Source organism: Stegostoma tigrinum, chromosome 4, assembly GCF_030684315.1.
Source record: "Stegostoma tigrinum isolate sSteTig4 chromosome 4, sSteTig4.hap1, whole genome shotgun sequence".
In the NCBI taxonomy this organism is placed as follows: domain Eukaryota; kingdom Metazoa; phylum Chordata; class Chondrichthyes; order Orectolobiformes; family Stegostomatidae; genus Stegostoma; species Stegostoma tigrinum.
The window spans coordinates 35,203,036-35,275,124 of record NC_081357.1 but is presented as its reverse complement, the minus strand read 5'-3'; the positions used below and the strand labels follow the sequence as shown (position 1 = coordinate 35,275,124).

The window sequence follows — 72,089 nt, the reverse complement described above, 5'->3', positions numbered from 1 at the left end:
CTACAAGAGTTGTGCCGTTTTTGATGTATTTTCAGTGCTGGAACTGATTTTCTTAAATTTTAGGAGCAGCAATTGCTGTTTTATAAACTTTTACATTATTCTGGAACTTTGGAAAAAAAAAACAGCACAAAGGGACTTTAAAAAGGAGGAAGACAAACAAAGGTAGTGACCACATGGGAAGTGAATCAAATGGAGAAATAAATCTGCATTGCTGTCTGACCCAACAATGAACTTGCACAGCTGACTGTTCTTCTGTTTGATTTCCAGTATCTCTGGACATCGATGTTTGTCGAAGAAAAAAATAACAAACAGCAAAATTCACAGCTGACCTTTGAGAAACCTGTGTGGGAGAGCTCACAGCAGGGGAGGAACTAAGTAACTTTCTAAAAGTGTAACCTTACTATTTTTTGTGTAAATCTATAATGGTATTTAGAGTACTGTTTTGATTACATGTTTTATTGAGATCTGTCTCTTGGTTAAACTTTAAAAATATAAAACATAGGTACTAAGTTAGCCTGGAGCAGTATCTTTAGAGCAGTAAGGCTGTGCTATTTTCTGGCTGTACAGATTGTCAAGGTGCAAAGATGTCCTTTAATTGAGTGATGTCCCCTTCATGTTGGGTGTGGGAGAGTTGCGAGAGGTTCCACATTATTGATGAGGACATTGGCAGGAAGTGTGTTTAAGACCATAAGACCCACATGACATAGGAGTGGAAGTAAGGTCATTCGGCCCATCGTGTCCACTCCTCCATTTAAACATGGCTGATGGGCATTTCAACTCCACTTACTCGCACTCTCCCCGTAGCCCTTCATTCCTTGCGAGATCAAGAAATGATCAATCTCTGCCTTGAAGACATTTAATGTCCCGGCCTCCACTGCGCTCTGTGGCAATGAATTCCACAGGCCCACCACTCTCTGGCTGAAGAAATGTCTCCTTATTTCCATTTTAAATTTATCCCCTCTATTTCTAAGGCTGTGCCCATGTTTCCTAGTCTCCCCACCTAACAGAAACAACTTCCCAGCATCCACCCTTTCGAAGCCATGTATATCTTGTATGTTTCTATTAGATTTCCCCTCAACCTTCTAAACTCGAATGAATACAATCCCAGGATCCTCAGCCATTCATCACGTGTGAGGCCTACCATTCCAGGGATCATCCATGTGAATCTCCGCTGGACACACTCCAGCGCCAATATGTCCTTCCTGAGGTGTGGGACCCAAAATTGGACTCAGTATTCTAAATGGGGCCTAACTAGTGCTTTATAAAGTCTCAAATGCACATTGCTGCTTTTATATTCCAAACCTCTTGAGATAAACGACAACATTACATTCGCTTTCTTAATCACGAACTCAACCTGCAAGTTAACCTTTAGAGAGTCCTGGACCAGCACTCCCAGATCCCTTTGTACTTCGGCTTTATGAATTTTCTCACCGTTTCAAAAATAGTCCATGCCTGCACTCTTTTTTCCTATGTGCAAAACCTCGCATTTGCTCACGTTGAATTTCATCAGCCATTTCCTGGGCCACTCCCCTAAACTACCTAAATCTTTCTGTAGCCTCCCCACCTCCTCAGCACTACCTGCCTGTCCACCTAACTTCGTATCAACGGCAAACTTCGCCAGAATGACCCCAGTCCCTTCATTCAGATCATTAATATATGAAGTGAACAGCTGTGGGCCCAACACTGAACCCTGCGGGACACAACTTGTCACTGGTTGCCATTCCGAAAAAGAGCCTTTTATCCCAACTCTCTGCCTTCTGTCAGACAGCCAATCCTCAATTTAAGCCAGTAGCTCACCTCGAACACCATGGGCCCTTATCTTGATCAGCAGCCTCCCGGGAGGCACCTTATCAAAGGCCTTTTGGAAGGCTAGATAGACAACATCCACTGGGTGTCCCTGGTCTAACCTACTTGTTACCTCTACAAAAAATTCTAACAGGTTTGTCAGGTACTACCTCCCCTTACTAAATCCATGCTGACTTGTTCTAACCCGATCCCGCACTTAGAAAAATTTAGAAATCTCAAGCTTAAAAACGGATTCTAGAATTTTACCAACAACTGAGGTTAGGCGAATCGGCCTATAATTTTCCATCTTTTGTCTTGATCCTTTCTGAAACAAGGGGGTCTACAACAGCAATTTTCCAATCATCTGGGACTTTCCCTGACTCCAGTGACTTTTGAAAGATCACAACCAAAGCCTCCGATATTTCCTCAGCCACCTCCCTCAGAACTCTAGGATATAGCCCATCGGGGCCAGGAGATTATCAATTTTTAGACCTTTTAGCTTTTCTAGCACTTTCTCTTTTGTAATGTCTACTATACTTAACTCTGCCCCCGACTCTCCTTAATTGTTGGCATACTACTCATGTCTTCCACTGTGAAGACTGATGCAAAGTACTTATTAAGTTCTTCAGCTATTTCCTTATCTCCCATCACTAGCCTTCCAGCATCAATTTGGAGCGGCCCAATGTCAACTTTTACCTTTCGTTTGTTTCTTATGTTTTGAAAGAAGCTTTTACTATCATTTTTAATATTACTGGTTAGCCTACCTTCATATTCGATCCTGTCCTTCCTTACTTTTCTCTTTGTTATCCTCTGTTTGTTTTTGTAGCCTTCCCACTCTTCTGATTTCCCAGTGCTCTTGGCCACTTTATAGGCTGTCTCCTTTTCTTTGATACATTTCCTGATGTCCTTTGCCAGCCATGGCTGTCTAAACACCCTCCCCTCTGCACCACCACACCCCTCCCCCCCCCCCCCCCCCCCCCCCCCCGCCGACCCCAGATTATCTTTCTTTTCTTTGGTATGAACTCTGTACTGTGTCCCCAGTTGCACTCAGAAACTCCTGCCATTGTTGCTCTACTGTCTTTCCTGCTAGGCTCTGCTTCCAGTCGATTTTCGTCAGTTCCTCTCTCATGCCCCTGTAATTACCTTTATTTAACTGTAACACCATTACATCCGATTTTGCCTTCTCTCTTTCAAACTGCAGATTGAACTCTACCGTATTGTGATAGCTGCCTCCTAACTGTTCCCTTACTTTAAAGGTCTTTTATAAAGTCTGGCTCATTACATTGCACTAAGTCCAGAATAGCCTGCTCCCTTGTAGGTTCCATCACAAACTGTTCCAAAAAAAGCCATCCTGTAAGCATTCCATGAATTCCCTGTCTTTGGATCCACCGGCAATATTATTCACCCAAGTCACCTGCATATTGAAGTCCCCCATGATCACCATGACCTTGCCTTTCTGACATGCCCTATCTATTTCCCGTTGCATCTTGCACCCTTTGTCCTGATCACTGTTAGGAGGTCTGTACATAACTCCCACTATGGTTTTTTGCCTTTGCGGTTCCTCAGCTCCACCCACACAGACTCCACATCATCTGCCCCTGTGCCATTCAATGCCATAGATTTAATTTCATTCTTAACTAACATGGCAACCCCACCCCCTCTGCCCACCTCCCTGTCTTTTCGATAAGTTGTAAATCCTTGGATGTTTAACTGCCCATCCTGAGCCCCCTGCAACCATGTCCCTGTGATGCCTACCACATCATAATCATTCAAGAGGATTTGTGCCATTAATTCTACAAGCATTTAGGTAAAGTGCCTTAATGCTAACTTTCTCATCATTATTAGAGATATTGGAAATCATAAAATGTCCTAAGTTATCCTTACTTTTTGCTGCATTCCTAGTCTGCCTCGAGCTTAAACCCACCTGTGCACATACTATCTTGCTACTTCTCTTTCCATTCAGCTCCATAATCCCTGTCGCTTTCGCTTTCCCTTCCCCCCAACTCAGAAATTTAAAGTCCTACTGACCACCCTCTTTATCCTTTTCGCTAGAAAACTGGTTCCAGATCAGTTCAGGTGGAGACCGTCCCAACGGTAGATACCCCCGGTTCCAAAGCCTGACGCCAATGCCCCATGAAATGGAATCCCTCTTTCCCACACCAATCCTTTAGCCACATGTTTACTTCCCTAACTTTCTTTTCCTTATGCCAATTGGCATTTGGTTCAGGCAGTAATCCGGAGATTATGACCCTTGAGGACCTGTACTTCAATTTCCTTCCTAGTGCTTGATAATCCCTGAACAGGTCCTCTACCCTCGCTTTGCCTGTGTTGTTAGTCCCAACGTGGACCACAACAACTGGATCCTCCCCCTCCCGCTCCAATATCCTTTCAAGCCGGTCGGAGATATCCTGCACCCTGGCACTGGGCAGGCAACACACCACGCGGGACTCCTGATCTGGCTGACATAGGATACTATCTGTTCCCCTAATTATAGAATCCCCTATAACAACAACTTGTCTTTTTGCTCCCCTCTCTTGTATGGCCTTCTGCACCATGGTGCCATGGTCAGTTTCGTTGCAAATCCAATCAGATTGCACAGCAGCAGTTAGAGACAAGGAGGAATTTACAGGAACTAAGGGCTGTGGTGAATGGCAATTGCAAGAAGGCCGATAAACCAAAGATACAGTCAGGTAGATGGGTGACCTCCAGGAAAGGTAGGAGAGGGAAGCAGGTTTGACAGGAGTCTCATGTGGCAGTCCCATCTCAAGCAGGTATGCTGTTTTGGAACATGTAAGGTGTGATAGTCTCACCGGGGAATGTAGCACTGACAGCCAGGTTTCTGGTACTGAGACTGGCTCTAATGTACCAAGAGCTATATCAAGTTCCAGGCAATCGATAATGATCTGGAGCTCTCTTGTCAGAGGCACAGATATTTCTGCAGCCGACATCAAGACGTCAGAAAGGTGTGTTACCTCCCTGGTACCAAGATCCAGGATATCTTGGAGAGGGTGCAAAATATTCTCATAGGGGAAAGGGACCAGCAAGAGGTAATTGTACATATTGTAACTAACAACACAGGAAGAGAAAAAGATGAGACTCTGAGGAATGAATATAAGAAGTTAGGCAGGAATTTATAAAGGAAGGCCTTGAGCCTAATAATATCTGGCTGACTACCAGTGCCATGAGCTGGTGAGGATAGAAACAGGAGGATAGAGCAGGCAAATGTGTGGCTGAGGAGCAGGTGCAGGGGAGATGGATTCACATTTTTGGATCATTAGAATCTCTTCTAGTGTAGAAGTAATGTCTGTAAGAGGGATGGATTGCACCTAAATTGGAAGGGATCTAAGATACTGATGGAGAGATTTGCTAGAGCTGATCAGGAGAATTTAAGTTGGTATGGAGGGATGCGTGAGACCAGGGAGACAGTGAGGAAAGAGATCAGTCTGAGACTAGTACAGTTGGGAAAGGCAACAATTCAAACAGTCAAGGCCGGCAGGAACACAGAGAATGAGGTAGGACTGATAAATTAAACTGCATTTATTTCAATGCAAGAGGCCTAACAGTTAAGGCAAATGATCTAAGTGTATGGTTGGAAACATGGCACTGGGATATCATAGTAATTGCAGAGATATGGCTGAGGGATGGATAGCTCTGGCAGCTTAATGTTCCAGGGTATAGATGCTATGGGAAGGGTAGAAAGGGGGCCAAGAGAGGAGGAGTGGCATTTTTGATTAGGGATAACATTCTGGCTGTAGTTAGTGAGGATATTCCTGTGCATATGTCCAGGGAAGTTATTTGGCTGGAACTGAGAAATAAGAAAGGGATAATCACCTTATGGGGTTCGTACTATAGATTCTTGCAATAGTCTGCAGGAAATTGAGAAATGAATTTGTAGGGAGATCTTAGTGATCTATAAGAATAATAGAGTGGCTATGGTAGGGGATTTTAACTTTCCAAACATAGACTGGGACTGCCATAGTGCTAAGGGCTTGGACGGAGGGGAATTTAATAAGTGTGAATTTAATAATTTAATAATTAATAATTGAATAATTTAATAATAAAATTTTCTGATTCGGTATGTGGATGCACCCACTAGAGAAGTTTTAAAACGTGACCTACTGTTGGGGAATAAGGCAGGGCAGGTGAATGAGGTGTCAGTAGGGGAGCACTTTGGAGCCAGAGACCATAATTATGTTAGTGTTAAGATAATAGAACATAGAACATAGAACATTACAGCACAGTACAGGCCCTTCGGCCCTCGATGTTGTGTCGACCTGTCATGCCGATCTGAAGCCCATCTAACCTACACTATTCCGTGTACGTCCATATGCTCATCCATTAATTTTCTATCCATGCTAATATTTTATCTTCAAGACTTTTATTTTGTGCAATGGAAAAGTATAGACTGGATCTGAAAGTTAAAGTTCTAAATTTGGAGGAAGGCCAATTTTGACGCTATTAGGCAACAAGATTCAAAAGTTGATTCGGGGCAGATGTTTTCAGGCAAGGGGACAGCTGGAAATGGGAAGCTTCAAAAATGAGATAATGAGTGTCCAATATGTTCCTGTTCAGGAGAAGGCCAAGGCTGGTAGGTGTAGGGAATGCTGGATTATTAGAGAAATTCAAGTTTTGATCAAGAAACAGAAGGAAGCTTACATTAGGTATAGACAGCAGAGATCGAGTGGTCTCTAAAAGTGTATAAAGGCGGTAAGAGTATGCTTAAGAGGGAGATCAGGACAGCAAAAAGAGGACATGAGGTAGCTTTGGCAAATAGGGTTAAGGACAATCCACGGGGATTCTACACATGCATTAAGGACAAAAGGGTAACTAGGGAGAGGAAAGGGACCCTTAAAGATTAGCAAGACCACCTAAAACAGAAAAACAGGAAATGTGGGAGACACTAAATGAATATTTTACACTAGTGTTTACTGTGGAGAAGGATATGGCAGATATAGAACATGGGGAAATAAATAGCAACATCTTGAAAAATGTCCATATTGCAAAGGAGGAGGCGCTGGACATCTTAAAATGCATAAAGGTGGATAAATCACCAAACCTGATCAGGATTACCCTAGAACTCTGTGGGAAGCGAGGGAAGTGATTGCTGGGCCCCTTGCTGAAATACTTGCATAATCAATAGCCGCAGGTGAGGTCCTGAAAGGCTAGAGGTTAGCTAATGTGGTGCCATTCTTTAAAAAGGGTGGTAAAGAAATGCCAGGAAACTATTGACTGGTGAGCCTGACATTGATGGCGGGCAAGTTGTTGGAGGGAACCCTGAGGCACAGCATTTATATGCATTTAGAAAGGCAAGGATTAATTAGAGATAGTCAACATGTCTTTGTGCATGGGAAATCATGCCTCACTAACTAAATTGAGTTAACACTCTTGGCTTGTGCCTTGTAGGGGGTGGACAGGCTTTGGAGACTCAGGAGGTGAGTTACTTGCCGCAGTATTCCTAGCTTCTGACTTGCTCTTGTTGACACTATGTTTTTATGGTGAGTCCAGTTGAGTTTCTAATCAATGGTAACCCCAAGGATGTTGATAGTGGGGGATCTCAGTGCTGGTAACACCATTGAATGTCAAGGGATGGTGATTAGATCTTTCTTTTTGAAGAAGTAATGAAGAGGATTGATGAGGGCAGAGCAGTGGATCTGATCTATATGGACTTCAGTGAGGCGTTCAACAAGGTTCCACATGGTAGACTGGTTAGCAAGGTTAGATCACATGGAATACAGGGAAAGCTAGTCATTTGGATACAGGACTGGCTCGAAGGTAGAAGACAGAGGGTGGTGGTGGACAGTTGCTTTTCAGACTGGAGGCCTGTGACCAATGGTCTGCCACTAGGGCCAGTGTTGGGCCCACCATTATTTGTCAATTATATAAATGGTTTGGATGTGAACATAGGAGGTATGGTTAGCAAGTTGGCAAGTGACACCAAAATTGGAGATGTATTGGACATGAAGGAGGTTACCTCAGATTAAAACAGGATCTTGATCAGATGGGTCAAGAGGCCCGTAAGTGTCAGGTGGAGTTTAATTTAGATAATTGTGAGGTGGTGCATTTTGGAAAGGCAAATCAGGGCAGGGCTTATACACTTAATGGTAAGGTCCTGGGGAATCATGCTGAACAAAGAGAACATAGAATGTAGGATCATAGTTCCTTGAAAGTGGAGTGGCAGGTAGATAGGATAGTGTAGAAGGCATTTGGTATGCTTGCCTTTATTAGTTAGTGCATTGAGTATAGGCATTGGGAGGTCATGTTGCAGCTGTACAGGACATTGGTTAGGCCACTTTCGGAATACTGCGTACAGTTCTTATCTCCCTGCTATAGGAAGGATATTGTGAAACTTGACAGGGTTCAGAAAAGGTTTACAAGGATGTTGCCAGGGTTGGAGGGTTTGAACTAAAAGGAGAGTCTGAATATTCTTGAGCTTTCTTTCCCTGAAGTATCAGACGTGGAGGGGTGACTTTAGACAATTTTATAAAATCATGAGGGACACGAATAGGGTAAATAGACAAGGTCTTTTCCCCAGTCCAAAACTAGAGGCATAGGTTTAAGGACAAAGGAGGACGACTTAAAAAGGGCTTAAGGGTTAACATTTTCATGCAGAGGGTGGTGGGTGAATGGAATGAGACGCCAAGGGAAGTGGTGGAGGTTGGTAAAATTACAACATTTATTGGGCATCTGGATGGGTACATGAATAAGAAGGGTTTAGAGGGATGTGAGGCAAATGCTGGCAAATGGGACTTGATTAATTTATGATATCTGATCGGCATGGACAAGTTAGACTGAAGGGTCTGTTTCCGCACATCTCTGTGACTATACGACTTTAATGGAGGAAGCCATTTCCACTTGATGGCGATTTTCTAATCAGCACATATTAATATAAAATCATCAATAAATACTCAAATGTAGAAATTAATAACTTGTTTTAAAAGAGAAATAAACATTTGGGGCATATTTTCTGTGGGTTAGACTGTTGTTATGCCAGCAGAGGTATGAGTTGCAGTTGGGACTTCTGTTGAATCCGTATCGTGGCACGTGCCAAAGAAATCATCTGGAAAATCTGATTTTCCTCAGTGTCTGGAACCCTCTGAAACTCTCAATGAAGATCAAAGACTATGGATGATTCTGATGAAATGAAGCAAAATAATTACTTAACAAAACTCAGACTACTAAACACATAGTCTAATTCCTTAGTAACTATTAAACTGACCCCTTAATTACCTCACGCACCCCTCAACTATCCTCAGACCCCTTGCACCCCCAGAACTTGACTTAACTCCAGGACCCAACATCACCCGACAGGAGCACTGCCACCTCCCCAATTCCTGACATAAAACTCACCCCATCTAACCCAAACCAACCCACAACAGCCCTGCTATTGGATCCAGAGCCACTAGAGCTCACATCAAGAACTAACAGAACAGAAGTATGAATCCATATTTCTGAAGGAAACCTGTGTGAAAGGTCCCCTCAGAAAAGCAGAGCTCCCTTCTTTTGAGAATAGAAGGAGCCAATCTGTGTGAGATTGCCACTGCTGGGAAATTATGGCCGCTTGATCTGAAAGAAAACAGAATGGAGGTTCTTGCAGGTAGAAAGGGGAATGGAAATAGGTTAATAGAATTTTGGGGCGAACTGGCTCTACTGTGCTACGTCAAACTCTCTCCTTCTGTTCAGTAAAAGTCTATGACTATAGAATTCCACCAATAGATCTACAGTCAAATACCTCTTCAATTGTAACACTATGTAGCAGACAGCACATTTAATAAGCCTGCAAATTAATGCAACCCCGAATGTTACTCACAGCTCTCTGAAGATATCTAGTAAAATGCTTGTTTGGTTACTATTGATTTTCATACTTGTATCTAGTTGCTCATGTCATTAAATGGGTGCATTTTCCCCTCCCCACAGGTGCAAGGAATTTAGTGACAGCGACCCAGAACAGAAACTCACTCTCCTCTCATTATCTTACTGATTAAATATCAGGGAAGAAGGTCTTGTGGGGGCTTTCTCAGCGCACTTGATTGCCTGCAAAACTAAAAGCTCATGCTGTCGGAGGTAACATATCGGTATGGATAGAAGATTGGCTGGCTTAAAGGAAGCAGACAGTGTGCATTAATAGGTCTTTTTTCAGGTTGCCAAACTGTACCAAATGGCCTTCCATATGGGTCAATGCTGGGACTTCAAATGATTATTGGTTATATGAATGACTTCAATGAAGCGATGGAAGGTATGGTTTACAGATTTGCTGATGACACAAAAATAAGTAGGAACATAAGTTTCGGGGAGGCTACGGTCTGATGATACTAATGTTAGACTACTAATCAAGAAACTGAGCTAATATTCTGGGGACCCTGCCATGGTAGATGGTGAATTCAATAAAGAATCTGGAAATAAAAGTCTAATGACGATCAGAGAAACATTGTCAATTGTTGGTAAAACCCATATCGTTCACTGATATTCATTAGGGAAGGAAACCTGTCATCCTTACATCTCTGATGAAGGGTCTAGGCCCGAAACGTCAGCTTTTGTGCTCCTGAGATGCTGCTTGGCCTGCTGTGTTCATCCAGCCTCACATTTTATTATCTTGGAATTCTCCAGCATCTGCAGTTCCCACTATCTCTGATCCTTACAGGAATGTCTGGACTACATGTGCTTTCAGATGCATGGCAATTTGGTTGACTCATAACTGCCCTCTGAGCAATTTGGGATGAGCAATAAATGCTGACTTTGTCAAAGACACCAACATCCAATGAGTGAGTTTAAAAAAAAGTTGTAAAGAGATAGGTTCAATGAGAGGTAAAGATCTGACGAATGGACTATAATGTGGAAAAATAGGAAATTGTGCATTTTGGTAGGAATAATTTAAAAAATGGTATCTAAATGGAGAGAGGCTGCAGATCTCAGAAATATAAAGGAATTTGAATGTGTGTGAATTTTAAATTAATAGTGTTCAGGTATAACAAGCAATAAAGAAAGCAATTAGACTGTTCTCATATATTACAAAGGGAATTGAATACATAGGTATGGAAGTTATGCTTAAATTATACAGGGCACTGGTGAGACCACATCTAGAGTACTGTGCACAATATCAGTCTGCTTATTTAAGGAAGGATGCAAATACACTAGAAGCAGTTCAGAGAAGGCTTAATACCAACGGACAGTTTCTATTATGAGGCAGGGTTATTTGTGCTAGGCTTGTATCCAGTAGAGTTCAGAAGAGGTAGAGGTGACTAGACTGAATTTAGAATTTGCCATTGTTGTTTCAAAATAAGGTGTCAATCATTTAAAATGGATATGAGGCCAAACAAAAAAAATTCTCACACAGGGTGATTAGTTTTTGGAACATTCTTCCTCAGCTGGTGGTGGAAGCAGAGTCTTTGACTGTAAGGCAAAGGTGAATAGATTCTTGATAAGAAGTGAGGTGAAAGGTTATCGGGTATAGGCAAAAATATGGATTTGTGGTAGTAATCAGGTTCCTTATGATTTTATTAAAGGTAGAGAAACAGGTTTGTAGGCCTAAATATCTCGCTCCTTGTGCATTTGTTTATCTTTGAAGATAGTACAGGAAAATGGCATTGAGGTAAATGGCATTGGACACTATCTTGTTGAAGGGTCAAGTGGCCTATTCTGGCTCCTATTTCCTACTTTCCATTTCTTACGTAACAATGCAAATTGCAAATGACGGTATATTTGACGCAAAATTATTATAAATTGTACAATGTATAATGGATGAAGTTACAGCTGTACTACAAACTTGAGAATCCTTCAAAAACTAACAAATGTTATTTCTCCTTTAAATTATAATTTCCTGTAGGAAGTCAGTGGCCTGGCACCCTGCAGCACTATTTGAACATCTGGGCTAAATACATGCTAGCACCTGGCCAGGAGTCTTAATTCTTTAATTCCTAGATATTATAGCAAAATTTGTATCTATCAGTAAACAAAGGCCCAAGTTCCTGTGTAACTGGAAGTGTTTGGAGTATACAAAATAGCCTGAAATCCGGGATAAGTAATATTTACAAAAAACCTAAGCAGTTTAAACACTGTCAGAGGGGCATAACTGGATCGAATGTTTACACTGTTTGCTTATATATATATGCTGATTTTAGCTTGTTTCACACATAGTTATAGCACTTTCTTCCACAATCTTTACTTTCTGTTGTGATATGAAATGGTGTAATACAATCATTTCACTGCAGGCTTGAGCACTGGTATTTTGTTTTATCTTCATGTCAGTATGTCAGTATACCTTTAAGAAATATGTTCATAGTATCATCACAGTATTGTAGTATGTGACATGAGGATATCTTACTTTGACGTCATTTGGAGCATAACATGCTTTCGAAGAAACCTGCTAAATTCTAAAATTATGATGGTTGGCAGTAATAATCTGTTGGATTCTTAAATACCACACAATCTACACTCAAGTTCTTAATTTATGAGAGATAGCTCAAGCATTGTTACATCAGATAAGGTTATCCTGCTGGAAGATGAATCATATCAAAGTTAACAGTGGATTGGTAGATACTGATGAAGAGCCCTGACCTGAAATGTTAACTTTCCTATTCCTCTGAAGCTGCTTGACCTGCTGTGTTCCTCCAGCTCCACACTGTATTGACTCTGACGTCAGCATCTGCAGTTATTGCCTTCTTTGGCTGTGTGGAGTTTACATGTTCTCCCCATGTCAGTGTGGGTTTCGTCCGATTAGAGAAGAGAAGGGAAGGTGATGGCCTAGTAGCATTATCACTAGACTATTAATCCAGAGACCCAGCTAATGTTCTGGGGACCTTGGTTCAAATCCAATCACGACAAATGGTGGAATTTGAATTCAGTAAAGATCAGAAGTCTAATGGTGACCATGAAAGCATTGTTGATTGTCAGAAAAACTCATCTGGTTAACTAATGCCCTTTCGGGAAATAAATCTGCCATGCTTACATGGTCTGGCCTGCATGTGACTCCAGACCCACACTAATGTGGTTAACTCTTAACTACTCACTGGGCAAAATAGGAGCAATAAGTACTAACCTAGCCAGTGATGACTGTGTCACTGAATGAATTAATAAAGAATTAACGAAAAGATTGTGGCACTCCGCTGGTGAAATGGAGTTGCCCATTGCCCTCCTTCCTACATTGCTGTGCATTCTTCCAGATGACCGAGATCGCTCTGACCAGAATGACAAGGTCTGGTGCAGTAGTCACCATAGGGGCAATAGTGGATGTCCTGCCTCTGCACCTCCCTATCCAGCAGGACTTCCAGGTCCATGCCCACGAAGCAAGGCAACATGTTATCCTTCTCTACCATATATCTGAAGGAAATATCAGGAACTGTGAAGGTAGCTCCAAACTGATGATCCTTGACCCAGTGTACACCGGCCTTTTAAAGATGGCACCAATGCCTGAGCAGCTAGTCTATTCTGGCATATCCCAGCTGTGCTGAGTTTTTCAGATACAGCAAGCTGTGGAACTGGGCTAGAAACAGGTGAGAAGGACAGCACCAGGGCAGAGTAGGTAGCTATTGAGGTGCATATGGTAAGACACAGGGAGTGATCTCTTTAGACCTTGTGGAGAGAGACTCACCTTACAACTAGACAAAACTGACACATGCCCAAATAAGAATTGAGATTTAGATCACACCAAGTACAACTGAGTCAAAGGTCATTATGTGTTCAGCAACAAAGCGAGGTTTTTGAATTTTATGTAACTCTAATGTAAAAAGGGTTAACATACCCAGCACACCTCATATTCTGAATACGATACAAAGGGCTTTATCTAATTACCAACAGTCAAATCATTCTGAGACACTGTTCTTCTTCATGGACAGAGGACAATTAAAGAGATACACATTCAGCGAGCAGATTAAAAGCTACCAACTCTGTGCACTAGGCAGAGAGTGTGTATACGGACTCCACAGATGAATACCTGGATATTAATAAAGAGTTCACACCAGTCTAAATCATATAAAGTCATTATTCATCACAGTGCTCCATTGTGAAGAAACAGAAAGCAACTCAGACCAATGTATGGCACAGCAGTCATACACAGAGAGAGTGAAAGAAGACGCTTCAACTATAATGACAGTGCAATGATGAATAAATGAATGAATGATTTTATTGACACGTGTGTTACATGGAAAAATGCAGTAAAATATGGTGAAAAACTTCAACTGCTGCCATGATTTCATTGCCATTTTGAATGGTTTAAGAATAATTTAAAAAGTAGAACAATTCAAGAGATAAAGAGATTCCATAACCCTTCCACTACCACTTCGTAGCCACCAGCACTGAATCCAATCATTGTTGAAGCTACCATTCTTCAGGCATGGTCTTTCACTACTGGGCCTACCTGGCCAATGTCACCTCTACCAATGTTGCAGCCGATACTAGATCCTATGTTTCCCCTCTGCCAGCCACCCCCTCGGTGCCACTATCACAGTACTGCTCCAGGCTCACAAGCCATCTTGCCACTATCTGCCAGAGTCCGGCTCCACACTCACCAAACAGCTCAGTGCCATTGCTAGAGTCCCGCTCTGGGCTCACCAGCTGCCGCCATGCTCCAGACCCCGAAGAATTTGCCTTCCTACCACGTTCCACCTTCCTCATCGATGATCACCGCCAATACTGCCACAACCGACCTCTACCAGAAGGTAAGGAGAGGCAAAAACTGAAAAGAAAAGAAAACAAGAAAAAAAGACAAAAAAGAAAAAGCAGATGGAGAGGCCAGCCCTGGACACAGGTGCCCAAACACTGCCTACCCTGCCACCGCCATCATGAAAAATTCTTGCTGTTGTGTGCCAAAGCAAAAACACCAAAACAGCTAAGTTGTTAAACAAATACAACAGATTTTGAGAAGATTTGTAGCTCAGGTTGAGGTTCTGGATGTGAGTTTGCTCGCTGAGCTGGAAGGTTAGTTTTCAGACGTTTCATCACCTTTTTTTTTATTTGAAAAAATATACTTTATTCATAGAATGTACAAAAAATAAAACATTTATACACCTACCCAGACATGCAAGCCACTCGGGGTTACCCGGGGGTACGTACACCAACTAAAGGAAAAAAAACAAAACAGAGAACAAAAAAACAAAGCAAAGAAACCGCCCCGGCAGTCGTCACCCCGCACAGTCCCAGTTGGCCCCCTGACCAGTTGGGGAAGGCGCCAGCTGGGCCCAGTTACCAGATAGGATTCTTTTCCCTTTTCTGGACGAGGGGGCTCATACGGTGGTCTTTCCCCACCGCACCTTGGCGGCGGCGCCCCAAGCTTTAGCGCATCCCTCAGCACGTAGCCCTGGACCTTGGAGTGCGCCAGTCTGCAACACTCGGTCGGGGTCAGTTCTTTCAGCTGGCAGACCAGCAAGTTGCGGGCAGACCAAAGAGCGTCTTTCACCGCATTGATGGTCCTCCAGGCGCAGTTGATGTTGGTCTCGGTGTGCGTTCCCGGAAACAGCCCATAGAGCACGGAGTCCCGCGTCACGGAGCTGCTCGGGACGAACCTCGACAAATACCACTGCATCCCCCTCCAGACCTCCTGCGCATAGGCACACTCCAGAAGGAGGTGATCAACAGCCTCGTCCCCCCTGCAGCCACCTCGAGGGCAGCGTGCGGTGGTGCAGAGATTCCGGGCATGCATAAAGGATCTCACTGGCAGATCCCCTCTCACCGCCAGCCAAGCAATGTCCTTGTGCTTGTTTGAAAGTTCTGGCGATGAGGCATTCTGCCAAACGACTTTGGCAGTCTGCATGGGGAACCACACGACGGGATCCACCCTCTCCTTTTCCCGAAGGGTCCTGAGGATACTACGTGCTGACCACTGCCTGACGGCCTTGTGGTCAAAGGTGTTTCCTTTCAAAAATTTCTCCACGAAGGACAGGTGGTACGGAACGGTCCAACTACTCAGAGCGTTCCGCGGCAACGAGGCCAGGCCCATCCTTTGCAACACCGGGGACAGGTAGAACCTCGGTAAGTAGTGACACTTGGTGTTTGCGTACTGAGGATCTACACACAGCTTGATGCAGCCACACACAAAGGTAGCCGTCAGGGCGAGGGTGGCGTTTGGTACGCCCTTTCCCCCATTTCCCAGGTCTTTGTACATGGTGTCTCTGCGGACCCGGTCCATCCTCGACCCCCAAATGAAGTGGAAGATGGCCCGGGTGACCGCAGCGGCGCAGGTCCAGGTAATAGGCCAGGCCTGCGCCACATACAACAGTACCGAAAGCCCCTCGCACCTGACAACCAGGTTCTTACCTGCAATGGAGAGGGACCGGAGCGTCCACCTGCCCAGCTTCTGCTTAAATTTGGCGATACGCTCCTCCCAAGTCTTAGTGCATGCCCCAGCTCCACCAAACCAAACACCCAGCACCTTCAGGTAGTCTGTCCTGACGGTGAAGGGGATGAAGGAGCGGTCGTCCCAGTTCCCGAAGAACATGACCTCGCTCTTACCCCTATTGACTTTGGCGCCCGAGGCCAGTTCAAACTGGCCGCAGATGTCCAACAGCCTACTCACCGACCAACGATCGGTGCAGAAGACGGCGACATCATCCATGTACAGGGAGGTCTTGACCTGAAGGCCTCCGCTGCCTGGGATAGTCACGCCCTTCAGGCTCACGTCCTTCCTGATGGAGGCGGCGAAGGGCTCCACACAGCACACGAACAAGGCAGGAGAGAGCGGGCAGCCCTGCCTGACTCCAGATCTAACAGGAAAACCATCTGATTCCCACCCGTTGATCGAGACTGCGCTAACGATGTTGGCGTAGAGCAGCCGGATCCAATTGCGGATGCCCTCCCCGAACCCCAATTTGGAGAGGACGTCCCTCATGTAAGCATGAGAGACCCTGTCGAAGGCCTTCTCCTGGTCCAGGCTGATGAGGCAGGTGTCCACCCGCCTGTCCTGTACGTAGGCGATCGTATCCCTGATGAGCGCGAGGCTCTCAGTGATCTTCCTGCCCGGTACAGCACAGGTTTGGTCAGGGTGAATCACTGACTCCAGGACAGACCTGACCCGGTTGGCAATGACCTTGGCCAGGATTTTGTAGTCCACGTTCAAAAGTGAAATGGGACGCCAATTCTTAATTTCTTCCCTCTCCCCCTTCCTCTTGTAAATGAGGGTGATGATGCCCTTCCTCATGGACTTGCACATTTCCCCTGCCCGAAGCGCACTATCGTACACCTCCAGCAGGTCCTGGCCGACCAGGCCCCACAGAGCGGAATACAGCTCGACCGGTAAGCCGTCGCTTCCGGGAGTCCTATTCCTCTCCAAGGACTTGAGGGCTCGGGCCAGCTTGTCCAGGGATATCGGCCGGTCCAGCCACTCCCTCGTGCCGTCGTCTAAGACCTCCCTGATAGATGACAGGAACGACTCAGAGGCCGTGCTGTCCGCGGGCTTCGTGTCGTACAGTCCGGCATAGAAGGATCTGCTGATCCTCAAAACGTCGGGCCGAGACGACGTCACCGAGCCGTCATCCTCCTTCAGCCGGCTAAGCACAGAGCTCTCTTTGTGCACCTTCTGAAAGTAGAAACGCGAGCATGTCTCGTCCTGCTCCACGGAGTGGACCCTGGACCGGAAGATTATCCTGGAGGCCTCCGCGGCGAAGAGCGAGGCTTGCTGGCCCCTCACCTCGCGGAGGTCGTCCGTGACATCGACCCCCATCAACTGCAGAAGGAGCAGGTTCTGCACCCTTTTCTGGCGTCGCGACAGCTTTCCCTGCCTCTCTCTTGCCTTCTGAACACCCTTGAGGACAAAGAACCTCTTGATGTTCTCCTTCACCGTCTCCCACCAGTCGCCTGGAGACTCAAAGAGGGGTTTCACGGTTCTCCAACCGGCGTACTCCGTCTTAAGCTCCTCGACGTTCTCTGGGGTCAACAGTCGTGTTGAGCTTCCACGTCCCCTTGCCGGCTGGCTGGTCGTCCTGTAAGTGACAGTCGGCCAACAGGAGGCAGTGGTCAGAGAAGAACACCGGCTCGACACCGGTGGATCTGACCGAGAACGTCTGTGACACAAACAGGAAGTCTATCCTTGAGCGGATAGACCCGTCTGGCCGCGACCAGGTGTACCTCTGCTGCGCTCCGTCTGCAGGGGTGCTGAAGACGTCGAGCAGCTTGGCGTCCTTCACCGTGCCCATCAGGAATCTGGACGTGACGTCCAGTTGAATCCCCCCACCCGATGTCCCCACGCCGGATCTTCCATCTGCATCAATGATGCAGTTGAAGTCTCCGCCTAGGATGACCAGCCTGGACGTAGCCAGCAGGGGTGGAAGCCGCTGCAGGACAGCCAACCGCTCACTCCGTACCGCTGGGGCGTACACGTTGATCAGCCTCAGGGGAGCATTCCTGTAGGTGATGTCAGCCACTAGGAGGCGCCCCCCCCACCACCTCCTGAACTTGAGAGATGGTGAAGTTGTGCCCCCGCAGCAGAATAGCCAGGCCCGAGGACCGACAGTCGTTACCCCCTGACCAGATCGAAGGCCCACAGGTCCAGGCGCCGGACCATTTCCCGTACCTGCCGAGGTGCGGTATCCCACACTCCTGCAGAAACAGGAAGTCCGCCTTGATGGTGGTCAGGTAGGCCAACGTGGACACACATCTCGCGGTGGACTTGACGCTGCGCACATTAATGCTCACAATTCGTACCCCCATTGTGGGCAGTGACCGCAGTACCCTCCCCAAGTCCAAGGTCCAGCCCCTCCATCTGTCCTTTCATGCCCATTGCGCGGGCTGACTGCTGGACGCTCTCCAGGCTCAGGAAACCGTCCGTGCTGCCTTCCGGGTGGCATCCCCCCGTCAGGGGTGCGGAGGCAGGAGGGTCCGGCTCCGGGTCAGGCTGGGGACGTGCTGTTTCCTCCTTCCCGCCTGGAAGTTCCAGGCGGCCCTCCAGTGCTCCAGCGGCACTTGACTGGGTGTCAGAGTGAGCCTCAGGACGCCTCCCGTCACCTGGAAGCGGGGTGCTGCTTTCCTTCCCCCTCGAGACCTTTAACTTCTGCTTCGGGTGGGCCCTCTCCGAATCCACCTCTTCCCACCAGATTGTTGCGGTTCCTGGGCCCGTCGACGCACCTTCCTCCTCGCTTTCCGGACTGTTGTCCACTCCCCTGGGTCGCCTGTCGCCGCCTCCATTGGCTCCGGGTTGTCGGGGGGGAATCGGAGCCTGCAGGGGTGCTTTGCTGGCCTCGGGCCCATCCTGCAGGGCTGGGCCCTCCTGCACGGCCTGGCCCTCCTGCACATTAGTGGGGTCCTTGCTGGGCCCTGGTGCCTTCCTCTCCTCCGGGGGGGGGGCTGGCCCCGCATTTCCCCTGCCGGCGAACTGGGCGTAGGTGGTACCCCGCCGCGGGCATGCCCTATAGAAGTGGCCCGCTTCCCCGCAAAGGTTGCAGCTTCTCTCTCGTGGGCAATCCTTTGCAAGGTGTCCCTCCTCCCTGCAGTTCCTGCAGATGGTGGCTTTGCAGTCGGCCGCCATGTGACCTGACCTACCACAGGCATGGCAGACTTTAGGTTGCCCTGCATAGGTCAGGTAGCCCCTGCTCCCGCCGATCGCGAAGCTGGATGGTGGGTGTGCGACATTCCCGTCTACGCCCATCCTCAGCGTCACCATGACCTGCCTCTTACTCGTCCAGATGCCAAAGGGGTCCATGATGTCAGTTAGGTCCCCTTCCACCTTCACATACCTTCCGAGGAAGGTCAGGACATCAACTGCTGGCACATGCGGGTTGTACATATGTGCAGTCACCATACGGCTCCTCTGCGCTGGCATCACAAACAGCGGGACAGCAATCAATACAGAGAGGGGGCCCTCACCTCCTTTCTCCTTGAAAACTTCCAGGAAGCGCTCGCAAAGCTTGGCACTCCAGAAGGTCACGTCGTAAAAACCTCCTCCGGGGAAATCCTGCAGGCAGTAAATGTCCGCAGCAGCGAACCCACAACAGTCCAACAGGACCCTCTTCACGAAGAAGGTGCGGTCCACAGGTGCACCTTCATCCACCTTCTTTACGGAAACACGGATGGTGTTCCGGACCCCCTGACCTGGGGCACGAGCACTTGCCGCAGCCATCGTTGCAGGTTGGCTGCTCCCCTGAACCAGCGTTAGGCCGAAGCCAGCATTAAGATCCACTGGTCGCAAGGGTGCACAGCCAACCCGACGTCCTCCTTTCATCTCCAAGACAGCACTCTCCTCCTCTCAGTCCACAAGAGAGTGGGTCTTTATTGTGTTCGAGATGTAAGCTAGTTCACTGAGCTTGCCGGTTTGTTCCCAGATGTTTCGTCACCATTCTAGGTAACATCATCAGTGAGCCTCCGATGAAGTGCTGGTGTTATGTCCCACTTTCTATTTATCTGTTTAGGTTGCCTTGGATTGGTGATGTCATTTCCTGCATTGGTGATGTCATTTCCTGTTCTTTTTCTCAGAAGAAGGTAGATTGGCTCCAAATCAATGTGTTTGTTGATGGAGTTCCAGTTGGAATGCCATGCTTCTCGGAATTCTCGAGCGTGTCTCTGTTTGGCTTATCCTAGGATGGATGTGTTGTCCCAATCAAAGTGGTGTCCTTCCTCATCTGTATGTAAGGATACTAGTGATAGTGGGTCATGTCGTTTTGTGACGAGTTGATGTTCATGTATCCTGGTGGCTAGCTTTCTGCCAGTTTGTCCAATGTAGTGTTTGTCACAGTTTTTGCAAGGCATTTATTATTATGTAGGTATTATGCGACTGGGAGGTGCAGTTGTTTGTTGCGAACCGATTGGAGGTGTTCTGCACAGCCGTCCCCAAGCCTCCGCTTAGTTTCCCCAATGTAGAGGAAGCCACACCGGGGCTGCACCTCCCAGTTGCAAACCATTTTAACTCCCCCTCCCATTCCTCAGACGGCATGTCCATCATGGGCCTCCTGCAGTGCCACAATGATGCCACCCGAAGGTTGCAAGAACAGCAACTCATATTCCGCTTGGGAACCCTGCAGCCCAATGGCATCAATGTGGACTTCACAAGCTTCAAAATCTCCCCTCCCCCCACTGCATCCCAAAACCAGCCCAACCTGTCTCTGCTTCCCTAACCTGTTCTTCCTCTCACCCATCCCCTCCTCCCACCTCAAGTTGCACCTCCATTTCCTACGTACCACCTCATCCCACCTCCTTGACCTGTCCGTCTTCCCTGGACTGATCTATCCCCTCCCTACCTCCTCACCTATACTCTCCTCTCTACTTATCTTCTTTTCTCTCCATCTTTGGTCCGCCTCCCCCTCTCTCCCTATTTATCCCAGTTCCCTCTCCCCATTCCCCTCTCTGATGAAGGGTCTAGGCCTAAAACGTCAGCTTTTGTGTTCCTGAGATGCTGCTTGGCCGGCTGTGTTCATCCAGCTCCACACTTTGTTCCCTCAGAATAAAACTGTCTAATTTAACTATAAACTGCCCATATAATTTCCTGTTGATGAAATGTCGACTATCATTCAACAAACATGTATTGTTCAAGCCATAATAATTAATCACTTGGCACTGAAAACATTATGAATTATTATGAACTAAAGAGTACACTGATCATAGGTGTTTTTAATAATTACCGATAATTTTGTACCATTGTAGATGTTTACATTAGTACTTAAAAAGTAGGAAAGTTGATTGTTTATTTGCTTAAGTACTTAAATCAGCTCCACAAATATAGATCCCATGATTCCTGGGCCTGAGAGCATTTTACAAATTGTACAATTTGCCCTGTTAAAATGTCTCATTCCTTCTCAACTCCACAGTCTCATGTGGTCTGTCTTCTAGTATTTGCTCTGTCTTTTTTTTGGTTTCCATTGCATTTCACTGTTTTGTTCTCCTTGCAACTCCAATTCAGTATAATCCCTATGTTCTGCAAATCTAAACTTAACTGTTTCCGGCATGCTCCCCACTCAGATTCAACAGAATTCAGTTAGCTTGGGTGAACGGCTGGGTTACCGTGCAGAGTGATAGCAACAGTGAGGTCACCATGTAGGTCCTGGCTTCTTGACCTTGCCTGTAGTTTGGTGACCCTCAGGTTAAACCTACCACCAGTTGTCCCTCTCTGTAATAAGAGAGCAGCCGTATGGACCTCCCGGACTTTGGTAGCTGCTATAATCTTTCAAAAGTCTCCAGAAAATGTATTTCTTCGATTTTGCTTTGCATCTCTAATGCTATGCTTTGCCTACCACTGCTCAATTCGTAATAATAATTTTGAAAAATAACTCTTCAGAACTATGAAGGACATGAGGATGTTTCTAATTTCTTCAAATTTGCTGCTGTTATTCTCTTTGTGAAAAATGGAATTAGAAATGAAGAGATGGTACTTTTGAAGAGAGTATTAGGTAATTCTGACTCAGCGAGCAGAAATGAATTACGAGTGTATGCTTGTTCTGCTTGTTAGTTCAAAATTCTCCACTGGTTTGCTTATATTTCAGTGAGTGGTACTTACTCCTCTATGTAAGCAATTCCAACCCCAAAAGCCTCTTTCATCAGCACTGAACCCAACTTACCACTCTCAAACTATTTGATCTTTCCACAGTGCAAAAACAAGGAAGGAAATCAAAGCAACAACTGAGAATTAAAATCGCACATCTGCTTATTTTCAAACATGTGTATAGAAATTACGTTGAAAGTCCTTTTTATATATTGTTCATGACATCAAATGTAAAGACACAAGTTGAAAGGCAAAATCAATCCACAGTCAGAGAGTCTGCTGCGCCAACAGTCAGACTGACAGCTTTGCACAATAAAAGCTTCAACACTCTCCTTTATTTTAATGCCCAGTTAATGTTCTTATAAATCCCTAACTTCACAATTTTAACACTGCTGTTAATCTGTTTCTGTCTGATGGGTTCATCACAGACTCTGTTTAGACAATGCAGGCACAAATTTACACAAACCTGTCACTACAGCCTTAACATCAATCCACTACGTCAATTCAATCCAATCCACTCGAGAGCTATTTCCTGTTAAAGTTAACCTTTAATAACCTCTCAGATATTTAGTAAAGCTTGTGTTAAGTACTGTCCGATTGAAGTAATTCTGTGGAATGACACTTAATGTGTAAATTTTGTCAATTGGTATCATGTTCATTCCCACTTGCTAAAACTTCAAGCAGAATAATTTTAGCTTATTCTGATCAAGATTTGTCTCTGTATGATATTAGTTTAGGTTCATTTTTCAGAAGTTGATCAACCTGCCTACAGATTCCAGGATGTTTTCTTCTTTATTTCAAATATCATCCATATTTTGTTGTCGCAGAGAAGAATGGAAATGACACTAATTACAAATCAAAAGTATGTACACTGGTGCAAAAATTTATTTTAATCTTAAGTTTTAACCTTAGAGTCAATGACTTTTGCATTAAATAGACATTGTGTGGTGAAATTACAGGCTTCAGACAAGATAACAACTCACATGTAATATTTTACCATCACTCTTCAAAAGCACACTGAATGAGACAATAAAGTTAAAACATATGTGAGGTGTACGATGCTCTGTAGGGGTTCATATTCATGGTATATTAGCTCCATTCATTTCTTGATATCAGACACAGCCTGTGGGTGGGGACAAAAGGTTGTGCTGCAGCTTTTGAAGAGATTGGATTTACCTGTGACAGCTCGCTGAAGTCTTCATAACATGTTTTACCAATGTAGTTGCACTTATTGATACTGTACAATATTTCCTCTTGCTACATAAAAATTCTGCTTCTTTTATAGATACTCTATTGTGGTGCATCCTGTAACATAAATTTGTAGATTGAATTTCCATAATTGAATGGTGGAGCAGACTCGATTGTCCAGATGGCCGAATTTCTGCTCCTGTGTCTTATGGTCTTAGATAGATCCAAGACGAAGCAGAGTCAAAGGAAGGCTGGTGACAGTAAGTGACGTCATACAATCCTTACCTAGCATCACATACTGGTAAAGATGGAAAATACCATAAGGTATTAGGAGTAGTCACCTGACTAAATCATAACATGAACATAGAAACATACAAATTACGCGCAAGAGTTGGCTGCTTGGTCCCTTGAGCCCATTCTGCCATTCAATAAGATCATTGCTGACGATTGTTCACATCCATATTCATCTCTATTCAAATGTGATGATATATTGCTTTAATAGCTATGTTTTGTCCGTTTTTTTTATGAGAGTTGAGCCAGATGTACTGAGCAGCCTGTTCCAAGCCAATAAAGTAAACATTGTGATACTTAGGTTTTTTATTTTAAAAAATTGGAACAATAGAAGCAGCATGAATGGGTAGAGTCGGGCTCCCACAGAACTGAGGTTTAGTTTAACTTTCAGGAATTACTGGGGTTTTGAAGCTGACTGTGAAAACTGTCTTTCTCTCTGTTGAAGCTAAAAGCTGGAGTTCCCTCTATCAGAATTTTCTCTTGATGTTTTTTCCTCCTGGACTGGAGAAACATTGCATGTGAGATGATCTATTTCACTAATTTGCCTTTGCCAAGGGTGTATTTATGGGATGTTACTATATTGGAACAGCTTCTGTTTAGTAGTGAAGAAAATTATTATTATGTTAAGTCTTCCAATAGAACTAAGTCATTTTAACTCTTCTTTCTTTTGGTTTTATTTTAAATATACGGTAAAAATAAAGTGTGTTTTGCTTAAAGTCGAGTAGTGTAATTGAGTGAATTACATCTGTAACCCAGCAATTTATACTTGTCTTAAAACAAGGATGAAGTTAGGATCGAGGCTACCTCCTTGATATATTCTAGAGGTATTGGTCTAGTCTATGACAAACTGGGGCTCTTTTCAGAATCAAAATCTCTAATTCCAGGTTCAGAGTAGATTATTTGACTCAAAGACAGTGAGTGGTGAGCAATGGTTTTTTTTTCAGGTATTGTATTCAGTTGATTTAAACAGGTTGTGCCTTGTTTAGTATTGGCTCTTTCAGTCACTAAGAGTTTCCTGGGGGTGGGAGCCATCACTTCGGGAGTTTTACAGAAAGTGAGAAAGGCAAAACTTTCGGAATTGGCAAACAAGTTGAAGGTGGAGTTGCCTCTGTCTGTTAGGAAAGGGGAAATAATGGTGGCAATAGCTCCACACTTCTAATTTCCAGGAATGGAATTGGAATATTTGGAAGTCACTAAAATTTGATTGTAAATGAACCTAAGGAAGTGTCATCAGGCCTGAAACATTAACTCTGATTTCTCTCCACAGATGCTGCCAGACCTATTGAACTTTTCCAGTAACTTCTGTTTTTGTTTCTGATTTACAGCATCTGCAGCTCTTTTAGTTTTTGTTTTGCAAATGAAGGCAGCTTGAATATGAAAAGGAAATGAAACAGTTTAAATTTCAATTGAAAGCAGAAAAAAGAGAGAAGAACGGGAGAGAGTTTTTGAACTTCAAAAGTTGCAACTGAAAACTGAAAGTTGACTTAAAATGGTGGAGGCAAAGGTGAGAGATAGGAGTAGTGTTGAGGACAGTGATGGAGAGCAACGCCCATTGTAGCCAAAGGGGTGGTGGGGAGTTGTTTAAATATGTCCAAAAGTTGCCTAAATTCAATGAGAAGGACATAGAAGAATTTTTCTTTCCATTTGAGAAAGCGGCTAAACAAATGAAATAGCTGGTGACCATGTGGGTATTGTTGATCCAAACAAAGTTGGCAGGTAGAGCTAGTGAGATATTTGCAATCACTATCAGAGGAAGTATCTGTGAAGAATGAGAAGGTGAAAAAAAGCCATCTTAAGCGCATATGATCTAGGGCCAGAAACCTACAGACAATGTTTTCAGAATCCAAGGAGGGAACATGATCAAGCGTACATAGAGTTTGGAATGATCAAACAAAGTAATTTTAATCGATGGATAAGGGCATTGAAAATAGATCAGAAATCTGATGCTGTTAGAGAGACAATTATTTTGGAAGAATTCAAAAAGTCACTTCCTGAAGTAATGAGAACTCATGTGGAAGAGCAGAGAGTTAAGAAAGTTTAGCAGCGTAAATGGCAGATGATTACGAGTTAGTTTGTAAATCAAAATTTGGCTTCTGACATCAAATTCAACCTGTGAGGGAAAGAAATTAGGGAAAAGAAGTCCTCAGGTGGTAAAGGAAAAGTAGATTTCATTGAACATAGTAAAGATAGTTTACCTCAGTTTAAAAAGGAAGCCCATGAGGAGCAAGAGAAGTAAGAAAACTCAAGAGTTTTCACTGTAATAAAGTAGGCCATGCGAAGTCACAGTGTTGGTGATTTAAAAAGCACTAAGAAGATGGATATAGGAAAACGGGATAAGTCAGTATCATTGAACTGGTAAAGAGGCTCCCAGTGGAAGCTAAAGAGCTGCAAAAGAATATACAGCCTGGTCAGAGGTTAGCTAATAAGAGAGTACCAGATCTCTTTTAAGAATTTGCCTGTGTTGGTAAGGTTTACTCATGTGTATCAGGAGGAGTAAGTAAAGAAATTAAAATTTTAATAGATAAGAGAGCAAGCCAATCTTGATGGTAAGAGATGAGGAGATATGTAATTTGGAAGGAGTATTGCCAGAGAAGGTGTTATATGTGGAATTCATGACAGTGGTGAATAAAATCAGGGTTGCCCCTTGGTCCAAAATTAAACCAGTAGAGATTTCTGGCAGGGCTAGAGGCCACATAACAGAGATCAGGAAGAGGGAGGTCATGAAGGCATTGGAAAACGAGAATGAGAATTTACGGTTCAGGCGTTACTTCAGCAGGAACAACAGAATGGTGATATCAAGGTGTGGAACTGGATAAACAGAGTAGGCCAAGCAGCATCTTAGGAGCAGGAAGGCTGGCGTTTCGAGCCTAGACCCTTCATTAGAAATGGGGGAGGGGAAGAGAGTTCTGAAATAAATGGGGAGAGAAGGGGATGCAGATTGAAGTTGGATAGAGGAGAAGATAGGTGGTAGAAGATAGGCAGTTTCAAGGGCAAAGAGATTACAAGAGAGTTGCAGTGGGAGAGAGATTCCCTGAGGTGGGTCCGGAGGGAGGAGGGTAACTTCTTCAGGTTAGGTATCCTTAGAAGAGGCTTCACAGTGGGGTTAATATTGTATCAGAGATAACAGGAACTGCAGATGCTGGAGAATCCGAGATAACAAGGTATGGAGCTGGATGAACACAGCAGGCCAAACAGCATCTTAGGAGCAGGAAGGTTGATGGTTTCGGGCCTAGACCCTTCATCAGAAATGGGGGAGGGGAAGAGGGTTCTGAAATAAATAGGGAGAGAGAGGGATGCCGATCGAAGATGGATAGAGAAGATAGGTGGAGAGGAGCTTCAGGACATGGTCGGGCAGTTTCAAGACCAAAGAGATTACAAGAGAGTTGCAGTGGGAGAAAGGTCCCCTGAAAGTGGTGGTGGGTGAAGGGATCTGGTGCGGGTTAAGCATCAGGCTTTACGAGATTAAGGATGGTCGAATGTGGGAGGCGTGAACGGAGTATCTTTGGAAATAAATACTTCTGCAATCGTACGTATACATTTGTTAAAGCGTGCTCTCCCAGGTATTTCTCCCTCGTGCTTCTGAAAGTATGCTACTTCAAAGCGAATGGTTGCAATCAATGTAATAAAATGTGAGGCTGGACGAACACAGCAGGCCAAGCAGCATCTCAGGATGCCCCTCATCCTCCCCTCGGTTACAATCAATAGCCGGTTCAGTTTCTGCCCCCACTCCACAGTGGATCATCGGTTGGAAGCACACAAATCCCTGGCTGTGCCACAAGGATGATCTCCACGCTGGGATTGAATATCTGTTGCGGATGGGCCGGGAGGATGTCGGCGTGGTTAATTATCTATGCCATCGTTGCGCTTGAGGGGTCCGGTATGCCTGGAGGTAAATCATTAACTGATCTGTCAGAGAGGAGTCGAGTGATCCTGGGCTCGGAGCTCGGCCTGCGGGCGATGCTGGTCACGGAGCAGAGAGAGCTGCAGTGAAGGAGCGAAGGTGGGAAGCAGCGGCTCTCGGCTCAGCCTGCGCGGACCGAGCCCAGCGATGCCTGCTCTCGCTCCGGAACACATCGTGACACAGGGGGCCGAAGAAGGGCAACCGGCCCAACCCGGCAAGGACTCGCAAGTGCCCGAGTGTTTCATGGCCATGCCTCAGGATCTGATGAAAAGTTTCTCTCACACGAAACGGGTCGGGAATTACCTGGTGGGTAAAATGATCAACAAAGGCTCCTTTGCCAAGGTGATGGAAGGACTGCATGTTCCAACAGGGGAAAAGGTAAGGACCAACCGGGGGGCTGTACATTGGCTTCTGGGTCAATAGGTGACAACCCCGAAAAAGTATCTGTTCGAGATGTTTTGTTTTTAATTCATTGTCCGGTGAAAATTGCCCAAATAAAAAGCAGGTTAAAATAAGAAAAAAAATCGAATCCAACATAGGAGAATAAAATAAATGAGCCCGGATGAACAGTGCTTTGTTGTATACTTGAGGTCTGAGGTGAAGCTGATCCACACTGTTGGAGTTTATCAGTGCTTATTATACTCAATCCCATTCAACTCAATTTCATGTACGCGTTTGCTTTCCTCACGCTATTCTGCCTCTTCTCTCCAATTAGACTGAAGTATTAGCTCAGAACCAACTGCAGTTGGGACACTGAATGATTGTGTCTCTGTTCTAATCCAGTCCACCTCAGTGAGCCAGTTACTGTCTGAAAATGCATGCATCAGGCTCTTTAACTGTTCTGTGTCTTTCCCGTGTCCTCCTTCCTGCTTAACAACAGACACCATATTCCCATTCGCAAAGGGTTTGTTTTCCCTTCTTAAACTGTCGCTTCAGTTTGTTAAAGCCATGCTATGCCTGTTTGATTCCTCACATCGTCCCCTCCATGTACAGCTTCCTACATGAGGAGCCAGATCTTCTGATGTCTGGAGGTCATTGAAAATTAAAGGCATGGCCCTCAGGTTCAGTCAGGAAGGCCTCACAGAAGTCCCAACACAATGATCTCTGTGGGAATTTTCTGGGAAGTTTGAACTTCTGAAGGACAATTCCCCTTTTCCCCAGGGGCCTCATAGTCAGAGTCAGAGATTTAAGAAACATCTGACATACTAACCAGGATTTTTACCCGGGAACTGTTAGGCCAATAAATCATACTCCTCACTAACCATGCAACTAGCCAAAAACAATCAGTTTGATGCCGTAGACACCCTCTCCCCCTCACCCAACCAGTCTTGACTATTCCCTGACTCCACCTCACACTTTCCACATAGCACCCTGTCCATTCACCTCAGCCACCAACCCACCATAGTACTCTGCCCATTCATTCATTCTCCAACTCACCCATTGACTAACCTTCGTTCTTTCACCCATTCATTAACTTTCACACTGGACATTTAAACTTATCTAATGGAGCTACTGCGGTTAAAAAGGAGTATTTTTTCATTCTTCCCCCACTACCCCACCCCACCATACTATTTTCACCATTTTCCTACAATGGTGCTCTTTGTGGAAAAGTTTGATCTGAAGAAGCTAGTTATGGTGCAAATAATGATATGGGCCACAGAGCTTTGGATGACGTCAACTTTACAGAAGCTCAAATGTAGAAGTCCAACAGGAGTCTGTTATGATCATCAAATATAAAGGTAATAATTAGGAATGAGCATTTCAGCAGCAGATGAGGTGAAATGGGGCAAAGTCAGGTAATGTTACAGAGCTGGAAGTAGGCAGTTGTGGTACGAGTGCCGTACCTGGTTTGAAATTCATCTTGCGATTAAAAATAATACCACAGTTGCAAAAAGTCGGGTTTCCTCTTGGACATTTCCTCAGGAGAAGAATGCTGTAAATAACAATGAAATGTGGTTTGGAATTGGGACCAAACACAAGTGTTCGGTTTTCCCAGAGCTACTCATCTAATAATGCATGTCAGATAAGCAGTCTGATAGTTCAACACCATGGGAGGAGTTGAAGGAAATGGTAGTGAGCAAGAGATGAGCATTGCCAACATAAATGTAAAATCTAATATTACCCTTTCAGTTAATGTAACAATAAATAGGAAGGGCTCAGAACAAATTCTTGGATCCTATCAGGGCAGGTATGGCAAAATAAGTGATTGATGGTGATTTTCTGGTTACTTTTAAATAGATAAGAGTGGACACAAGTGAGTGCAGCTTCAGAGATGTTGGAGGAGGAATGTGCAGTCAATCATGTTAAAGGATGCAGACAGGTCGGGAATGATGTGCAAGGCATATTAAGTTTATCACTGTCACATGGAACGTCATTTGCTACTTTGAAAAGAGACATTTTGGGTTTATGTCAGGAGCAGAAACCTTAGCGGAGAAATTATACTATGGAGTTCTGGGAAAGATAGGCTTGGATTTGAGAGGCACCAACACATTCAAAGACTTTTGAGAGGAAATTGAGGTCAGAGCTGGGATAGTAATTTACAAGGATGGTGCAGTCAAGGGCTTTTTTCTGACAATGGTCTAATGAAGACAGAGAGGACAGTATCTGAAGATAAGAGAAATGAAGTGGAAAATTTTTGAGAGGGATTTTCCATGTTTAGCTTTTGGCATCTGAAGACGCAGTCACCAGTAGTGAAGAGATAGAATTTGCACTGTTCAAGTGATCAGATTTAGAGCACAGTCTTCCTTATTATTCATTCATAGTATGTGCGCATCACTGGCTAGGCAAACATTTATTGCCCATTCCTAATAACTGTGGAGAGGGTGATGGTGAGTTGTCTTCTTGAACCTATACACCCTGTGATGTGTAAGTGTACCACATTGATATGAAGATGGAAATTTCAGGACTTGGACCCTGTGGCCGTGATATAATGGCAAAATCATTCCAAGTCAGGATGACATGCTGCTCAAAGGGAAATTTGCAGCTGGTGATTTTTCCACACAGATTCTTCCTTATTGTCTGGTAGTAGAAGTTGCAGGTTTAGGAGAAGGAGTGCTGTGGAAGGAGCAAGGATGAGTTGTATCAGTGCATCTTTTAGATGGTGCACACTGCTGCCACTCTGTATTGGAGGTGAAGAGAGTGAATGTTGAAAGGGAATGATCATCAGCCTGCTTTGCCTGGACAGTGTCAAGCTTTTTCCGTGTTATTGTATTAATGCTGATCTGGGCAATTTGGGAGTATTTCATTCCACTCCTGACTTGTGCCCTGAGTATGGTGGGTGGGATTTGAGAAGTCAGAGGCTGAGATCCTAGCCTCTCACCTTGTTGCCACAGTATTTGCTGGTCCAATTCAGTTTCTGATCAATAGTAAGCTCCAGGATATTAATAATGGAGGGAATTTGAGACTTAAGAGAGTGAACTTTGAAAAATATCAGTTGCCATAAAGACCAGGAGGGAAGTTGCATGGCCGTCAGTTTATTGAGAGTAAGATCAAGGAAACAGAAAAGGTGAAAAAGACGTGCGGGAAGATCAGAGGGAAGCTAGGGATAGTTGAGAGTAAGGGTATGGATTTGAGCCAGTAGGCTGCTACTCTGGTACTTGGGATCAGCCCTCGCAGGGACTTGCAGACCATGCCTCTTGTCTTCTTGTCCTCTCTCACTCTATCCATTGGGAATATGAAGTGTGTGCATTCCTTGTGTAGAATCTCCTCGTTATAGCAAATGAACTGCAATGTGTCCCTGGTGAAACCTGCTTGAAACTGGAATGAACCTGTGGTAGAACGGTCACTGTCCAAGGTGACCTTGGCAGTGATAAGCAGCACAGTCCATGGGCTCCACCTGGAGCTGTAATGCTCCATGACCACCTCCCTGGCATCGCTGAGCAACTATCTAAAGAGCCTTTGTGGTTTGGCCTCCTGCGCAGTGCTTTCCTCCTTCCTCTACTTGCAGTCACTTCTGCTCTCTCTTGCTTTCTTCCCTGTTCCTCTATCCTCAGCCCTGAAGAAAGACCTACCAGACTTCATGTGGACAGAATAAAACACTTTACAAAGTGGGTATAATGTGTCTTGCACCAAAGTAAAGTGATTTCCTAAAAGTCGTAATTAATTTACTCAAGGCAGAAATTAAAACTCAAAGAAGACACAGAAGTCACCCAGCAAGCTAAGAGGACAAACCAGTAACTGGCCTGTTTGAAGGAGATAAGCCCTTTATACAGAGCTCTTACAGGGCCCTTGTTGATGGATGGGGACTTGATTTGCAATGACCAGATGAATCAAAGCTCCAGGGTCAACCAATTTCACAATAGGGACTTACAACAAGAATGGAGCCCAAATTAAATGTTATAATGGGATTTTAAAATACCTCTAGCATGGTACCTGGACACTTATACTGAGAAGCAGGATCCAACAAGATGGAAGGTTGACATTTGGTAAGGAATATAAACACACACAGGTCACCACCATACTGACTGAACCCTTAGACATCTGTTTGATAGCCTTGGAATAGCTCAAGGCAGAGCAATCACACTGCTGGCCAATATCTATATGTGTTCATTAACTTAATTTGCTTTATTTACCAGGTAGCCATCAAAGTGATTGACAAGAAAAAAGCAAAGCAGGACACTTACGTGCGGAAGAATATGAAAAGGGAGCCCCGCATCCACCAAATGATCAAGCATCCAAACGTTGTTCAGTTATTTGAAACCCTGGAGACAGAGAACTCCTACTACATGGCTATGGAGTTATGCCAGGGAGGAGACCTGATGGATAGAATTTGTGAAAAGAAGAAGCTGGAAGAAAAAGAAGTGAGAAAATACACCAGGCAGATCTTGTCAGCGGTGGAACATCTCCATCGTCACACGATAGTACACAGGTAGAACCGGAATCATAGCCTGCCCATTGGCAGAGTCAGATACTGCTCCTCATGCATCTGTTATCGCGGTTATCTATCCTGTCTCAGTTGTGGAGCTACTTAACACAAACTTTATACACCAAACAGTTTATTGATTCTGTCCTGCTGTGCATGCGTATTTTAAATGGTTATAAGATGGCCCTTTTGAATTTCAGGCATTGCTACGAACAGTGCAGAATTAGAAAATAATCCTCAAGTACTAATATAGGACACCCATAGTAAGCTGTCAATGGAATTTATTTCTGAGCAAAGCACGTAAACAGCGAGAATGAAACATTTACTTAATTTAGATGGATATATATGGTGCTAATTCAGTTGTTAGATAGTGTTCTTTTCCATCAAGGGAAGATTTTGTCTCTGCAGTTTGCACATCCAAAGTGTAAACTTTTAAAATTAAATAGTTTGCACAAAAGCATAAACTAGAAAAGGAGCTGATAGGTTCAGAAAGCTAACACAAAAAATAAAATGCAGACAACTCAGATTGACATTGATTTTAAACCTTTGACATGCAAAAAAAATGCTTTGGCTAAAGTACAAATTTAACTTATAAATGTATCATTCAGATGAGATATTAAACTGAGGCCTCTCCGAGGCCCTTAAGTAAGGTAGATTTAAAAGATTCCAAGCACAGTTTTGAAGACTAACTAAGGGAATTTTCCTGACCAATATTTGTCTCTCGGACCACAACATTAGAAACACAGATTATCAAGCTATTATCACATTGTTGGTGGCGGCACATTGGCCTCCACAAGTTAGCTGTCACATGAATTGCTGTTGACATCTTCACAAAATTACAACACATTGAGGAATCAGAGCAGTTACTTTATAAATTTTCCAGCATTTTGTAAAATTGCAATGAAACTTCGCACTTTTCTCATCTAAAGTGAGGTATTTATTTACTGATTGCTCTGCATTTGACACATGAAGATAAATTATTTTTCATTGTATTTTGCTACACACAATCTTATGATGGGAAAACATTGATGTCAACTCCAAAGAAAAACAAAATGCTTTGAAGTAAATAAAAATGCTCTTGGCAATAGGGAGATGCTAGTCTATATTATTCATACTTTACGGTGCCAAATGAGCGAAAAGCATTTTATTTGAGCACTGGGATGGTCTCTGGCTCATAAACACAGGCTTTAGGACTCTAAGTATGCTAATGGTGGACCAAATGCTGGTTAAAGTGGCTTGCTTCCTAATCTATCAGAATTTTTCAGAGGTCTCCAAGCCACTAACTAAAAGTAAAAGTAAAATATTTGCTTGCATACAAAAGGAACAGTAGCACTTCCCAACACCACATTCCACAGGAGCCTTGATTGACACACGCCCCATCTCATCTCACCCCACCCAATACTAGCACCCTGTAATCGAAACCATTTTTTTGGATTTTTAAGATCAATATCTGAAACTGTTTTTCCTTATTGTACAAGCCACCTATTATTGCTCAGTCTGAAGATGTGTTCAAAAATGAACCCAAATTAAGTTCTACCCAAATAAATGTCTTCCAAATGTCCTCCCTCAGCTCATGAACCAACATTTGTTGTATCTCTGAGAGGGCAAATGAGGGCATGGCATCATGGAGAATTCAAACCTTTTAGTACAACATGATGCATTCTGCTAATATCAAACACATTTACGTTTCAATGGTAACTTCTTCAACTGAAAAGGGAAGTGACATTTAGGTTTTTAACAGATCAGCTAAGACTGGAATGCACTGTCTGGGAGGATGGTCAAAGCTGGTAACTTCATAAATTTTAAAATAAGTATTTGGATAAGCTCTTCAAATGTCACAACATTCAAGGCTACGAGCCAAGTGATGGACAGTGGGACTAGTATAGATTTCGAGTATTTTCTATTGGTGCAGATTCAATGGGCCAAAGGGCCTCTTCTGTACTGTATGATTTTATGAATCAAATCACCCTTCCACATCTTTGAACAGCTATGTTTATTACTGCCTGTGATTGGCAGTAAGCTGAGCGGAACAAGTGTTGTGATGGATAATTACCCAATTAACATTAACATGTGCTTGATTGTAGGTGTTGCAGTTTGAATAATGTTGATACTGTAAAGCTTTATTCAGTGTGTTGAGATGTAGTGGCAGAGGGCAGTTTATTTGTTATCAATCATGAAGATCAGAGTCTGTTGACATTGAGTGTGGGTCCTAAAACAAGTCAATAAAGAAAGATGGCAGTTGGTTCTGTTTGTCTAATGTTGACCAATCACAAAGGACAGTGACTAAATCAATCATCACAATTTATCATATAGTGGAAATCAGTCATGAATGTTTTCTCATTCCATACGAACAATAGATGTCCGGGAAGTCAGATTTACGGCAGTTGGCAAATGTCGCTTCAATCCTGGCACTCTCAAAACTGAACAACATAATGTCAATTGCAGATAATCAGGCTAGAGCAGTAAGCTGTCTGAAGGCAATGTGATTAACAAAGGTACTGTCAAAACTGATTGTTTGTGAATAGGACCTGTTCAAGTATCACATAACAGACATATTCAGAAAGAGAAGCAGGCAGCAGGCAGTTAACATGGTGATCATGTCTCTGGACAATTCATCCAGAGGTTCAGGCTGATGCTGTGTGGACTCGGTTTCAAAATCCCACCTCACTAGCTGGTGGATTTCAGTTCAATTAACATATTTGGAATTAATATCAGTAATGATTACCATGAAACATTGTCAACTATCATTAAATCCCATCGTGTTCATTCCCTAATGTCCTTCAGGGAAGAAATTTTACTGTCCTTACTTGATCTTGCCTCTAGACCCACAGTCATGGACTGACTGTCAACTGCTGTCTGAAATGACCGAGGGAGCTAACCAGTTCAAAGGAGATTAAGAGTGGGCAAAAAGTACTGGCCTTGTCAACAATGGCCATTTCCTGTGAAAGAATAAAGAAAAAAAAGCAGAAGCTGACAGTATTAAAGGGATGTGAAGACTTGAGGACATTATTGGCTGAAAGAGATGAGAGGCAAAGATGAGTGGTGAACAAATATTTTCATTACAGAAGGAAGTTTAGGATGGGGGAGGCAATTCTCCAGTTGTCAGTATGAGAATGATTGCTTTAAACAATGACTTAAATGTGGAAAGACGGCATTCAATTTCAAACTTTATGGATGATCCAAAAACTGGCAACATAGAAGTCATAACCAGGATACTATCTGACTTCAAGGGACACAGATAGATTGATTAACTGGACAGATGTGTGGCAAATGTAAATCAATGCGCTGAGTGTGAAGTGATGTACTTTGGGAGGAGCAAAATTTAAAATTTGTAGAACCTGAATGCTCCTGTTTTGAGGAGATGCAAAAACTTGGGGATACTTGCGCACAAATCCTTGGAGATGACAGGACAAGTTGATACGGCAGTTGAGAAAGCTAACGGGATACTTTACCTTGTAAACAAGGACATTGAATACATATACAAAAAAGTCATAAACATACACCACGACTGGTCAGCTGGAATATTGTCTTCAATTCTGGGCACTACACTTCAGGATGGTTTTCAAAACCTCAGAAAGGGTGGTTCAACAGGGTGATACAATGGGTAAAGAATTTCAGTTGTATGCAGAGATTGAAGAAACTGGGATTGTTCTCCATAGACAAGAGGAGATTAATGGATACCTTATAGAGATATTTAAAACTAGGAAGAATTCAAATCACACAAGAAGGGAGAAAATGTTTCCTTCAACAAGTGGGTCTATAATCAAAAACCATGGATTTAACGTGATTGGCTCTAGGATAGAAATGAAGAGAAATGTTTTCACACAGAGCATCTGTAATGGACTTATTATCAAGGGAATTGAGAAACATCTGCCTTGCAGCTGTTAAAGAGCTGGAACAGGCCACCTTTTATATTATAAGATTATGTGATTCTAGCCACATAATCATACAGCTCAAAGTCTTGAACATCCAACAATGTCATCAAGTAGGAATCTCTTTTTTTTTAATTAGCAGAATCATATTGTTTTACCTATGATCACACCACTTCACGTAACTTAAATACTCAAGTTTATCTTAACATTTTTTTTGCATCCGACATTATTGAAGGACTGTAATTGTCCTTGATAGAAATACAGAATTTTAGAATTTTAAAGCTTACCATGGTAGACTGTGAGGATTGATTTGTTGAGTGCATAGCTTAATTTATAGCCAGTACTCAAAAAATGACTTAGAAATTTGTTGAATGTTACAAAAAGAATTTATAGGTTCATCAGTATCTTTGAGATAAGAGAGGATGCTTTCTCACACCAATCCTCCTGCTCATATTTCTTAAACATGACTCCAGTTCATATGACAGAGGTAATTCTTGTTGTATTTTGAAGTGACCCTACAAGCCATTTATTTCACTATCAATTTCTCCAGGCAACTACAAATGGTTATTCATTGGATTTATGAGCTAAATTATTCAAACATGTAGGCTTGGCAGTGTTGGTGTAGCTAACCTGATGATACTTCCCCTGCACTGGTACAGGTATTTTGCCACAGATTCCTCGCAGCTATAAGTAAAATTCACACTGATCTCAGATATGGTAAATGGTAGAGTAGTGGTAGAAATTTTCTGTGTATGGAATTTGGATTGCGTATCAATAAATAAGCCAAGGCTACTTGTCAGAAAGAAGATGGTCTTGGGATGAGGCTTCAAAAGTTAGTTTTCCCTCTGGCTAAACATGAGCTTCACCAGTCTACAAATGCAGCGTTTTTCAGTTCTGCTACTCCACCTGGATATTCCTATCCTGTCTCCTTCTGAATCTCTGTCTACACAGCAGTGTCGTCAGGAGCAGTTTCTGCTATGCCCTCTTCTGGTTCCTCCACAAAGGGTGGGCGGGTGCGGTGGCTTTAGGGTGGTTCATTGCCTGAGATGTACCCAGACTGCTTCAGAAAGCTAACAGGAAAATTCAGAAAAGTGAATCATATTCTGAGCCTAAAAAGGACAGAGAGATTCCAAATGATCACAGCTTGACACACTAGGATTGTAAACTCATGGGGTTTAGATTCCTTCTTTGTAAATCAGAGGAATAAAGAGAGAAAAATTCTAAAGAGCAAAGAGCAGTTGTTCAAACAACCTCAGTTAAAATGTAAAATAAATTTCAAATGGAATATCTACATTTATATCAATTGTTTCCTGTTGTTTTCTCAAGGGATCTCAAAATTGAAAACTTCCTCCTCGATGAAAATAACAACATCAAAATTGTCGGTAAGTGTAATAAAAATAAATAAATAATTAGAAACTAATCATACAAAATGTGTGCTTGAAAGACGTTGTTAAACTTGAAAGAGTGCAGAAATAATTTACAAGGATGTTGACGGGGTTGGAGGGTTTGAACTAAAGGGAGAGTGACATAAAATGGATGTTGACCCCCGCCTCTGTGAACACAAACTAAAGCACCCAAAAAGGAGCACCCCACCCTATAATCTGTAAAAGGAGTGTGATAAGTGGTGTAACCTGCCTTTAAGTAACTTCCAGTAGTTAAATAAAACAAATCCCTACACACACTTTACAATCAACAAGTTACAATTTTTTAAAACTCTAACAGTGAACAGATTAATGAAATTATTAACAAAGAATAAGTCCCTTCTAACTACTAACTTTTCCCAAATAAAACCAGGTTCGAAGTAATCTGTTCCAATAAATATAAATGCCACTTATATAAAACAAAAAAATTAGTCTTTCAAAACTACAGTCAGATTACTTGTCTACTGGAATGCTCTGTGCCTTCTCTACCAAATGTTCTGTCAGGAACAGCTTCTCAGGCCGACTCTTCTGTCAGGAATATTAACCAGTTGTGCTATTGGTACATTTGATTTAGGTGGAGCATTCTCTAACACTTAGAGAAGACTGTGAGAGCCAGCAATTCTGTCTTGAGAACTGAGAGCTGTTAACTGTAGCAGATGGCAGTTCGTTCTCCTGTCTTTGCCCAGCTGCCCTTTCTTTTATATCCTTGATGCCATATCAATATTTCATACAATAGGATTGGCCCTATTTTATCAAAATGGTCAGATTTAAATTTAATTGGTTTTTGGTATCAAACTGTCTGGCTCAAATTGATTTGCTAAATACAAAACCTTATTTTCTTGGTAAAACTGCAGCTTGTCCTGCCAACTGTATGGCTTTTGATACAAATTTTTCAATTTGAGTGCTCTCTGTGTGCTTGCAAACCCACAAACTGTTGCCCACAGATGTATTTTTGTCCCCCTAAAGCATAGAAAAAGCATATCACCTTTTTTAAAGGGATCACGCACTACTTTTCCCCTTAACATTTTACTTACACCAAATTCTAACTTCCTGCCTCCCAATCCATAAATACTCCACCCAACTTCACAACAGAGAGGCTGAATAGGCTGAGGCTATTTTCCCTAGAGCGTCAGGGGCTAAGGGGTGATGTAATAGAGGTTTATAAAATCATATGGGCCATGGATAGGGTGACTAGCCAAGGTCTTTTTACCCAGTGTACGGAGTCCAAAATTAAAGGGCATAGATTTAAGGTGAGAGAGGAAAAATTTCAAAGGGACCTAAGGGACAATATATTCATACAGAGGGTGGTGTCTGTATAGAATGAACGGTCAGAAGAAGTGGTGGAGGCTGATACGATTACAACACTTAAAAAGCATCTGGATGAGAACATGAATAGGAAGGGTTTAGAGGGATATGGGCAAAATGCTGGCAAATGGGATTGCATTAATTTTGAATATCTGGCCTTCATGGACAAGTTGGACCAAAGGGTCTGTTTCCATGCTGTATAATTCAATGATTCCATGATTCTAGTTAGAAATCACCTGTTCACTCTTTATAATGTTGTTGCAGCCACATTAATATGTTCGAATAAGGATTCAATCCAAAGACAATTATAAACAATTCTGGCATTAAACATGCATTATCATCTTGGCCATCCACTGAGTACCACATCCAATTGGTTTTAATAAAAACAATAATCAGGAGAGGTATTCAACCCTTGCTAGTTCACAACAGGCTGAGTACAAACTATATGAAATCAGCCTGTGCTTGGAAAACTCAGAATATTGTGTCCAACAATAGATGTAATTGGGCAGGACTTTGTGAACTATTCCAAGCGTGCCCAAAAGTCACACCAACATACAATTTGAAATTATTAGCTGGGTTTGCAATGTGGCTCATTTATGCTTTGGTAGAAGCTGCATATTCTCATATGCAGGGATCAGGTCCTCTGCAGTGAAGTGAAATTTGTGCTTTTTCAAACAAAAAAAAATTGGGTGACATTATTCTCTGGTGCACACTCCAATGCATTGACCTGATTAGTCAAGGTAAAATGTTGCCATAGTCCTATCCTGTCATTAGAGTTGACTAATGGTGGTTTAATCCAAGGATCACCATTCCTCTGCCAAGGGAGAAGAGGAGAGTCCTTCCTCAGTCAGTGTAGGAGTTGTACTCCAGCACCCATTGAATCTTTGTATTGCAGGCCAGAATACTGAGCTCACCGATCCCCAGTAAGAGTTCACAGGCCAGTCAATACCCTGTTTAATATGCAATATAAATTGTTATTCCCTTTAAAACTTGGTAGTCAATTTGGTAGAGTATCTGAACACGCTGAAAAGATCTGGCAGCATTTCTCTTTTATTAGCAACAGTCAAATTCTGTACTGTATTACCAGCAGCAAATTGAAGTTTGTTCCAAAGCTGGTGATAATGGGTAAAATTCCTTTATAATAATACTTTATTGGCCTTTATTGCATGGTGAATACAGTGTAAAAATTGGGATGTATTTCTTAAACCATGTGGTACTTTGGTGACAGCATCCCCGTAAGTATGATGTATTGAATTAGTGTCCTTCCTTAACAAAGACTAATCTTGAATTGGTAGGTGCATTAGTGAAGGTGCATTAGGTTAATTCCCAGGTTGAAGGGGCTGCCTAATGAGGACAGGTTGAACAGGTTCGGCCATAATCATACATGCAGTTTATAAAAATTGGAATGTTCTTATTAACATATAGAGGATTCTGAAAAGGCTTGACAGAATAGATACTCAGAAAGATATTTCTCCTCATGATGGAATTGAAAACGTGGGACACTGTTTAGAAACAAAGTGTCTCCCAGTTATTACACAAAAGAGAACCTTCTTTTCTCAAAGAATCGATAATATTTGGACTTCTCAACCTCTGGGGAGCAGCGGAGGCTGTGAATATATACAAGCTGAGTTACTTTTTTTTATCTATAAGGGAGTTAAAGATTATAGGGGACAGCCAGATGGGAAAGTGTATTGAATCCCATAAATAGATCAGTTCTTGTATTATTGAATGGCAGACTAAGTTTTGGGCTACTTCTGCTTTGCTTCTTATGTTTCTTTTGTCATTTAATCAAATGAATGGAAGTCTAAACCCTGTTCATGTGCCATTCAGGGATGTACTGTAGTTGCTAAAATAAAAGACTACTCGTGCTCATTTACTCTTTTCAATTTCCCATCTAAACGAAGGCCTTGTCTAATGTAAATTAGAGAGTGGAACACATTGCTTGCAATGATTGACACGGGTAGATGCCTGGCACCTGTAGGACTGAACTTCAGCAAAAATCTTCAAATGTTTAAGATGAAGGGGGATAAAAATGTTTGTGAGGTAATGAATGAAGAATAAGGTCTGTACTTGAGCACCTATTGAAGTCTTAGCTAACTTGTTTTGCATTCATTGCCTGTTTTGTTTATTTCTCAATGTAGATTTTGGACTGAGTAACACCTTGAAGAGTGACAGCCAGGAGTTGTTGAATACACAGTGTGGGAGTCCTGCCTATGCTGCTCCAGAGCTCCTTGCTCATCAGAAATATGGTCCCAAGGTGGATGTCTGGTCAATGTAAGGATTGTATCAGGAGCAACAGATAAAAATTAAATTTATATTGCACTGAGATGTCTATATACATCCTTTTTGCAATTAATGCAATTTAGTATACCTTGTCTGAAAATCTTGTACTGATTTATGGAATTGGATTTTCAATAGTGTTGAGAATCAAAAATGGGTGTGAGTTTTAGGTTCCAAATGCCAGTAGACAGCTATTTACAATCTTTAATGATCCAGTCAATAAAAGACAAGGAGTCCTCTCATTGTCCAGTCAAAGCCATTGGGCAAACCCGTAACGCTAGGGCTAATGGGAAGTTCTCCAGTTCAATGATTGGCAAACCCTTTGGGGGTGGAAGCTGCTGACTTGAACAAAGGGTCTACAAGGATAAAGGCATTTGTCCCTGTAGCTCTGAAAATCTTTTATCTTTTCAAATAATTAGCCGTTGCCTTTTGAAAGCCACAGTTGACTTTGTCTCCATCACACTCACAAGCTGTGAAAATGTTTATTTTTCCATTTCTCCTCTGGGTCTTTTGTCAGTCACCTTGAAGTAGTGCACTCTGGTGTTCGACCTTTCCACCATTAGGCACAATATATCTCTACCTACTTTGACCAGAGCTCACATGAACCACATCTATCAAATCTCTTCTCAACCTTCTCAAACATTCTCCACTTCACAAAAGACTCATAAATATTTCCTACATACTCACCAATGCCTTCCTAAACAGTGGCTCTCGGATTTGGACATACCAGTGGTTTATAAAAGTTCATGAGAATGTCAGAGATAACAAGGTGTAGAACTGGATGAAAACAGCAGGGCAAGCAGCATCAGAGGAGCAGGAAAGTTGATGTTTCAGGCCTAGCCCCTTCTTCCGACGAAGGGTCTACACCTGAAAACATCAGCTTTTCTTCTTCTATGATGCTGCTTGGCCTGTTGTGTCCATCCAGCTCTACGCCTTGTTATCTCAGATTCTCCAGCATCTGCAGTTCCTACTATCTCTATTCATGAGAATGTTCTTGCTTTTCTACCCTATACCCTTCTGCAGTCGCAAATCCTGATTCAATCCAGCCAATCTATGTGATCTTCAAATTGATATCTTATCTACTCATTGTTCACCATACTTCCAAGCTGCATGTTATCTGTAAATATGTAAATTCTTTCCACCAGTTCCTCAAATGCTGAAGCATGTCCAAAAGCAATAAGACCTAAACAACATCCAGGATTGGGCTCATAAAAGGCAGAGAACTTTTACACCATACAATCTCAGGCAATAAACACCTCAACAAGAAGGAATCCAACCATCACTCCTTGACATTTACTGACGTTGCTATTGTTGAATCCCCCATTAACAACATCCTGGGGGTGACCATTGATCAGAAACAGAGCTGGAATTGCCACATAAATACTGTGGCTATAAGAGAAGGTCAAAAGCAAGGAATTCTGAAGTCAGTAACTCCCCTCCTGACTATTCTAAGCCTGTCCACCATTCACGAGGCTTAAGTCAGGTGTGGAATGGCATGAATATAAAATGCTGCAGATGCAAAAAATCTGAATTAAAAACAGAAAGTGCTGCAGGAACTGAGCAGGTCTGGCATCATCGGTGGAGAGAGAAACAGAATTTGTGCTTCAAGGCTGATATGACCATTCTTCCACTGGCCTGACACCTCTAACAATACCCATGTTATAAAGCAGAGGTTGACACTCACTTTACAATCAACAAATAACAATTTATCTTATCAAACTCTGACAGGGAACAAATTAACTCAACTATTAACAAATCAAATAAACCCTACCTAACTACTAACTATTCCCGAATAAAATGGGATTCTAATGGTATGCTGTTCCAAAAAAGAGGTAAAGAGATAAACTTATATAAAATAAAAAAAATAGAATTTAGTCTCTCAAAATTACAGCCAAGTCACATGTCTTCCAGGATGTTCTGTGCCTTCTCTGTTAAATGTGGTATCAGGAAAACGTTCTCCATCGATCCTTCTGACAGGAATATTGACTAGTTGTGCCATAGGTACCTTTGTTCTTTAGATGGTGCTTTCTGTGAAACTCAGAAAAGACCTTGAGAAGCAACAATTCTGTCTTGAGAGCTGAAAGCTGTTAACTCTGGCAAATGGCAGTTAGTTCTCCTGTCTTTGTTCAAATGTGCTCTTCTTGTATATCCTTGATAACATATCAATTTCTTACAACAGCATTGGTCTTATGTGGTCAAAACCATCAGATTTAAATTTAATTTTTTTTTGTTATCTAAGTGCCAGATTCAAATTGATTATCTAAATTCAAAAATTATTGCCTTGGTAAAAAACTGCAGCTTGGTCTGCTAACTGTATGGCCTTTGGATACAAATTTTTCAATTTGTTTTCTTTCTGTATACTTGCAAACTTCCAAGCTGTTGCTCACAGACATCCATCGGCATTGAAAAAGCACATTATCTATTAAAGGGACCACACATTGCTTTTCTCCCTAGCATTTTGCAAACACCATATTCTAACTTCCTGCCTTCTAATCCACAAGTACTCCCCAACTTCGCAACACTTCCCCCCCTTCAATAGAAAAAGAACCATCATTATGAAAAGATGGCTTCATTTTTTTCATTTTTTCTTTTAAAACCTTTCCTTCATTATGAGATCCATATCTAGTTAACCTGGAGTTACATATTTTGTATTAATTCTATATGTTGAACATTACCGTTTCTATCTTAAATAAATATTTTCTCTTTTAAACTTATAATCAAGCATCTGCAATAATATTTTCACAACTCACAACATGTACAATCTGTAAATTAAATGCTTATAACATAAGATTCCAACGGAATAATCCGGTGCTGTTGTCCTTAAATCTTTTCAGAAATATCAAAGCATCGTGATCAGTATATACAGTTGTCTCTGACGTATTGTTTACAACATAAACATTAAAATATTTTAAGGCCATTACCAAACTCAATAATGCTTTTTCATTGGTTGAATAATGTTTTAACGAAGATCTGTAGTTCGGGTTGTGGTTGGAGTTGTTAGTTGGTTCGCTGAGCTGACCGGTTTTCATGCAAACATTTTGTTCCCCCTCTAGGTGACATTATCAGTACTGTGTAGCCTCCGTTGAAACACTGTTGTTCTGTCCTGCTCTGAATTTATATGGGCCGGTCTGTCATGGTGGCCAGTCTTGTTTCTGGTTTTGTACTGTAGTGGTATGTAGATGGGGTCTATTTCAACATGCCTGTCTATTGCACCAATGGTTGAAAACCAGGCCTTCAAGAATTCTCATGCTCTTCTTTGTCTTGCTTGTCCTAGTACTGTAACTTTGTCCCAGTCAAACTGATGTGCTTCTATATTGAAGTGAGTTGAAATGAGGGAGAGTTAGTTGTGCTGTTTTGCTGCAAATTGGTGTTCAGGTCTCCCAGTGGTGAGTTTCCTGCCCATCTGTCCTATGTAGTGTTTCTCACAGTTGCTGTATGGTATTTTATATCTCACATTTGTCCTGCTCATTGTGGGGATGGGATCCCTCGTCTTTGAGAGTATCTTGCAAAGTGTGGCTGCTGGTATGTGAGCTATATTATTCCAAGAGGTTTTGGGAGTCTTGTAGTCAGTTCTGATGTATGTCTAACATAGGGTGTGGTGTCCAGTGTGGTTGGGGTATACAGTGTCTTCTTCATGTTGTTTGTTAGCCAGACATTGGTGGACGAAGCTGGTAGGATAATCATTGTTTGCAAAGATTCTGTATAGGTGTTCATCTACATTTTTGCACAGCTCCAGGGTGTTGCAGTGAGTTATCGCTCATTTAAGCAGAGTCTTGACACAGCTGTGTTTATGGACACTGGGGTGGCTACTGTTGTAATTCATGATTTGGTTTGTGTCTGTAGCCTTTCTGTATACGCTGGTAAGGAATTCCCCGTTGTTCATTTGCTCCACCATTACATCTAGAAATGGGAGTTGATTGTTGTTCTCTTCTTCCCTGGTGAACTGAATTACAACAGTAACCACCCCAGTGTCTGTAAACAGAGCTGTGTCGAGACTGTCTAAATGAACGATAACTCACTGCAACAGCCCGGAGCTACACAAAAACAAAGAGGAACACGTATACAGAGATTTTGCAAACAATAATTATCCCTACAGCTTTGTCCGCCAATGCCAGGCAAACAAACAACAACAAGAAGACACAGTACGCCCCAACACACTGGCCACCCTACCCTCTGTTAGAAACACATCAGAACTGACTACAAGACTCCTACGACCTCTTGCAATGAGGATAGCATATAAACCAACAGCCACACTTAGCCAATTAGTGTACCTACAATAAGAAGGACAAATGTGATAAATAAAATACCATGCAGCAACTGTGAGAAACACTACATAGGATGGATGGGCAGGAAACTCACCACCATGATACACAAACACCAACTCACAACAAAATGGCACTACCAACTCTCCCTCGTTTCAATACACTCCAACATAGAAGTTTGACTGGGACAAAGTTACATTACTAGGACACGCAAGACAAAGACAAGCACAAGAATTCCTGGAGGCCTGGTTTTCAGCCACCGACGCAATTAACAAACATGTTGAAAAAGATCCTATCGACGCACCACTAGGGCACAAAACCACAAACAAGGCTGCCCACCATGGCAGACTCAGACCATATAAATTCAGAGCAGAACAGAACAACAGCTTCAACGGAGGCTACACAGCACTGATGATGTCACCTAGAAGGGAGACAAAATTGCATGAAAACCAGTCAGCTTGGCAAACCAACCAATAATTCATTGGTTGAATTTTTTTCCAGTAGATTGTGAGTGTTTTTGAAAAATAATCAATTGACCTTTCAATTCCAAAATCACCTCCGGTAACAGCACAGCACTAACGCCTGCATCGCTTGCATTGCTGTTGACTTTAAAGGGTTTCAGAATATTTAGCGTGGCTAAAACTGGTGCAGTGGTTAATGCTGCTTTTAAATTCGCAAATGCCTCCTGGCATTGGTCTATCCCCCGGAATTTGATCTTTTTTAACAAATCTGTCAACAGTGCCAGTACGCCAGCAAAGTTTGGGGCAAATTTCCTGTAGAACTCACTCAATCCTAAAGACCATAGAAGTTCTTTCTTTTAGGATGGTCTTGGAAATTCCTTAATTGCTTTTGTCTTTTGTTCTTCAGTGTCATCTGTCCGTATCCAATGTTGTGCCCTAAAAACGTCACTTCACCCTTTGAAAATTCTATTTTTGCCATGTTTATGACCAACTTTGCCTTCTATAGCATCTCAAAGAGCTTAGTGAACTTTCCATGAATGACTAAAGATCACTAAGTCATCAATGTAAATGACACAATTAGTCAATGCTGCAACAAGTCTGTTCATAAGCCTTTGGAAAGTAGTTGGTGCAATCCAAGGGGCATTATCTTAAATTGATATGACCCATTTGGGGGTATAAAAGCTGAAAGTCTTCTGCTTTCTCCGAAACCAGTAATCGTGAAGTAAGTCCAACTTTGTAATGTAAATGGCTTATCCTACTTTTTCCACATAGTCTTCTGGCTTTGGAATTAGGTATGAGTCAGATTTGGGTCGTGGCATTTTCCTTCCAATAATCAATGCAGAATCATTGAGTACCATCAGGTTTGGGAACCAACACGATTGGCAAACTCCACTCACTTTGACTCGGCAAGATGATGTCTTTTTGGAGCATCGCTTCCACTTTCTTCTGAAACTGCGCTGCTTTGAGAGGATCAAGCTTGTAGGGGCGTTGTTTTATCAGAACAGCATTCTCTATGTCAACTTCATGCGCTATAGTGTTAGTCCTCCCCATCCTATTTGTTCATATGTCCTCATAGCACTGTAACAAGTCTTTCAATTCCGTTCTCTGTTCCTGGTACGCATAGCTCACTACCCTATCCCATTACGTAATGGACTTCCTCATTATTCAATTTATTCTGAGGCACATCAAAATCCAAATCATGTGGATTTGATTCCTCACTCTGAGTGGCAGTCACTGGTACCTGTGTCTCCAGTTCTCTTTCCCTGTCATAGTGAGGTTTCAGCATGTTCACATGATATACCTGATCATTTTTTTCCCTATCTGGCATCTTTACCAGATAATTCACCTGAATTTAGCTTCATATCAATCTGATAGGTACCACTATAACTTACTTTGAGGGGATATGCTACCACTGGTGACAGCACCAGTACTTTATCCCCACATGTAAATGTATGAATTTTAGATTTCTTATCTGCTTCTTGCTTCATTATGTGCTGTGCCAACTTCAAATGTTGTCTAACTAATTCACCTGCTCTGTTTAATCTTTCTCTCACCTCAGATACATAATCCAACTGTGGGACCTCTGATTTCAGATCTATCAACTTTTCCTTAATTAATTTTAAAAGGCCCTTTTAGTTTGTGTCGTAATATCAATTCAAGTGTAGTAACCTGAGTCAATTCATGTGGAGCACCTCTAATAGCTAATAATATAAACGGGATATCTTTATCTCAGTCATTTAGATAAACCCTCAGCAATGTCTTTAAGGCCTGATGCCACCTTTCCAATGCTCCCTGGGATTCAGCATGTTACACACTTGATTTAAAATGTTTGATGCCTAAACTATTCAATGCCTCCTTAAATAGTTTGGCAATGAAATTGGACCCTTGGTCTGGCTGAATTTCCCTGGGTAGCCCATAATGGATAAATAAAGTAAGCAACTCCTCCACAACCTTTTTTGCCTTCACATTCCATAATAGAATTGCATCAGGAAACCTGGTAAATACATTAAATACTGGTTTCCACTTTCGGTTTTAGGGAGGGGACCTACACAACCAATCATAACCTGTGTGAAAGGCTCTTCAAATGTGTCAAAATTAGCATCAAAGACATTGGTTTTATTACTGCCTGTGGCTTTCCTACTATTCGACATGTACAACAGATATGGCAAAATTCAACACATCTTTGTGCAATCCTGGCCAATAGAAATGCTTCTGTCCCTTAACCTGGATCTTCCTCACGGTTTGATGACCACCTACAGGTAATTCATGCGCTACTCACAATATTTCCTGTCTGTATTCTACTGGCATCACAATCTGGTGAATGTCCACTCATTTCTCATCTGCACTAACCTGCCAAGGTCTCCATTTACGCCTTAAGATTCTATCCTTAAAATAATAGTATTCTGGAATACATTCTGATTCATTTTCAAAGAAGGATTTATGATATAAATATGATATAAGCCCTTTGTCATCTCATCTTTTTTGTTGTTAGCTCCATTAGTCTTTCAGAACAAAACAACTCTGCCTATCCCAGATGCCCAAGTTCTTTAAGGACCGCAACTTCCCCCCCACGGTGATTGAGAACGCCCTTGACCGCGTCTCCCGCATTTCCCGCGACACATCCCTCACACCCCGCCCCCGCCACAACCGCCCCAAGAGGATCCCCCTCGTTCTCACACACCACCCTACCAACCTCCGGATACAACGCATTATCCTCCGACACTTCCGCCATTTACAATCCGACCCCACCACCCAAGACATTTTTCCATCCCCACCCCTGTCTGCTTTCCGGAGAGACCACTCTCTCCGTGACTCCCTTGTTCGCTCCACACTGCCCTCCAACCCCACCACACCCGGCACCTTCCCCTGCAACCGCAGGAAATGCTACACTTATCCCCACACCTCCTCCCTCACCCCCATCCCAGGCCCCAAGATGACATTCCACATCAAGCAGAGGTTCACCTGCACATCTGCCAATGTGGTATACTGCATCCACTGTACCCGGTGCGGCTTTCTCTACATTGGGGAAACCAAGCGGAGGCTTGGGGACCGCTTTGCAGAACACCTCCGCTCAGTTCGCAACAAACAACTGCACCTCCCAGTCGCAAACCATTTCCACTCCCCCTCCCATTCTCTTGATGACATGTCCATCATGGGCCTCCTGCACTGCCACAATGATGCCACCCGAAGGTTGCAGGAACAGCAACTCATATTCCGCCTGGGAACCCTGCAGCCATATGGTATCAATGTGGACTTCACCAGTTTCAAAATCTCCCCTTCCCCCACTGCATCCCTAAACCAGCCCAGTTCATCCCCTCCCCCCACTGCACCACACAACCAGCCCAGCTCTTCCCCCCCACCCACTGCATCCCAAAACCAGTCCAACCTGTCTCTGCCTCCCTAACCGGTTCTTCCTCTCACCCATCCCTTCCTCCCACCCCAAGCCGCACCCCCAGCTACCTACTAACCTCATCCCACCTCCTTGACCTGTCCGTCTTCCCTGGACTGACCTATCCCCTCCCTACCTCCCCACCTACACCCTCTCCACCTATCTTCTTTACTCTCCATCTTCGGTCCGCCTCCCCCTCTCTCCCTATTTATTCCAGTTCCCTCCCCCCATCCCCCTCTCTGATGAAGGGTCTAGGCCCGAAACGTCAGCTTTTGTGCTCCTGAGATGCTGCTTGGCCTGCTGTGTTCATCCAGCCTCACATTTTATTATCTTGGGTTTTTCTTTTACCATCTCATCAAACTTCAATTCATTCATCGTTCTCTTTTGCTTTCCCTTCTTGTTTTAGCCTATGGCTGTGGGATCTTGTAATTCCACAGTCTGGAAAAATTGCAGGGTAGTTTTCTTTTAACTCCTCAATTCCTTGGTTTTCTTTTTGATTCTCGCCTACAATGGGCATCACTTCCACCTTTCATCCAACTGTATCGTTCCTAAGAATAAACAGTATTCCTGGAGTTGCCAATTTTTCCATCAGTTCCACTTTCCCAGTTTAGAATGGATTTTGCAGCCTTATTTTACACAGAGGAACATTAATTTTCTTTCCATTTATTCTGCAAATTACCACTCTCTCAGACAGGAGTGCAAACATTTTCAACTCATTCTATAGAGACTGACTAGCTCCTGTATCACTCGATATTTTATCTTCTTTACCTACTCCCCCTGTTTTACCTGAGTAAACTTTATCCACACGGGTGAAGTTTTTGACAAGATATCACACTATCTTACTACCCAGCACACTGCTGCAGCTCTCCAACTTCTCTCGGGATTTCCTTCTCTACGTCAATTAATCCCACAGGTGTAGCCTCTTTTACCACATCCTTTTTCCCAGGACCTTTCTTAAACCAGCAGTAGTGTGACTTTGTGTGTGACTTTCACCTCTTTTCCACCCTCTTGGTTTGTTTTTCCACATGTGATGAACTGTTCCCAGTGTGATCTGCTTTTTGTGTTTCATTGAAGGATCTCTGTCTTTCCCAATTTCTGTTCCTCTTGGAATGAAATTGCTGGTGGAAGCTAAGTGTCAATTTATTCATATTTTTATGAGTATTCATCTTCCATCTCTGTAGCTCTTCTCACTGTTTTAACTCTCTGTTCCTCAACCTGATTTCCTATTATTTCTCGTTTGCTTTTTCGTATTTTCCTGACACCTCCTCTGACAGCACTCTGCAAACACCTCACTCGCCCTGCCTACCAACTTGGCCTGAATTAACATTACCCACAGTCTCTGCTCAGCCAATTTCTCAAAGGAAATGAAAGAAGGCTTCTACATGGTTTTCACTGAATTTTGGTAATGTTTGGGCACATTTGTATATATTCCTTCCAGGCTTTTGGCCCCGATGAGTTTACTCATCATCACTGCTATCTTGTACTTCTACTTTTCATTTGAAGTCTTTTTGCTTCAAGTTACAATTTCATCTTTTCAACTCAAGCATTCTTTCTCTTTTTTTCTCTCCTAAATCCAGTTGCCTTATTTGCAATTTGATTTTTTTCTAACTTCACTGTTTTTCTGATATACCTAACTGCTCTAACTCCGTTACAAGTTCAGCTTTCTTCTTATTCCTAGTGAAACCCAATTTTAGTATCTCTGCTAATTCTAAAAGTATCAAATTTTCTGTTTTTCTAAACTTCATTGGAAAATTTAGGAAGCATCTTCAAGTCCTGGAACCCCTTTAACAATGTTAAGAACCATTTCTCCACTTCTGATTTAACCAACAACAAGCAACCAAAATTAAACAGATTTTCCACTTCTCACTTAAGTTTTACTTAAAGATCTAGGACATTAGTCTCCAAGTGTGTTTAAGTCTGATGAAAACTTTCATCCCCCAAATCTGTTCAAATCTGTCCAAATCTGCCCAGATCCATTTACATTTGTCCAAATCTGTCCGGATCCACCCAAATCCATTCCAAATTGTACAGGCCTGTTCAGATCCTGATCACGAGCTCCTAATCTGATATAAAACGGAGATTGACCCTTCCCCCCACTGAAACACCCAAAGCGCAGCACCTTGCCCTATAATCTACAGAAGGAGTGTGAAAAGTAGTGTAACCTGCCTTTAAGCAACTTCTAGCTGTCAAACAAAATAAATTCCTGGCACTCACTTTGCCATCAACAAGTAACAATTTATTTATCTAAGTCTAACAGTGAACAAATTAACTAAACTTTTAACAAGCCAAATAACTACTAAATATTCCCGAACTGTAGGAAACAAGATTCTAATGATATGCTGTTTCAATAAACACACGCCCCACTTATAAAAATAATGAAATAACAGAATTTAGCCTTTTGAAACCACAACCAGGTTACGTATCTTCTGGAATATTCTGTGCTTTCTCCTTTGAATGTTCTGTCAGGAACACCTTCTCCATCAATTCTTCCATCTGGAATATTAACTAATTATTCCATAGGCACCTTTGATTTTTAGATGGTGCTTTCTCTAAGACTTAGCGAAGACAATTCTCTCTTAAGAGCTGAAAGCTGTTAACTCTGACAAATGGCAGTTAGTTCTCCTGTCTTTGTCCAACTTCCCTTTTCTTCAACACCCTTGATGACGTATCAATTTCTTACAATAGAATTGGTCTGATGTTGTCAAAACCATCAGATTTAAATTTAATTGTTTTTTGTTATCTACGTGCCTGATTCAAATTGTTGTCTTAGTGAAAACTACAGCTTGGTCCAGTCTTTTGATACAAATGATTCAATTTGGGTGCTCTCTATGTACTTGCAAACATTCAAGCTGCTGCTCACCTCCTTTTTAAGTCTCTACGCATAGAAAAAGCATATTATCTTTTAAAGAGATCATGCAATGCTTTTCCTCTTAGTATTTTACAAAGACCAAATTCTAACTTACTGCCTCCTAATCCACAAGTGCTCTACACAACTTCTTGACGCCCAAGAAACCCGACACTGACCTAGACATGTTGGCCCACTAGGTCAGCACAACATCTAAGATTCATTCTATCCACCACTGTCACCTTTGACAGGAGCGTGTGCACCATCTTCAAGATATGTAGCAACATCTCACCAAGGATCCTGAGACAGCACCTTTCAAACCTGCAATGTCTACTCCTCGAAAGGCAAGGCAGCATATACATGAGAACACCACCACCTCCAGTTCTCCCCCTGGCTATGTACCATCCTGAATTGGAACTAATTGCCTTTCCCTCACATGTGATTCAGAATCCTAGAACTTACTCCCTAATTGCATTGTGCATGTATGCACACCAAACAGACTACAATGGTTCAAGAAGTCAGTTCGCCATCACTGTCTCAAGAGCACATAGTGATGGGCAATAAATGCTAACCTAGCCAATGAAGCCCATATCCTGCAAATGAATTTTTAAAAAGCACCCGAGTTTGAGGCATTAATATCGATCAAGAAAAATCCATGGATCCACTATTGAGCATTGGAGAACCACATTATAAATTTTTTTCCAATCCAAAAACTAATCATTCACCACTTCACTTTTGTTTTCCTTTCATTCTCTTCAAGTCCATGTTGCCACTGTCACTTTTAGTTATGTGTTTAAACTTCACTTTAAGCTTGTTATGCAGCATTCAACCTCTTTGTTACCACTATAAAAAGCTGAATTAAATCAGATCACCACAGATTTTCTTTAACAAATCACCGCAGTTTTCCATAATCGATCTACTTTTGTCCAAGTGAAAGATATTTTAGTACAGGTTGATTGACATTGCACGCCAGATCTTTTCCAGCTGTCTGCCTGGGTAAACAAAAGGGAGAGGAATGTGAGCACAGTCCAACTCGGCCAAGAAGGAAAGTACTTGAAGGAAAGGCTTCCTCTACATTGGGGAAACCAAGCGGAGGCTTGGAGACCGCTTTGCAGAACACCTCCGCTCAGTTCGCAACAAACAACTGCACCTCCCAGTCGCAAACCATTTCCACTCCCCCTCCCATTCTTTAGATGACATGTCCATCATGGGCCTCCTGCACTGCCACAATGATGCCACCCGAAGGTTGCAGGAACAGCAACTCATATTCCGCCTGGGAACCCTACAGCCTAATGGTATCAATGTGGACTTCACCAGTTTCAAAATCTCCCCTTCCCCAACTGCATCCCTAAACCAGCCCAGTTCGTCCCCTCCCCCCACTGCACCACACCACGAGCCCAGCTCTTCCCCCCCACCCACTGCATCCCAAAACCAGTCCAACCTGTTTCTGCCTCCCTAACCTGTTCTTCCTCTCACCCATCCCTTCCTCCCACCCCAAGCCGCACCCCCATCTACCTACTAACCTCATCCCACCTCCTTGACCTGTCCGTCTTCCCTGGACTGACCTATCCCCTCCCTACCTCCCCACCTATACTCTCTCCACCTATCTTCTTTACTCTCCATCTTCGGTCCGCCTCCCCCTCTCTCCCTATTTATTCCAGTTCCGTCTCCCCATCCCCCTCTCTGATGAAGGGTCTAGGCCCGAAACGTCAGCTTTTGTGCTCCTGAGATGCTGCTTGGCCTGCTGTGTTCATCCAGCCTCACATTTTATTATCTAGGAAAGTACTTGTCACAGTTTGACTTATGTTACTTGCTTTTTAAACTAAGAAGAAACAGCAGTTCTTCAGTTTGCACAGAACATACCTTTAGTACATAGAGCATAGAACATAGAACATTAGCACAGTACAGGCCCTTCGGCCCTCGATGTTGTGCCGACCTGTCATACCGATCTCAAGCCCATCTAACCTACACTATTCCATGTACGTCCATATGCTCGTCCAATGACGACTTAAATGTACCTAAAGTTGGCAAATCTACTACCGTTGCAGGCAAAGCGTTCCATTCCCTTACTACTCTCTGAGTAAAGAAACTACCTCTGACATCTGTCCTATATCTTTCACCCCTCAATTTAAAACTATGCCCCCTCGTGCTCGCCGTCACCATCCGAGGAGAAAGGATCTCCCTATCCACCCTATCTAACCCTCTGATTATTTTATATGTTTCAATTAAGTCTCCTCTCAACCTTCTTCTCTCTAATGAAAACAGCCTCAGGTCCCTCAGCCTTTCCTCATAAGACCTTCCCTCCATACCAGGCAACATCCTAGTAAATCTCCTCGGCACCCTTTCCAAAGCTTCCACATCCTTCTTATAATGCGGTGACCGGAACTGTACACAATACTCCAAGTGCGGCCGCACCAGAGTTTTGTACAGCTTCACCATAACCTCTTGGTTCCGGAACTCGATCCCTCTATTAATAAAAGCCAAAACACCGTATGCCTTCTTAACAGCCCTGTCAACCTGGGTGGCAACTTTCAAGGATCTGTGTACATGGACACTGAGATCTCTCTGCTCATCTACACTACCGAGAATCTTACCATTAGCCCTGTACTTCAAACCTTTTTTCATATTTCCAGTTGTAATTTATGGCAATATGGTGAAAACTGAAAGGATGATAAAGAGCATATTCTGAATGCTTTGAAGTCAGATGGCACTTTGAAGATCATTTACTGTTCCTGATCACTGAACTGGTTTACCCCCTACGAAGAAACAAAATAAAGACTCACACATTTTATTTGTAAAAGTATGGTGATTTCAAATGTGTCATGTCTAAAAGGAGAAGTGACCCATGTTGTGTCTCAGAAACGTAGACATAATATAGCAAAGTACATGTTTTTGTTATTTACCCGTTTTATTCTCCCATTTCAGTGCTCGTCAGACACAACCTGGGAATAGACATTTCCTGCCAAAGGCCTCTCACAATACTTAAGAAGATTAGAAATAGAAGTGTGAATAGGCAGAACAGCCTCTTGAGTCTTCTTTGCAATTCATTCAGTCTATAACAAAACTATTATGTCTATTCTATTTCCCTGCCTGATCCCTACAATTCTTAATTGTCTTACATATAAAAAAGAGATCGAAAAATGTAAGTCTTGAAATTACTCTTTGATTGAGCACTACAGTTCTCCCAAGATTCACATCCTCTGAGTGAAGAAGTTTCTCCTCACTTCAATCCTAAGTGACTGCCCCCTTAAACTGAGGCTGTGGCTCCAAGACACAAGGGCCCAGGATCCACTCTAGGGACAGAGCACAAAAAACAAGGGTGGCATTCTAGTGCAGCACTGAGGTAGTGCTGAAATTTATTGGTTATTGGAACATTGCTGTTTATGGGAGTGTGCTTTGTGCAAATTGGATTCCACATATCGCACCTTACAGCAGTGATAACGCTACACAAAAAAATTAGTGTAGCAGAAAAATGATGGCCTAATGGTATTATCACTAGTCTATTAATCCACAGACCCAGGTAATGTTCTGGGGACCTGGATTCAAATTGCACCATGGCAAATGGTGGAATTTGAATTCAATAAAAATCTGGAATTATGAGTCTAATGATGACCATGACCACATTGTCAATTGTTAGGAAAACTGACTTGGTTCACTGATGCCCTTTAGGGAAGGAAACTGCCATCCTTACCTGGTCTGGCTTACATGTGACTCCAGACCCACAGCAATGTGGTTGACTATGAACTGCCCTCTGGACAATTAGGAATGGGCAATAAATGTTGGCCCAACCAGTAACATCCACATCCCATGAATGAATGAACGAAAAACTAAGTGGCTGTGAGACTTTAAAGCATCCAGTCATCGTATGTGTCCTAAAAACATAATAATGAAAAGGAGCAGCATTGTGAGAATGTCATTGGGGTGACACAGTAGCTCAGTGGTTAGCACTGCTGCCTAACAGCACCAGGAGCCCGGGTTCGATTCCACCCTCAGGTGATTGCCTGTGGAGTTTGCACATTCTCCCTGTGTCTATCGTGGGTTTCTTTTGGGTTCTCCGATTTCCTCCCACAACCCACAGAAGTACAAGTTAGGTGGCCATGTTAAATTGCCCATAGTGTTCAGGGATGTGTAGGTTGGGTGGGTTATACGGGCATGGGTCTGGGTGGGATTTTCTGAGGATGGGTGAGGACCTGTTGGGCCAAAGGGCCTGTTTCCACACTGTAGAGACTTTATGAAATACTATGAAATGAAATTCACTTGCTAAGACTAATGTGTTCAAATCTCACAACAACAGCTGGTGGCATTTAAATTCACTTAATCCTTACATTTGGAATTAAAAGCTAGTCAGAATAATGGTTCCACAAAACTATCACTGATTGGTGAAAAATCCATCTGATTCAATAACGTCCATTAGGTCAGGATATCTGCTGTCCTTACCTGATCTTGCCTACATGTAGTGAGACCCACAGTAATAATATTGACCTTTTAAAATGAACTAAGCTACTCAGTTCAAGAGCAGTTAAGTCTGGGCAACAAATGCTAATAATGTCCAGGTTGCATGAATGAAATGAAATACAAGCTATGGCCTTGCTAACTTGTGACTCATTTAATATAAATTTGGTTTGTTTCTTTTCACTTTCCCCTGTCTTTTCATCATTGAGATGGCTATTCTTAAACTTACACCTATACCTTTATCAAATTTACTCTGTAGCTTCTACCAACTGGAATAGTTAACACTCCTAATGGCGAGGCTTATTCAAAAGGAAAGCAAAGCACATAACTGACTTTTACACTAACGTTTTCATTGTGGAGCTCTTGTGTTTTAAATAAAATTAATAATACAAATAAATGAGGGACACAAATAAGGTATACTCACATTCAAGCTCCACTCTTTGGCCTAGCCTCAGACCGAGCAAGGTTTCCCCCGAAGATTGCAAGATGATAAATTTTACTCTTCGTTGGCAAAAATACAACAAATATCATAGCCTTAAAAGCGATGGCTCTGTGAAATTTGCAGACCTCTGTGCCTGTTATCCCTACTTGAAATTTTGAGCGCATTCAGAAATTCTTGAAAGTGGCAAAGCTAACCATTTTGTTAAAAAATGCCAAAGCTACATTTTATAACTGGGAACACCACATCAAATAAATTCTGAATAAATATTACTACTCCTTCACTGTCACTCAGTTAAATTCCTGAAACTCCCCTCCTAACAGCACAAGTGGGAGCAATTCTACACCCAAAGACTGCAAGGGTTTGAGAAGACAGCTCACTACCACCTTCTTCAGGGCAATTGGGTACAGGAATTAAATGCTGGCCCTGCCAGCAACACTCACATCCCATGAACAAATAAAAAAAATTGTTGAAGATTCAAAAGATGAATTGATGAAAAGCTACGTCAGCCAATATTTCCCTAACTCTAATAATTCATTAATATTGCCTAATGTCTATTAACAGTTTCAGAAAGTTTATTAATCTATTGCTAAAGCTGAAATCAAGTATTAATAATCAATACATACACTAATAAATATTGTATTATCCAATATTGATTTATTAGTTGAACCTCAAATGACAAATCTCATTCCCTGTTTTCTCAGAGAATAACAATTCACTGGAATAACATTCTGCTTTGATTTCCTCTTCCCCTTATCTCCAACGGGGATTCCACCTGGATTATTGAAGAGCTTAAAATTTGACACAATGCGTTGCTCTAACAATGCATGTGAATATGCCTAAAATGAACTGCAGAAATGGGAAAGCACCCTTTGGAACTTTGGGAATGTTATGCTCCCTCTCTGCCGAAGTCATTGTTACCAGCTGAACCTCAAAGACATCAAAGGAAAAAGAAAGATGACACCACCTTTGAGAAAAGGGATGAAAAGAAAGTGCCAGCGAGAAACATCTTACTTGCTCTATACATTTAAATTTAATGGTAGTGAAACTACTTGTCAAGCTGTACTGTAAATTGAGTCAACATCAGATAATCAATGAAGTATAACATAAATATCAAACTCTAAAGAATATTTTCACTGTGCCTTTATATGAAGAGGCTGATTTTGATAATGGGTTAATTAAATATTTTTGTCAAATCCTCTGAGGGTATTTGCATTGCATAAATGACATCTATTGTATAATGAGCTCTGTTGTAATCAAATTTTAGAAGCCAAAGACATAGATTTCCTACTCTTTTGCACTTTCTTTATCTTTTCTCCCGTCCTCTCATTACCTTTCTCCAACTCCCTGACCTTAATTGTGTTTTTTTATGTGTCACAGCAGATACCCAATGATTGAGTCCTTGACTGTGGATTCACTTTCTTGTCTCTGAGAGTTAAAACTGTGCTCCAGACTGTGCTGATTATCGGAAACCAGAGCTCGCACCCTAAATACCGAGCTGACAACCAGCGCAGCACTCATATGTAATGTGTGTAGGTGGCCTGGTCTCATCTCTCCTCGTATAGGAGTCAATAACAACCTCATGATACCGAGAACTAACACTCTGCTGCTAGACATTGCAGATTCTCTGATGCATCACTAGTCCATGAATATTTCAATTACTTCACATTATTCTCCAAGGATATGGTGTGATTATATGAAAACAACAAATGAATACCTGATTTAAAGAAAGCATCGCAATGATGGTGCTCATGTAAGATGATGACGGGGTAGAGGGGAGAAGGGAGTTGAGGCAGTGGAGGGAGAGCGGATTGTCACTTGAGATTGGAAGAGGAGTATCCACTTTATTGTCCAACCGTTTATTCCTCTATCATTCCCTCGCGCCTGGCTAGCTTGTCAATTTTTAAGTGTGTATTTTCTACCTGCGCATTCCAGCTCCTTTAGCTATTCATGGCCTGTTATTCCTTTCCGGTTATCTGGTAATATCTACAGTCACTAAGCACTTCATAAGTAATTTTAAAATTGTGTGATTGTTTTCACTTTCTCCTGATTCTTCTTTCTAAAAAAAGCAGTTCAAATCTTTAATGAGGGTCGGTAATAAAAGCTGGCCAAGCCACATCCAGAATGAATGAGAAAATGGAACTAGACCCAGACATTAGCTGGACTGTTTGCTCCACAGGGACTGCCTGAGTTGCTAAAATTTGTAACTTTGTTTCCAATTTGAACATCAGTCTGTTTAATGAGAGAATGAATGTCTTTTGCCTGATTTCCTAGGGATCTTGATAGAACCATAAATATTGTCAGCAATGATTGCTGCTTTATTCTTTGTCTGAAAATATTGTTTTTTTTGGTGGTATTTAACAAATAACATTTTGTTGCTGTTAACAAATAACATTTTGTTGTTGGCCAATGTTTGTGTCATTTGGATGGACAATACTTCTCACAGTACGCATTGTCATGTCTTCACAGTGGGGTCAGTATGTTTGCGATGCTCACCGGCATGTTACCATTTACGGTGGAGCCATTCAACATTAAGCAGCTGCACCAGAAGATGATAAACGGAGACATTAGTTCCATCCCACCAGAGATCTCCTCAGGTATCAGACATGTCAAATACCTGGAATGATGCATGGCACATTAATGTTTTTGCAGGGATTATCCATAGCACCAGAATGGCTCCAGCATACATGTGTGTGTGACCCATGATACCAGCTGGCTGTGACAGGAAATGCCACCATGCCAGAGTGTTTCAAGGAGCCTGGGGGTAAGGGGAGGAGACTGAAGATGACTGAGTGGAGTGTGCCCTCCTTGATGGCACCTGTCACCAACACTTCCTGGGCACTGTGTCACATTGAGCATGTCGTTCCTAGAGGCATACCCAGAGGTTGGGGCTACTGCTGTATCTATCACTCCACCCCACTCCACCACCAACTTCCCTTCCCATTGCCAGCTCCCTGGCCAGGTTATTTTTGCTCTCCATCAACAGCCGAAGGAATGGAGCTGTCACTCAGGCTTCACTGCTGCAGCCTTCCTCCAAGTCTCCCAACCTGACCCTATCCCTCCCACTCAATACGTGACATGATTCAGGTCCCCCTTCCCTCCCTGAATGCAAGATCCATTCAGTTTGATACAGTCTTCCAGCTGCACCATCACCAAGATGGGTTACAGCTTTCTGCCACTTCTGAATGATTCTCCTTCATGTGGGCATGACCTTTGTGACACCAAGGAATGTTGTTGGCGGTATCCACAGCCTAGTTCTATACCAAAGGTGCATAAGGACTTGATTATAATGGGCTGGGATTTCACAACCTGAGGTGGCTTAAAGATGAGGGTAGCTACTTCACACTGATTCTCTGGTACATTCCTGCCACCGAGGAACTTTCCCAGGAGGTGGATAGCCTGCGCAATCCACAGAGGCAGGTGGGAGGATAAGATCATTAACACGCAATTAATGGTTTTTTTATAGGACATGCCCCCATCATGCTTGGAAATAACCATCACTGTGTTGCTGAGGCAGAGCCAGGGAAGACCTTCAGAACTGAAGGCTTCATACTTCAAAGTAGGAACCATGGCCAGGAAAGGAAATCCCTGTGGAGCAAATGATGCACCAGGATAGGTTCCCTCTACCCAACATCTGCAACCAATCTGATTAGGCCAAGAGCATTGAGAAGCCTCATGCTAGTGTGTACATGTTGTCAATTAGGAAGCTGACTCAGGAAGGTCACACTATTGGCCTCTCTGCTGACAAGTGTGGGATCAGGATCTCCACTTAATCCTGACAACAGGCTCCTGTTGCTACAGCAAAATCCAACCCATCTTTTCCAGTGTGTATATGAATTCTTCGGTTACATGCCATCTGCCTCTTGCATATTACTGGTACTCCCTTGACATTATATCTGAGGGCCTTCGGTGAAGTGGCCAATGAGAAACTTGCATCGTGAAATACTTAGCAGTGATAATTTTCTTTATCACCTCAGTTTACTGATTGATCAATGCTAATGGATGTGATCTGTTTGCTCTAACTGTTTAAGCTGAGGAGCCTGAAAAGTGCAAAATTCTTGGCACCCTGTCAAAGTCCCCTAGAAAGAAAAATAAATGGAAAATGTTGCCGTAAATAGCATCCAAAATATTTTCTCTCTGAGAGCTATGGTGTAATCACACTTCCTGTTCCCTCTGTAAACTCTTCAATTTGGAAAAAAGACAGTTTAATATTTTAGCTGAAACACAATATCTCCAACAAGAGCATTGCAGTGTTGGCCTACCATATGTTCTCAATCCCAGAATGAAGCCTGAGTCAGGAGCCAGAGCGTTGTTTAAATACTGGAGTTGAGGTGGGTTCGGGCTTGGTGTGGAACTTGGAGGTGGCATTATCATGCATCTACTGACTTTGCCCTTTGAGATCGTATGGGTTGTGGGTTTGAAAGATGCCTTTCAAGAGCCCTTCATGACTTGTTGCAGTGCATCTTGTAGCCACCAGCTGCCACTGCATGTTGGTTGGTGAAGAAAGTGAATATTGAAGATGGTGGATGGAGTTCCGATCAAGTGGGCTGCTTTGTCCTGGATGGTGTAGAGATTTTCAAGTGTGATTGGAGTTGTATTCATTCAGGCAAGTGAGTAGTATCCTATCGTACTCTTGACTTGCGTTTTGCAGTTGGTGGACAGGCTTTGAGTAGGCAGGAGATGAATTACTCATTGCAGGACTCCTAACCTCTGACTTGTATATGTTCCCATAGCATTTATATTGCTAATTCAACTCAGTTTCTGAACAGTGGTAATCTCTAGCTGGCAACTTTAATTAACATTTATCATTAATTTAAAAATTTTTGGAGAAGGGCAAGCATAATTTGCTGCTTCTAAACTGCCTCTGTCATTGAATGAAGATTAGATGTGATACATGTCTCAGGCCTTCTTATTGAGCTAAAGCTATAGACAGGTTGATCTTATCTACAAAAGTACAAATAAACAGGTCATGGATTATAAATAATGACAGATACAAACAGGTGGAGTTCAGATCATTGTATGATGAAGACTTAGTGTTTTGGATGAGACCTAGTGGAACACCTCAAGCTTTATCATAAACATGATACATATGCCTCACCGATTTGTCATGTATGTGAATGTAGTTCAAGGCTCTGTGCTTTTCTCTCAGGAGCTGTACACTTCATGCTTTCCTTGCTTGAACCTGACCCAGCCAAACGACCCACTGTCAGAGAAGCAATGGAAGAAAAATGGTTAAATGAAGGTTTCATTCGAAGACCACTGCATTCCGTTGTTTACAAGAACAGGTACTTAGTAAAAGTGAACTGTAGAACCTCTGAAACATTGTAAAATAAATATGTCACAAATAGATTTGGAAAAATATCATTTTGCTTTAGGAAGGATTTTATTCTCAAAATTCAATCTGTTATTACACTAAACATGAAAGATACATAGAAGTACATTGGGGCATCAAAGAATATTTAAGTCAACTCTTCCCAGTGCCTCAAGCCTTTACATAACACTGTACATTCTATATGTCATTTCATTTTTTGACAGTTTTTTTAATTGAAGATAGGCAGCATAATAAGATCAACTGTATAACATTTGACTTATCCTACTGGGTTTTTCTTGAGGGGAGATGGGGGCACTGGGGTAAGAGGGGGAAATGTTCAACTTCTGTCCACAATTAGTGAGGAGGGGCAGGTATATGCAGAAGCTGATGATATTAAACATATATCATCTTGAGGGGCACTCTTCTCATTTCCATTGAAGCTGTGTTGGCTGCTCTACACCTATTCATACTCTTCACTTCAATCTTAAGGGGAATATGTTTTTAGTGATAGCAAGAACTGCAGATACTGGAGTCAGAGTTAACACAGTGATGAAGGGTCCCGACCCAAATCGTTGATTTTCCTGATCCTTTGATGCTGCCTGACCTGCTATGTTCCTCCAATTCCAGAAGATGCTTTTGGTGACAAGGCCCAGTGTATGAAAACTAACTTTGTGAAAAACAAGGAGGCTTTCCAAAACCCTTGAGTACGTAAAACCCTTCAGCCACCCAGAAATTGACTCTCCAGAAACAGACCCCAATAATTTTTCACTAAAGACATTGTTCTTTAACCACTGAACTTACGTTGAATCCACGTAGATTCTCTTAGGCGTATTCAACTGCTGTATCTTTATTTTTCTTGGGAATCATATTTTTATTTACTTTATTTTGGATAGTATGTGTTGCAGCCTACTGTTAGAAAAATAGGTCAAAATTGTTACAAAGTTGAGTACTTCCGGCATTTGATATCAATTAACCTGCAATAATGCAAGCATGTTCGATATAAACGAAATTTATTAACATTGTGGCAATAATCTCACTGAGTGATAATGTCATTATTTTCTAGACTGCGTTCTGATGAACTGAATTCAATGGTTTTAAACTTTATGGCTGAGAAAACAGGTTTAGGGCTTACAGAGATTATCAACACATTGATCAATAACAGGCCATCCCCCAGCATGGCAACTTACTATTTGTTACTGAAAAAACTGGCTCGATACCAAAAAGGAATAAAAAACAAGAAGGTACAAAATATCTGTTAATCTTTACTTTGGAACTCTTTCCATAATGTTAATTCAATCTTCTTCATTGAAAAATAGTGGCTGTTTCTTCCAAACTGTTTGTGATTTATTACCAAGATTTTTTGTTCTTTTCTTCAATGCGCAGAAAATTGTGTCAAGAGGGTGTAACTTGTCATCTAAAACTCTTTGCATTGAACAGGCAGAAAACATTTCCCCCAATAAAAGGCCAACTCAACAGGTACATTGATATTAATTATCTCTTTGAAACATAGAAACATAGGAGAAGCAGGCCACTTGGCCCATTGACCCAGCTCCACCATTCAAGATGATCAAGGCTCATCCTCTTTCCCAATTCCATTATCTGGCTCTGTTCCAAAAACCTTTTGATTTCTTTAGCTTCTAAAATTCTATTTCTTTCTTAAGCATATTAAGTGACTTCCCACCACAGTCTTCTAAGGTGGATTCCACAGTTTCACCATCTTTTCAGTGAATAAATTTTTCCTTGATTTGATTTGTAATGACCTACCTCATGTTCTGAGACCAAAGCCCCTTGTCCTGGAAGCCCCAGCCAGTGAAAACAACATCCCTGTGTCATGCCTACCTCCTATTTTTAGAAGGTCTTTACTGTTTATTTGAGGTAAAGACACACCAGGTCTGGGAATGAATACAATCCATGCTACAGCCAATTGGCGTCAGTGCCAAACAGGTACAGCCTGTTCGGAGCCTTGGCAGCTGAGATGTGGAGAGGATGGTTCTTCTTATGAGACAATATGGAAATAGGGGTCACCCAGTTGAAGCAGAGATAAGACATAATGTTTTCTCAAGGAGGGCCATGAGTCTGGAACTCTCTTCCCAAAAAGTTGATGGAAGCAGACTTTGAACACATCTAAGGCAGTGGTAGATATATTCTCAGCAAACAAACGTGTGAAAGGTTATCAGGAGTAAGCAGGAATGCAGATTTAAAGTTAAAATCAGATCAGTCATGATCTTTTAAATGGGGGAGCTGACTTAAGGGGCTGAATGACCTACTCCTGTTCCTGTTTGTGTGGCCATATGTAACTCTGCATCTTTTGAGAAAGGAGAATAGCAATATGAATTAGAGGCGAGTCCTGTGGTATGTTATCACTATGACCACCTTTAACCTACACCAGCCACTCAGGCTAGGGTGTCAGAAAGCGACAGGTAGATGCATGATTCAGAGGCTGCCAGTCAAGACTTGATCATGGCCAGGATGGGCTGTTGGAATTGTCCTATGAGGTGTGACTTGTGGCATCGATATCAATGTTTGTGATGGTTAATGAAGGACCATGATGTACTGTGATGAAAAGGCCCGAATGTGATAACTCTGATGAGTTCCGTTTTGTTCTGTCTCCAATTGTCTTTTGCTGTGAAGAGGCTGGACGTGTGGGCTCAGTAAACAGATGTTTTTGCGGCCATGAGAAGAACATAGAATAAATACCCTTGGAATGTGCTTTGGCACTTCTCAATCATGCAACTGAATTAAACTTGCCACATCTCAACATCATCATTGGCAAAATGCCACTATATAATTGTAGTCGTCCAGATTTTGGCAGGCGTCTACACCCACTGCGTGACTGAGCAGGTTAACGTCAAAAACAGCCGCTCTAGGATGGGTATGTAGCTATTGCAATTTAATGACCTCCTGCCTAGCAGCATCTGGAGGACAGTGAGGATTACAGTTGTGCTCACAAGGCACCAACTCTGAAGCTTTCTTTAAATTAACACATGTATATTATCACTGCAATACAGCATTGATCTTTAAATTCCCCAGATAGCACTCATTGTCTTCTTATGCAACAAACCGGTCAACTGATTGTGCTCCTGTGCTGTGGGAGAGTGCCCACTGAGATCCCGGATGACAACACTTAAAACATATTCCATTTTGGATCCTTAATAGTCATAACCTGATTTAGGATTTTCAGATGAGATCAGTGATATGTTATCTGCTGTGCAAGTTGGCACTTCGGCAATTGTTGACTCATTTGTATTATCATATCTCCAGTTAAACGTGAGTAAATGTCAAAAAGGTAAATTAAGGTCTCTAAATAATGGAATAATGACAAACCTGACAAGCCTATAAACTTGAGTGTACTTATGCCCTGTTTCTCACCCGGGATTCCTTAGACTGAAGCTTTATACGTGATTTAGATTGAACATTTTTTCTGGACTTTCCATAGGCCTTCCACTAAAGTTTAGAAAGGTGAGTAGGAAATTATTTCATAGTAACTCCTCCCCATGTCTCCCCACGTCCAAGGTGTAACTTCACTATAAATGAGAGAAAGGTGATAGTAGGATTAAAACAAATAAATTAACAGTGGTAGATGATAGTTCTGTCAAGGTGCAGAAATAGACTAAGGAGATTTGAGAAACATTGACAAAGATTTATTTAATGAACGTTCCAGGGACATCTATGAATTGATAGATACCAGGTGAATGTGGTTATCATATTTAAACTGAGTAACAAGCAGAATTATACAACTTGAAACTCATTATTTAAAGAAACCGAATCAGTAGTTAGTAGTAGGTTTGAGAATTACCTGTACAACAAACAAGTTAACAACAGTCAACATGGATTCAGAAGGGTACAACCCTGTCTGAGAAATCTGCTCAACCCAAATATTCTGTGAAAGTTTTCTAATCAGGTGTATCTTAACCACCAGAAGGTTCTTGAAAATGTTCCATAGGAAAGCCTTTACTCAAAGCTGCAGTAATTCAGGACAATTCAATAAACAAGAAAATAGCTGACAGGAGGTTTTGACAGAAGGGGTGGTATATTGAGTGGACCAATTACATCCCAATGTTGGGATAATTAATGATTCCAATTACATGAAATTCACAGACTCAGTGCAAATTGGTCAAATATGCAAATGATCCCAAACGAGATGCAGTGATGAAATTGGAGGCAGAACAAAAACAAAGGTTTGAGTCAGGTGAAATGGACAGAGCAATGGTAGATGCAGACGGGTAAAGAAAGCTAAATTTAGATAATAAAAATATAGGGCTCATATTCTACCTTAATTGGTGTCAGGTTAGGCCTGAGGGGCTGAATAGTGTATTCCAGTTGCTGTGTTTCTCTGAAAGGTGTGTATAATTAAGGATGAAGCTGAAAAGAACTGAGGAAGCTTAGGGACTAGACACTAAAACAAACATCAAAGCTGCAGGACGTTAAACAATATTGCCACAGCATTAGAAAATGTCAGATGCCAACAGAGATAATCACCAAACATCATTATGTTCTGCCTTGCCTTTAAATACTGAAGCCCATTCTGGTCAGTAAGCAACATGACATCAGTGGCGATAGTGTAGCAGAAGTATACATGACTGATCCCAGTTAACAACAATCAGCGTTATGAGGGAAGGCTAAGAAACCCTGGACACTATTTTCACTTTTTGGTGGTGGCAGGAGAGGTGACAAGTGAGGAATGAATTGTGTAAGAACTGGAGCGAAACTCCACCTCCCTAATCAAGCAACTACGAGCAAACTTCTCAATCCAGCAGCAATTGGCTTTTGAAGAAGGCTCATGGCACTCGAATTGTTAACTCTGTTTCCGTCTCCATGGATGCAGCTAGACCTGCTGGGTTTCTCTAGTCATTTCTGTTCCCCTGTGTTTTAGATCTCCAGCATCCTCAGTTCTTTGCTTCTTTAAGAAAGGTAGCTCCCTACTGGGAAACCATGAGGACCTAGTAATATGGGGACAATTGAAGGCAGGTATGGAAAACAAGGATGTGGCATCTGTCCTAGCCTCTGATGTCACACCCCCACCCTCTAACTTCCCCTCTCCCGATGATCCCCATCCTATGACAAGAGGATACAAAATATTCACCTTGTTATTGTTGAATACCCCAAGGAGTAGGCCTGAAGTGGTGGACTTTAGGACCTAGATGTTGTCAGTCTCTGATTGGCCAGTAACATAGGGCAACCTGGATCATGACCTTTGATTCACCGATGAACTCATCCAGACTCAGCTCTTAACCATCTGAATGGCAGATGAGTGGACAGGTATACTTGGTGGTGGGGTGGCATGTTAGTTAGAATCTAGCACACTCATCCCAACACTTCATCAAAAAAAATGGGAAAATTACACCCTTTTTTCTTAGTCTGAGAAGGAGGTGGCTGAGATATGCCAGAAGAAAGTAAACAGTACAACTAGTGAATGAGAAATACTAGGACAATTCATCTTGTGTATTTCAAAGCAGAGGTGCTGTACAACTTGTGCCTTTAATGACAAGTAGTGTTTTTTTTAATTGGTTTTTCCCGCTGGGTGAGGGTCAGTTTTCAAGAGGGCAAAGGCCCTGAGGCATTAGTATAAGACTTGTATCATTTTGATGATTGGGCCTCATTTACATTTCATTAACAGACTGTCTACATAGCTCCAATAGAGAGTGAGTGGGGTTTATCATGAGTATCTGTCTGCCCATGAGGGAACAAAAACTCATTTTTAAAAGCAAGAAGCTAGATTCAACAGGTGAACATGGTCTGCTTCCACCTATTGGCTAAAATGTCTGGGAGGGGGAAGAATCTAGTAATCTAGTACTAGAAGCAAGGCAAAGCAAGCTGTTCTCTACAAATGTTACACGATTCCTTTTCTTCCATTCATAGAGAGAAAATGCAATGCCAAAGCAGAGCAAACAGTCAGCCGTGAGAAGCCCAGATCAAAATCTTTCATCAGCATTGAATGGCAATAAACAAACTGTTGAGCAGGCACATGAGGAGAATGATAGAGAGTCCGAGACAACTGAGCAGCAGCACACATACATCCCCACAATGAAAGAGGTTATTAAAGAAGAAGAGATTGCAATTTCTCTAGAAAAGCACGACCACTGCTTCGCAGAAGGTATAACTGGAACCTTGTGATGAGCATTTTTTTTAATGTCATATAGAAATGGAACTTCTGATGACATTTGATTTTGAAGTGTTTGTTCCATTTAATTAAATTGAATTGGTTGAATATTGCAGAAGTATAATCTTATTTGATTATTTATGAATTATCTTAGTGCCAACTTATGCCAACCCATGTGCCCCACCTATTTTAATTTGTCCATCCCTGCAATACTAGACATTTCTTCAACTGATGTCATATAGAAACATTCATATTCTGAATTGTTTGTTAGCTTTAACAGCTTTGGCAGTCAATTGGTAGCTTTGACAATTTTGACAGTTATTTTCCCAATTTGAAAGTTCCTTAACATCTTTGACAGTTCCAATGGATTTAAGCACTTTTGGGCATTTGCTAAATTAAAATCTGTAGTCTGAAAGAATACAAGACCCCCCTCTAAAAGCCACTCAACTCTCCTCCCCAAACCCACCTCCACCACCAGCATCACCCCTACCACCACCAATGGCATCTGATATTCACCCCAAAGTATACCAGGGCCATGTCTACCTGTTCTCTCCTGATGTGTATCCTGGCTATCAAAACTAAATTTATTGAGATAGACTTGCTGTGACCTAGTCTGGACTGCTCAACTTGGAATCCACACAGTGAGGATGTGAAAACGTGATTCAAATGGGTACATGTGGCCACTGGAATGGCTGTTTGTCTCCAGGAAATACGTGCCTGGGATGACCACAACCATGCCCCTGCAAAAATTGGTCATGATGTATGCAAGGGCGCAACTTCCAGTGCTCAGAGCTTTTCCACATTTTTGGAAGAAATGGTTTGGCTGTTCATCTAGACTTAAGTCTCAGCAATGTAGGAGTATCTTTCACAATGAACTGGCCTTTAGTTCACTTTCTGAAGTCTTGATACAAGCGTTGTCAAGATGAAAATTATTTTCCATCAACTTCTAGTTAACAACTGAAAAAGTATTAAACATTTTCTATCACTTGCAGTTTCTAATTTTGCCAATCGGGAACTAGTATACCTTGGGCCTCCCGAGTCTTCATCTAGACGGATATCTGATCAAGCAAGTTCTGAGTTTCAAGGCAAATCAGATGAAACCTGTGGAATGGCTATAAAACAAGACCTTCAAAATCAAAAGCAGGGTACTTATTTGCAAGCAATAAATCAACAGGAGTTTGAAGGGAATCTCAAACAAACAATTGACAGTCTTGGCAGAAAAACACCCAGATCTTTGCTAGAGAGCAAAGCACATAACAGACACCCTGCAACCCAACATGAAACCAGATTTAAAGATCTTCTCCAAGCTATGGAAGACCAATCCACAACAACAAATTGGAGGTTTACGGAGAAAGATGGACACAATTTTGCAATAATTGACCCGCCTCAGCTATCCCTATTGCCAAAACTCAAACAAGGTATTTTCAAAGATAAACTCGGTCAAAAAATTAATTGGGTTGGAACACCACATCATGGAACAAATGTGTCATCACCCTTTTTGGTCAACAGTGGGAGACATGCCCTTTTACCACCTTCTCGCCAGCAGACATTGATATTCAAGAGTCTGCATCAGTCCAAGGAGAGGACACAAGCTTCTCTCACCAGGAACATTTTCAAAAGGGACTGCATTCAGCTCAGGGCACCTCAGCAACCAACAGATTTAAATCTACCAGTGCTTACTCCAGCATTACAGTCAAAGTCAGACAAGAAAGGTGGAATACTAAGGCTAGACTTTATGTAAATAATGTAACAAAATGAGGATCAATGGGCAGGAAGGTTCTGATTTTTGGCTATTTGTAGTGAGACTTTAAATTTGTTGTTTTATTCCCAAAATAAGACAAACCTTCCTGTGTTTCTTAGAGAAGATTGACAAACAATTATAAAAATGAAGAGATTGCCTGTGTAATGACCTGATAAATAAATAGTTTCTTATGTACTTAGAAATACAGAGAAATTACACAAACAAATCAGCCAGTTCTATTGGCATTTTCATTCCATTTGAGAATATGATCCAAATCAATTTTAAATGACCTGCTTCCATATCACTTTATAGTCTTTTTCTTCATACATCTATCCTATATACTTTGGATGCTTTTCTTACATTTCTTGGGATGTCAGCATTGCTGATAAGTCTGGAATTTATGGGTCATGCTCTTTGCTCTTGACAGAGTATTGCTGGGTCTTCTTCAACAGCTACAGTTTATGTGGTTTGCTGTTAATGAGGGACTTCCAAAATGTTAACCAGCATCAATGTAATGATAATAAAATGTGAGGCTGGATGAACACAGCAGGCCAAGCAGCATCCCAGGAGCACAAAAGCTGACGTTTCGGGCCTAGACCCTTCATCAGAGAGGGGGATGGGGGGAGGGAACTGGAATAAATAGGGAGAGAGGGGGAGGTGGACCGAAGATGGAGAGTGAAGAAGATAGGTGGAGAGAGTGTAGGTGGGGAGGTAGGGAGGGGATAGGTCAGTCCAGGGAAGACGGACAGGTCAAGGAGGTGGGATGAGGTTTGTAGGTAGCTGGGGGTGCGGCTTGGGGTGGGAGGAAGGGATGGGTGAGAGGAAGAACAGGTTAGGGAGGCAGAGACAGGTTGGACTGGTTTTGGGATGCAGTGGGTGGGGGGGAAGAGCTGGGCTGGTTGTGTGGTGCAGTGGGGGGAGGGGATGAACTGGGCTGGTTTAGGGATGCAGTAGGGGAAGGGGAGATTTTGAAACTGGTGAAGTCCACATTGATACCATATGGCTGCAGGGTTCCCAGGCGGAATATGAGTTGCTGTTCCTGCACCTTCGGGTGGCATCATTGTGGCAGTGCAGGAGGCCCATGATGGACATGTCATCAAGAGAATGGGAGGGGGAGTGGAAATGGTTTGCGACTGGGAGGTGCAGTAGTTTGTTGCGAACTGAGCAGAGGTGTTCTGCAAAGCGGTCCCCAAGCCTCCGCTTTCTGCAAAGCGGTCCCCGAGCCTCCGCTTTCTGCAAAGCGGTCCCCAAGCCTCCGCTTTCTGCAAAGCGGTCCCCAAGCCTCCGCATCCCTCTCTCCCTATTTATTCCAGTTCCCTCCCCCCATCCCCCTCTCTGATGAAGGGTCTAGGCCCGAAACGTCAGCTTTTGTGCTCCTGGGATGCTGCTTGGCCTGCTGTGTTCATCCAGCCTCACATTTTATTATCTTGGAATCTCCAGCATCCTTAGTTCCCATTATCTCTCAATGTAATGATATATGTCCAAGTTAGGGTAGCGCATTAGGGAATTTGGGGGTGACGGTGTTCCCATGCAACTCCTGTCTGGCTCAACATAGTTTGAATTTTCTTCTGCCACAAACACTAATGCTGGAAGTGAATTCCACAGCCTCCAAATTAGCTATAAAAAGAATTTTCTCATGCTCAATGTTTAAACTCTCTTACATTCAAATTTGTTTCTTTTATTCCAGTCTGCCCAAGTACTGTAGCACACTTTGCTGCTATCCTTTCTGTTCCACCCTTTCTAGACACTTCTACCATGTTGGCCCTTAATAAATGTCCTCCTGAAGAAAATAAAATG

At 42.5% G+C, this 72,089-nt stretch overlaps 1 protein-coding gene across 3 annotated transcripts; it reads left to right on the top strand.

The window, feature by feature from the left end:
- The first annotated feature begins 27,528 nt into the window (after positions 1 to 27,528).
- Positions 27,529 to 70,791, top strand: LOC125452263 (hormonally up-regulated neu tumor-associated kinase homolog A). Of its 3 annotated transcripts, none has more exons than XM_048530452.2 (10): positions 27,529 to 27,932; positions 32,129 to 32,421; positions 37,614 to 37,669; positions 41,155 to 41,287; positions 59,610 to 59,737; positions 62,290 to 62,425; positions 63,515 to 63,692; positions 63,889 to 63,927; positions 68,311 to 68,545; positions 69,544 to 70,791. In XM_048530452.2, exons 1-10 carry the CDS (start codon positions 27,702 to 27,704, stop codon positions 70,290 to 70,292), a joined length of 2,178 nt encoding a protein of 725 aa, XP_048386409.1. In that variant the 5' UTR covers positions 27,529 to 27,701; the 3' UTR covers positions 70,293 to 70,791. The 3 variants fall into 3 exon arrangements, with proteins under 3 accessions (XP_048386409.1, XP_048386408.1, XP_048386410.1); XM_048530451.2 differs by having other exon boundaries at positions 63,835 to 63,927; XM_048530453.2 differs by lacking the exon at positions 63,889 to 63,927.
- The last annotated feature ends 1,298 nt before the right edge of the window (positions 70,792 to 72,089 follow it).

What these genes read in the sequence shown, in the direction of transcription:
- LOC125452263 (XM_048530451.2), top strand. Translation starts at nt 27,702, where the DNA reads ATGCCTGCTCTCGCTCCGGAACACATCGTGACACAGGGGGCCGAAGAA. An exon ending in ATGTTCCAACAGGGGAAAAG is followed by an intron (nt 27,933 to 32,128) that starts GTAAGGACCAAC and finishes TTTATTTACCAG; the next exon opens with GTAGCCATCAAAGTGATTGA. An exon ending in AAGGTGGATGTCTGGTCAAT is followed by an intron (nt 41,288 to 59,609) that starts GTAAGGATTGTA and finishes ATGTCTTCACAG; the next exon opens with TGGGGTCAGTATGTTTGCGA.